This window comes from Castor canadensis, chromosome 2 (assembly GCF_047511655.1).
Source record: "Castor canadensis chromosome 2, mCasCan1.hap1v2, whole genome shotgun sequence".
Lineage (NCBI taxonomy): Eukaryota > Metazoa > Chordata > Mammalia > Rodentia > Castoridae > Castor > Castor canadensis.
Genome location: NC_133387.1, coordinates 70,994,414 through 71,066,502, shown reverse-complemented (window position 1 = coordinate 71,066,502; position 72,089 = coordinate 70,994,414).

The window sequence follows — 72,089 nt, the reverse complement described above, 5'->3', positions numbered from 1 at the left end:
TCATGATCCACTCTGAGGGAAAAAGTAGCTGGATTTGCCCAGTGACCTGACCACAAAGGTAATTTTGAACCTTGAAAAGGTTCACTGAAATTGACACATGTAATTATGAGGAATTCCATATTGTGCCCATAAAATTAGAAATATGAGGGTTTTTTTTGTTATAGAAATCAGCCTACTTTATTATTTCATTGCTATTTTTTATTGTTGTGGTGGGTGGGAGTACATTGTCACATTTACAAAAGTTCTTACAATGTATCAAATATTTTATATTTGAATGTCCCCCTCCACCAATTCTCCTTCATTCTCCCTCCCCCTCATTCCTGGAATAGTTTCAACAGGTCTCATTTTTCCATTTACATACAAGTGCACACAGTATTTTCACCATATTCATCTTTTTTCAGAGCATAAGCTTATTAAAGGAAGTGAAACATGAGAATTTGTGCCTATTTCATGAAGTCAAAGATATTCGTATATGGATGTTAGAAGTGTTGATACAGACATTGGGTTGGGGAATAGATGAGGAGACAGATTTGGAAGGCCTTTTCTGTTTTATAGCCAGAACTGAAGAATTAAGTGGGACAGTTGAGCCTGTGACCAAGACTATGTAATGAGAAAGGGAAATGGGAAGCATTCATGATCACAGTGTTCTGGGAAGGTGATACGATTCAGGTACTGCTGAAGAGGGAAGATTTTGCCACTGTGATTAACAGTGAATAGCAGGTCAGGAGTTGAGGAAAGGGTGAGGAGTTAGTCTGTGTTATGTTGTGTGGTTCCTGGGTGGAGAGAAAATATGCTGCAATGTAGAAGATCAACTGGCAGGATGGTGTAGGGAAAGATGATCAAGTCATAATTCATTGCTTTTTATTTTTACTGAAGTGTTGGGGGTCAAACCCAGAGCTTTGAACATGCTAGGCAAATGCTTTACCACTAAGCTACATACCCAGCCCTTCAGTTTTTAAAATTATTATGAATTTTAGAGAAGTAGGCTTCATTATGACATTTTCATACTTGTATATTTTGTGTTAGTATGATAATCACTCCCATCCTCCCTTGTCCCCATTCCTTCTCCCATTGGTCCTCCCCTCCAATGATTCTTTTCTGCTTTCATTTCTTTTTATACTTTTAGATCGCACACGTAAGATAAAACATGATATTTGTCTTTCTAACTGGCTTATTTCACTTAAAATGATCTCTAGTCCATCTAATTTTTCTCCAAATGGCATTTCATTATTCTTTATGCTGAATAAAAAATACTCCATCCTGTATATATACCATATTTTATTTATCCATTCATTTGTCAATTGACATCTATACTGATTTCATAACTTGACCATATTGAATTGTGTCATAATAAACATGAATGCACAGGTATATCTACTGTATGCTGACTTTGATTCCTTTGGATATATATACCTAGGAATGGTATAACAGGATCATATTTTACTTCAATTTTTAATTTTTTGAGGAGCCTTCATACTGATTTCCACAGTTCCTGGACAAATTTACCTTCACACCAGTAGGGTGTAAGAGTTTCCTTTTTGTTTCATTTTTATTATTATTATTATTATTATTATAAACTTTTTATTAGGATATATTCATTATACAAGGGGGAATTCATAGTGATATTCTGATTAGACTTATATTGTACATTTACATTTTTCCCATTGTCGCTCCCCCTCTGCCCCCTCCCCACACCATTTAAAGCAGGAGATTTTTTAGTTCTGTTTCATATAGGTATATGAAGTACATCAACCATGTACCATCACCTTAAACTCTTTCCTTCACCTTCCTGTCCCACTAGCACCTCCCTCCCCACATGCACTGTGCCTATTTTGCAGTCCTGGTTTTCATTATAATATTTAAGTTGACATTCAAAGGGATGTCTTGATGTGTGCTTACTGTGGGTATTCTTTACTTTGGTCTGTTCAATCCCTTTGAATACTTGCCTTTACCCATTTACCTCCCACCCCTCTGTTTTTTAACAGCTTTCAACACACATCCTTATATCCTATACCTTCACACCTTTTGGTATGCAATATTACTGATGCTGTATCATTCTCTTTTCCTTTTTCTCTTTCCCTGAGTTCCATAGAGTAGTTCCATTGTTACAAACATATTCTACATCTGAGTTTGTATATGATCATGCTTGTTTCTGTGTACATGTTTATCTTTGGATATGTCTTCCACATATAAGAAAAAAATATGCATCTTTTGTGTTTCTGATCCTGGCTAACTTCACTTAACATGGTGTCCTCCAATTGCATCCATTTACCTTCAAACCCCATATCATTATTCCTTGTGGCTGAGTAATTCTCCATATAGAGATCACAATTTCATGATCCATTCATCAGTTGTAGGGCATCTGGGTTATTTCCATAATTTGGCTATTGTGAATAGTGCTGAGATGAGTATCAGTGTACAGGTGTCTCTTCTGTATGTATCCTGTCTTCTTTTTTTGGGGTTAATGCCCAGTGGTAACACTGGATCATATGGCAAAAGATTTTCTCCCATTCTGTGGGCTTTCGCTTGAGTGTGGTGACTGTTTCTTTTGCTGTGCAGAAGCTCTTTTGATGCAGTCCATTTGTTCATTCTTTCTTTTAGATGCTGAGCCTTTTGAGTTCTGTTTAGGAAGTCATTCCCTATATCTATCTGTGCCAGTGTATGTCCTACTGCTTCTTGGAGTTGTTTCCAAGTTTCAGGCCTTATATTAAAGTCTTTGGTCCACTTTGAGTTGATTTTGGTACAGGGTGAAAAACAGGGATATAGTTTCGGTCTTCTGCATGTGGATATCTAGTTTTCCCAGCAACATTTGTTGAAGAGATTGTAGTCTCCATCAAGTGTTTTGGGCTCCCTTGTTGTAGAGTGGTTGGCTATAAATGTGAGGATTTATGTCTGGATTCCCCTATTCTGAACCCTTGGTCTTCCTGTCTATTTTTTTCCAATACCATACTGTTTTTATTGTTATGGCTCTGTAGTATAGTTTGAGGTCATGTATTGTGATACCTCCAGCATTGGACTATTTGCTCAGAATTGCTTTGGCTATTTGAGGTCTTTTGTATTTCCATATGTATTTCACGATTGCCTTTTCTATTTCTGTGCAGAATGTCATTGGAATTTTGATAGGAATTGCATTGAACATGTAGATTGCTTCTGGTAGTATAGCATTTTTCATTCTACCAATCCATGAGCATGGAAGGTCTTTCCATTTTCTGGTGTCTTCCTCAACTTCTTTTCTCAGTGGTTTATAGTTTTCATTAAAAAGGACTTTGGTTTCTTTCAATAAATTTATTCCATGGTACTTTAATTTTTGGGGGGTTATTGTAAATGGAATTGTTTCCCTGATTTCTTTCTCAGACTGTGTGTTGTTGGTATATAGAAAAGCTACTGATTTTTGTATGTTAATTTTGTATTCTGCTGCTTTGCAGAAAGAGTTTATGATTTTTAGTAGTTTTTTTGGTAGAGTTTTTGGGGTCTTTTAGGTATAGGATCATTTCATCTGCAAATAGGAATAGTTTGATTTCTTCCTTCCCTATTTGAATCACTTTTATTTCTTGCTCTTGTCTAATTTCTCTGGCTACAAAATCCAAAACTATACTGAGTAGGAGTGAAGAAATTGGACAGCCCTGTTTTCTTCCTGACTTGAAGGGGAATGGTTTCAGTTGTTCTCCATTTAGAATGATGTTGGCTCTAGGTTTGCTGTATATAGCCTGTATTAAGTTGAGGAACATTGCTTCTATTCCTAGTTTCTTTAGAGCTTTTATCATAAAAGGGTGTTGGATTTTGTCAAAGGTTTTTCTGTGTCTTTTGAGAGGATCATATGGTTTTTGTTCTTGCTTCTGTTTATATGCTGTATTACATTTTATGGATTGACATATGTTGCACCATCCTTGCATCCCTGGAATGAAACCAACATGGTCATTGTGTATGATTTTTTTGATGTGTTGTTGAATTCTGTTTGCCAGTATTTTTTGAGAATCTTTTCATCTATATTCATTAAAGATATTGGTCTATAACTGTCTTTTCTGATTATGTCTTTATTGGGTTTCAGAATGAGTGTAATGCTGGCTTCATAGAATGAGTTTGGTAGTGTTCCTTCCCTTTCTATTTCCTGGAAAGTTTGAGGAGTATTGGTGTTAGTAGTTCTTCAAAAGTTTGTTAAAATTCAGCCGTGGGTCCATCAGATCCTGAACTCTTCTTTGTAGGGAAACTTTATTACTGCTTCAATTTCATTGCATGTAATAGGACTATTTAGGTGGTTAATATCTTCTTGGTTCAATTTGGTTGGTTATACACATCTAGGAATTTATCCATTTCATCTAGATTTTCTAGTTTACCAGAATATAAGTTTTCAAAGTACTCTGTAATAATTCTCTGGATTTTATTGGTATTTGTGGTTATGTCCCCCTTTTCATCTCTGATTTTATTATTTTGGGTCTTTTCCCTCCTCTGTTTTGTCATGTTGGGTAAGGGTTTGTCAGTCTTGCTAATCTTTTCAGAGAAACAAGTTTTTGTTTCATTGATTCTTTGCATAGTTTGTTTGGTTTTGATCTCATCCTTGATCTTTATTATTTCTCTCCACTGGCTGGTTTTGGGTTTGTTGCCTTTTTGTTTTTTCTAGGATCATAAGGTATATCATTGGATGTTTATTTGTGAGGTTTCTGTTTTTTTAAGGTAGGCACTTATAGCTATGAACTTTCCCCTTAGTATAGTCTTTCCTGTGCCCACAGATTCTGGAAGGTTATATTTTCATTTTCATTGGATTCTAGGATATTTTTTATTTCTTCCCTTATTATTTCGGTCACCCATTGGTTTTTCAGCAGTGTGTTGTTCAGTCTCCATATGTTTGAATATTTTCTGGGTTTTTGTTGTTGTTGTTGTTGTTGAGATCTAGTTTTATTCCATTGTGATATGATATGATGCAGGGGGTTATTTTGATTTTCTTGAATTTGTTGAGACTTGCTTTGTGTCCTAAAGTATGATCTATTTTGGAGAAAGTTCCATGAGCTGCCAAAAAGAATGTGTATTGCCTAGTTGTTGGGTAAAATACTCTGTAGATATCAACCATGACTATTTGGTCTAATGTGTGGAATATCTCTGACTTTCTTTGTTGATCTTTTGTCTGGATGACCTATCTATTGGTGACAGTGGGGTATTCTGCTGTCCCATTATCACTCTGTTAGTGTCTATTTGTGCTGTTTGGTCCATTAGAGTTTTTTTTTTCATGTAGATGAGTGCCCCATGTTTGGTACATATATGCTAAAGATTGATATTTCCCCTTCATTAATAGAAGTGACATTTATTGTCTCTTATGATTGATTTTAGTCTGAAGTCTACTTTGTCAGATACAAGTATAGCTACTCCTGCTTGTTTACAGGGTCCATTTGCCTTGAAAATTTTTCTACCCTTTGACTCAAGCCAGTTTTTGTTTTTTTCAGTGAGATGAGTCTCTTGTAAGCAACATATAGTTGGGTCTTGTTTTTTAACCCAATTTGTTATTCTATGTCTTTTGATTGGGTTATTGAGGCCATTTACCTTCAGTGTTAATATTGAAAGGTGCCTATTGTTTCCAGTTATTTTTGTTTCCCTTTTGTTCACTCGTCTGCTTGCTCAAAAGGGTTTATTCTTCCTGGAGTCTTCCTGTCTCACTCTAGTTTCTTCTTCTGTATGTAAAAGTCCTTTAAGTATCTTCTGTAGTGCTGGCTTGGTGGTGGCAAATTCCTTTAGTTTTTCCTTATTTTGGAAAGTTTTAATTTTTCCTTCAATTAGGAAGGATAGTTTTGCTGGGTAGACTAGTCTATGTTGACAGTTACTTTCTTTCAGGGTCTGAATTATGTCTTTCTATGACCTTCCTGCATTTAGAGTTTGAGTTGAGAAATCTGCTGTTATTCTAATGCCTTTGCATTGCAACTTCTCTTTTCTCCTTTTCAGCTTTAGAATTCTTTCTTTGTTTTGTGTGCTGAGTGTCTTGATTATGATGTGTCGGGGGAGTTTCTGTTTTGGTCCTGAGGGTTTGGTGTTCTTGAGCTTCCTGCAACTGGGTGACTCTCTTTCTCAAGGTTAAGGACATCTTCTGCTATTATTCCTTTGAATAAGTTGTCAGTTCCTTTAGTTTGTATCTCTTCTCCTTCCTCTATACTCATGATTCATAGGTTTGGCCTTTTCATGGTGTCCCAAATATCTTGCATGTTCCATTTGTATTTTCTTTGCATTCTTTCATGATCTTTTACTGTTTGGTCTAATTCTTCTACTTTGTCTTCTGTTCCTAGTGCTCTATTTTCAACTTATTACGCTCTGTTTACCAAGCTTTCAATTGTGATATTTATTTGTAATACTGAGTTGTTTATTTTGGATTGATTATTTTTCAGGGTTTTCATATCTTTATTGATTTCCTCTTTCATATCCTGGATAATCTTCTTAGTTTCATTCATCTGTTTTTTTTTTTTTGTATTCTCTTTGAGCTCATTTACTTGTTTATTCATGTCCTCTTTGAGGTCAAATACTAACTTTTGTGTTTCTTCTTTGAGTTCGTTAATCATTTTACTATTGTTTTTGGAATTCATTATTTGATAGCTCTTCCTCTACACAGATGTTTTGATCCTTAGTGGTAGAATTGGCTTTTGATGAAGAGCTGTTGTCTTGCTGATTCATTCTGCATTGATATTTACACATCTGTAGTTGTTTTTGGTTAAGGGTGCCACTGTAGTTGGTGTTTTGAGTTTTTTCTCCTGACTCTCTAGCAGCGTTCCTCAGAAAGGGGTGTGCTAGATATGTTACCACTTGCAGGGCTCTTGTTGTGGTGCTGATTACCTCTTTTCTCCCCTCAGTGAGGGTTCTGGAATTCCTGCTCTTTGATGGGGGCAGAGGGGCTCTCCTGCATTCATAGTGAGGAGTGCTGGGTCTCTGTGCACTGTGAGGGGCAGGTCTCTTAGCACCAGCAGAGTAGTAGATTGCCATTAGGGGGAGGAGCTGGGATTCCAGCTCTTAGACAAGAGAGCAGTGACTCTCCCGCAGGGAGGTGCAGTGTGAAGAGCTGGGCTTCTGTGAACCTTGTGGAGAATAGGGCTTCTGGTGCTGCCTGAAGAGCAGCAAGTTATAGCACAGCAGGTTATGTGCCAATCTTGCTCTTTGATGGGGGAGCAATGGCTCTCTTTCTGTCAGGAACAGTGGGGAGGCTGGGCCTCTGTGCTCTGTGGGAGGGGCTGGGCCTCTGTGCTCTGTGGGAGGGAAGCCTCCTGGCACCAGCAGAATAGCAAGGCCTGGATCTTGGGTTCCCTTAGGTGTGTGGTCACAGTTCATTGGTACATCTGCCAGCCTGGAAGAACAATGCCTATGGGCAATGGGAGTTCTGGGGCCTGATTTTCTGCATGGGCTTCAGGGAGTGCCATTCTGTGGCACTGCTATTGGGGAAACCAAGCCTACTGGCTTGCACCTTCTGTTGCCCATGGAGAAACAGGAGCTGTGGGATCTGCTTACTTAAGGGCACTATTTACCTGGTGTTTCAGGATGGAGTTAGCAGGTCATGTATTGGGGGGAGCATGAAGCTTCAAGTTCCTGTGTGTGCTGGGAAGCAGGACTTACTGCTGAGCTCCAATTAATGGAGCCTGGAGCCACACAGTGACTTCAAGGGTGGGGGATCATGGGTGTTGAGCTGTGAGTTGTTCTTCCCATTCTTCTTGTGGTTAGTTGTTTCTCTGTTTGTGGATTTGGAGAAGGCTTTGCTTCTTGCTGGTTATGGGACCCTGTAAGTACCTTTTGGGGTCCTCTGATCTTCTTTTTTCAAGGTAATTAGTTGCCACTGGGCTACACTGATGTCAGCAATCTGCTATCTTGCCCCCCTCCTTGTTTTCTTGATGGTAGCCTTTCTGACAAATGAAATCACTGTGTAGTGCTTATTTGCATTTCCTGTATGGCTAAGGATGTTAAACATTTCTTCATGTATTTATTGGCCATTTGTATATCTTCTTTCAAGAAATGTCTGTTCAGTTAATTTGCCCATTTACTGATAGGGTTATTTGTTCTTTTGATGTTTAAATTTTTTGAGTTCTTCATATATGGCCTGGCTATTAGTCTCTTGTCAGATGAATAGCTGGTAAAGATCTCCCATTCTGTGGGCTTGTTTCTTCAATCTGGTGATGATTTCCTTTGCTTTGGCTATTTGTGATTCCATACAGATTTTAAGATTGTTTATTGCGGCACTATTCACAATAGCCAAGTTATGGAAACAGCCAAGATGCCCCACCACTGACGAATGGATTAAGAAAATGTGGTATCTATACACAATGGAATTTTATGCAGCCATGAAGAAGAATGAAATGTTATCATTCACTGGTAAATGGATAGAATTGGAGAACATCATTCTGAGTGAGGTTAGCCTGGCCCAAAAGACCAAAAATCGTATGTTCTCCCTCATATGTGGACATTAGATCAAGGGCAAACACAACAAGGGGATTGGACTTTGAGCACAAGATAAAAGCAAGAGCACACAAGGGAGGGGTGAGGATAGGTAAGACACCTAAAAAATTGGCTAGCATTTGTTGCCCTTAACACAGAGAAACTAAAGCAGATACCTTAATAACAACTGAGGCCAATAGGAGAAGGGGACCAGGAACTAGAGAAAAGGTTAGTTCAAGAAGAATTAACCTAGAAGGTAACACCCATGCACAGGAAATCAATGTGAGTCAATGCCCTGTATAGCTATCCTTATCTCAACCAGCAAAAACCCTTGTTCCTTCCTATTATTGCTTATACTCTCTCTACAACAAAATTAGAAATAAGGGCAAAATAGTTTCTGCTGGGTATTGAGGGGGTGGGGGGGAGAGGGAGGGGGTAGAGTGGGTGGTAAGGGAGGGGGTGGGGGCAGGAGGGAGAAATGACCCAAGCCTTGTATGCACATATGAATAATAAAAGGAAAAAAAATTGTTTTTTCTATTTCTGTAAAGAATGGCATTGGAATTTATGAGTATTGCATTAAATGTGTAGATTGCTTTGAGTAATGGATCCATTTTTACAATACTAATTCTGCCATCCCATGAACATGGGAGACCTATCCACTTTTTATTGTTTTCTTCTTTTTTTTCATAGTTTTATAGTTTTCACTGTAGAGATACTTTTGTTTGGTTTAGTCCTAGGTATTTTTTTTGAAGCTCTTAGGAATGGAGTTGTTTCCTAATTTATTTCTCAGAATGTTCATAATTGATATGCAAAAATGTTACTGATTTTTGTGTGTTGATTGTTTTGTCCTATGTTGCTGAAAGTGTTTGTCAGGTCCAATAGTCTTCTATTGGGGTCCAAAGATCTTTTAAGTATAGGATCATATTGTCTACAAATAGAGATAATTTGACTTCTTCCTTTCCTATTTGTATGCCTCTAATGTTTTCTCTTGCCTTATTACTTTGGCTAAGAGTTCAAGCACTATATTGAATAAGAGTGAAAGAGTGGGTAACTTTGTCCTATTTCTGATTTTACAGGAAATGCCTCCAGTCTTATTCAATTTAGTAAGATATTCAGCCCTTTATTTTTGAGACAGTCTTGCTTTATAGTGCAAGCTGGCTTCAAATTCTCAGTTCTCCTGCCTTAGCCTCCCGAGTGCTGGGATTACAGCACCATGCTTGGTTCCAATTCATTGTTTTTGAATAAGAGCTAGACAATAAAATTTTGCTTAAAGAGTGTGAAAGAAGACTTGTAGCACAGAATATTGCTAAATGTTTACATGAATTCTTAGTGATCAAACAGATGGCATAGTGGTACATAATTTTAAGCCTTATGTTTTATTTTATTGATCATCAGTAAAAACAGCTATTGTGTTAACTTATGTCATATTTATTATTTCCAGTTTTATTCCAATTTTTTATGTGTGTGTATTTATAATCAATTTAGAAACTACACAATATAAAAGTCCTACCTTCACTTAAGCACACATTCTGGGCTTGATGAGACTAAGTGTGACTAGTAATGAACAAGTTTTAAAGGTTTCTCCGTTTCTACTCTGACAGATGTCTAAACAAGTAGGGTGTCTACATGCATGCAGAACTATAGAGAAGCACAATACTTCAGATCTCTGTTTTATATATAAACAAAGGAAAGCTATTCATGCTTGTGAATTAATTTTGGAAAATCAAGACTTTTATTGCACTTAGATGTTTTCAGCAAATGACAGGAAACTTCACATAGGAAAACATATTCATTATTTTGACCAGTTAGATCATTTTTTTTCTTTTTTTCTGTCATATTTAAGTTGTACTGGAAATAAAATGCAATTATATCAGGCAGACTTTAAATTCAAGATGATACCTGTCCTTCTAATTTGACAATAATACCCTAAAAATTGTGGGTCACAGGTTATAAGCATATAGGAGCCTAGTACTGATGCACAGATGTATCAGCAGAACTAATATATAATACATTAATATATATGCATATATTTATATATTTAATGCATGTACATATATATCCATAAAGGTTTTCATAACAGAATGAAAATATACATTTTTTTCTTATGTGACACTCCTTTAAATTCACAGTAAATAATAATCAACCAGTGACTTCATGGTCTGTGTGGCAGACCTGTTTTTTCAGGGAAGTGTGAGCCACTGCCCAAGTGTCTGAATGGAGCTATACAAATGCCCACTCTCAGTTGGGAGCCACTATTATCCAACTTAGCCTGGGGTGCATGTCTTTAATGGCGCAGGCTCCAGATATGAAAGATGGGCTGTGGAGAAGCAGAAACTCCACCTGACCTTGAGAGACCAAAATGGGCTGGCACACTAGAAAAGCTGGCAGAGGGCTCACTTAAAGCCAATGAAAAAACACCATACTAATCATAAGTGCTAAAATAAAAAGAATACCATCAATCTTTACTTTACTTTTAAGGGATTCTTCCATTACTCATTCATGTTTAAAGGTTTCATCTCAAATAAATGCTCATTTGCCCCATGTTCTATTTCTCCTGTCACATCATGGCATTCATTTTTTGAGTTACTCATTTTCTCTTTCCTTTTCTGTAACTAAACTCATTCAGTGGTAATATTTTCTGTACTTTTACAGAATTATTAAATAGAAATAAAATCTATGATGTAGTATGATATAACTATATATAGATATTCTCTTCAATTTTTTTTATGGCAAGAATAAGTATGTAGTGGATATAAATGACCTTCAGCATTTCTAAAGAATATTATAACAGAACACACTGCAGAACATTTCAGCAATAATAACTATGCTATATAATCTCTGTATTGCATTTATAGTCTGGTTTCTGTAGCAAAAATAAAAATCTTAGCTGAACTGTCCCTATAGAAGCAATCCATGTCTAAGTGATTCTGCAGCTGGCAGGAGTTAGGAAATGTTTCAGCTTTTCAGTTTATTGATAAGCACTTCATTTATTGTGGGAAACATGAACATGAAATTTCATGTTTGCTTCTATAAGAAGCTCATATTTTCATTTCAGGGATTTAAAAAATATAATCTCTTTCAAAATATAAATTCCACAATTTGTATAAAAGTGTGGTGAATTGGAAATCTCTGACACCATCTCCTATTTTAGCTCAAGTACTGCTGGGTTTTTTTTATTGTATGCATTCATTTTATTTTCATCATTAACTTTGATTTGCATTATTTTGGCTAAAGAAGCAACATCGTATTTGCCACACCAGGTATGTTCGATAAGATTCAAGTTAAAACTTTCTTGGCAACAGGTTGTGAAGCATTCTTTGGCTTAGCAGCTTGAAAGTCTGACAGTTAGAGAGAAAGAACTATCATTGCCCACTCTGGTTGAGCTCTTGGGCATCCCCCAAACACACAGCAAGAATAGCACACTGCCCCAGAAAGATGGCATGAGTGACAGTCGTCTGTGGTGGTATGCATCTGCATCCTGCTAAAGGCACCCAGGTCTGCCTTTCTGTTCACTTACTAGGTAGTGATCAAGTAGAGACAACTCTTTGTCCATTGTCCAGATCTCAATGTGTAATTCATGATCAATGCCAGTTCATGTCTTTTAGTGTTTTTCCCTATAATAACAATAATAATAAAAATAATTTCAATGTCAAGTGTAATATCAAGTTGCTTTCTTTTTAAATGTAGATTTTCTATGTTAAATGGTGGTCAAATATTTGACAAGTTCAGAATTTATACCTTAAATTCTGGATGTTCCAGGAAAGATCAAATAGAAAACCTTAAAAATTGGCAATGAAACTTGAAAAGAGGTTTAACCTACCCCTCTGCCTCTTCCCTTTTTTTGATCCTTATAATCATCGCAAAGTTTACCATGATTTTTAAAACTTTTCACAAATAGCACTTGAAAACATTCTTGCTATAAAAGAATAAAAGTTGTAGAGACATATCAAGTAAATTCTAAAACAGTTTTCTGTCTTCTCTCTGTAAAAGCTTACTTTCTTCCGCAGAGGAGGCAACTATTGTCAGTAATATATATTCAGTGCTGCAATGAAGGGCTTGAGACGATGGAATTATTCTACATCTGAATCATGCAGTATCTGAAACATAGTTTCAGATGTAATTAAGGAACTGAATTTTTAATTAATTCCAACTTACATTTATATAGTGTATGCTACTACCAGCTCCCATATTGGCCAGCACAGGTCTTTCATCCATCTCTTGCCATGAACTTCTCCTCTCCCTGTACCTAGGCCCATTTTCTTCTTCACCAACATGATTCTTTTACAAATCCAATCTTTTTCACAGTTATAAATCCTACAGTATGTTCCCATTTACCATTATGTCATTCTAAAGTTATCTGCATGATTTTCAAGGTTCATTATAATAAGGACCTTAAGTACTTTGTCTCCTACCAATTTTATCTGGAATGTGCCGTATTTTCTTATGCCCCAATGCCTTTTCAACTGTGGTTGCCTCCTTCTAGTTTTCTGTTTTCTTTTCTACTTGTCTAATAAATTTCATCAAGTCTCAAGTAACTCATTTTGAAATCCTCTTGTCCCTAAATAATTACCCAACTACTGTTGGGTACTGACTACTGTTTTAATGTCAGCATTCCTTAAGACTCAACACAGAATACCACTAGGTACTGCACAATTTCTGCTCCCCATTCTCCAATTTGCTAGAATGCTCTGCCTTGATGTAATACATTCTATAGTATCACTTGGTAGGGAAAAGAAATGCAAGGGGAAGTGAATTTGCTAGAATACAAATTTTATGGAGGACAAGGATTAGCCTGTTTTGTTCACAAGTATTCTATACTCAAAACAATGCTCAGCACAGATTAAGAGTACAATAAAAATACATAGAATAAAGCAATAAAATTATATTTTCATATCCAGTTTTACTATTTTTAAGTACCCAAGTTCTGTCAAGCAACTTCCAGGAATTCACAGAGTATACAATTGTAGACATCTAGGACTCTCCAAATCTGCCCACTCCTATTTAGTTACTACTTTCCTCAAGCAAGGAGAATGGTTGCTTTAGGACAAAACACATAAAAGAAACTTTCATATATCAACTTGCTGAATGGTTTCTAAGCAATGCTTGCCCAACACACCTATCTTCCCCACACTTCAAATTTTGGTCTTGCTAAAGCCAGAACAACATGTCATTTCATATTACTCCACTATTTTAATGTAATCAGCAAATGTTACTAAAGCTCATTTTTACACATTAATACGTACTCAACTAAATGCTTTGTTTACCATTAAACCCAATGTCTTCCATTGTAGTAGTTCACTGCTATGTGGGCTGATTAGAGCCTTATCCAATGAGCTTCATTAATATTAATTTGTGGTTAACTTCTGTTTAATCTAAAAATCAGTCTCCTATCTATAAGATTGTGTTCATATCCAAACCAATTTGTATTAATTTTGGAAGTCAAATATCAGGGGACATTATATCAAAACAATTAATGAAATGTTAATAGAAAACATCCATTGTATTCTGTTCATATTCACATCCTTCAATGGGGGTAATGCTACTAAGTAAAAGAAAATCTACTAAGTATAGTTAAACAGAAATAAGCTTGCAGGCTTATTGCTCTTGATTTTATTACCCATTCTACAGATTCTCAAATATATCATTTCAGAATTATTTATCCTATTTGATTGAATGACCATTTATATGAATAGGCATTTTATGTCTTAGAAGAAGGTATGGTTTTTGTAAATGACTTGGTATTTTTTAGGCAAGTTCTTTGTGATACAAATCAAGTAAGGTATGCTAATGTGGGTATTATTATTTCAGAATTTGATGTCAGTTTGGCAATAGGATCTAATTTTGTAATTTTGAAGTACTTTCCAGTTGTTTACTTGTATTTTTTCTCTCCTATTGGATATAGTTAAAAACATGAAACTGAGATAGTTAATGAAAGTAGTTGAAAGATTTTCATTTTTATATTTGTTTAGGACATTGTTTTTGTTGATACTGTTTATAACCTGACAGTAAATTTCAGTATTTGTTTTTGCCCCATGAATATTTCTCATTCTGACAGTATATGAAGAAAGCACGTTCTTTTTCATTGGTGTCTGTACCCCTACAGATTTTTCTTCAGTGTTGCTAAGGTTTGACTTTCATAAAAAGCTTTCTTACTTTGTGTATGCTTGTCATTTTACAAAGTAACTGCAGATACTTTAATTATAATATCATAGAGTTTATTCTGGATTAAAATTCTTTCTCAATACTCAATGTTCATTATTTTTAAATTATTTCAAATGTGTTTTATACCCTTAATTTCTTATTAGAACAAATTTATTTTTCTTATCATTGTTTTGCAGTTTATTCAGAGCCACTAGTGTTGAATATAGGACTACTTTTACATTCTAAGAGCTGTTTAAAAATTGAGGTTAGCTAAAAATTTAATTACTTTATAACCATATTATTTGTAGATTCAACAGTATGTCAGGGACAATTTAAATGTTGAGTGGGTCAGGTGACACATAGTCAGGGCTTCTCAATAGTGATGATGTAGACATTTTGGGCTAGATAATTATTGGGTAGAGGGCTGTCCTGTTCATTGAATGATGTTTTGATGTATCCCTGGCCTCTTGCTCACTATAGATGCCCATAGCTTTTTCTTCCCAGTTGTGATAATCCCAAATGTCTCTAGGGGGATAATAATCACTCTTGATGGAGAGTTACTGGGATCGGCAATGTAACACATTCTCAAATTTCAGTAGTTTTCATTATTTCTCCTCATGCAGAATGTTCTAAATGGTTCTAAAGAGTAGCTTTCTTCTTAGTTGTGAGATCCAAGTAGGAGTAAGTAGAAATACCATCTGGTATTCAGGTGACTGTGGCAGAAGAGAATACTAGCTTTTTCTTTTCTTTTCTTTTGTGGTTTTGGGGATTGAACCCAGCACCTTGAACTTGTTAAGCAAGTGCTCTACTGACCACATCTCCCTTCCTTCCTCCCTTTTAAAAAACTTCGTTTTTGAGCTCAGATCTTGTTAATTTTGCCAGACTGGGCTTGACTCTCATCTTCCAGTCTCTGCCTCTCATGTACCTAGGATTATAGGTGTGTGCCATCACTACTGACTGAGAATGCTAGCCTGTAATGCTTTTGCCCCAAAGTGACTCTTGTCATCTCTTCTCAATTTGTTAACTAAGGCTCATAGCACAGCTTGTTTTCACTGAAAAGGGGCTGTGAAAAGTAGGGAGGGAACAAGTGGATGTTTGGTGACTGCAAATATTTCAGCTTCTCTTGTAGGTACCGTGTATCACTGATCTAAAGCAATTCTGAAGTTCTGCTTGAGAGAAATCACTTACTGTAGGAGTCAGAGTCTTGTGATTAGGCCTGGAGAAGGCATAATGTCATTGCTTGAAGCTCCCAGACTCCACTCATCTTGAGGCTGTTTTCTTTCCGTCATTCTTGGAATACACTGGAAATGGAGTAGGGTTTTGCCACTTTTGGTGACCTCATAGATTTGTTGGTCTAGTTTCTGCCCCTGAATGATTGTGGAGCTGAGGGTCATTTTAAGTTCTGATAACTCACATTTTAAGGTAAAATGTTCTTTTCTTGACAGTGTAAATTTCTCATAATCTGAAAAGGCTTCTCATCTTTCAGCTTTCTCTTATTTCTACATGCCAGTAATTTCATCTATATCTCTTTTCTAAGCATGGTCCTTCTTACTCTTTTCTTTCTTTCTTTTTTTTTTTAATTAGGATATATTTGTTGTAGAGGGGAGGGGGATTTATTGTGACAATTCCAAATAGGCTTATATTGTACATTGGTTTTACTACAAAAACCATTATTCTCACCCCCTTACTTCCTTCCACTCCACTGAAAGCAATTGCATGATGTCTCATTGTTCTATTTCATGTAAGCATATGAAGTCCATCAACCATATTCCCTTACCTTAGTCTCCTTTTTTCACCCTCCCCCCGCAACAAGTAGACTCCTGCAAACTGTACCTATTTTACAGTCCTATCTTTCATTATTACTTTCTAAGTTGATGTTCAAAGGAGTTTCTCGATGTATCCCTGCTGTATTATTCTTTTATTTCTTTTCCTTCCTGCCTTCAAAGATCTTTCTCTTTCAATTTATGGTAGGTAGTTTGAGACTATCTGGCATAGGAAGTCTGAAGGCCATGGGTGATAAGTTTTTAGTGTCTGTATTTGCTCATATTATTCTGAAACTAGACAACGGGTATCTGGGACAGGGGCATATGATTATTTATAGAAGTAACCTCATTGATTCTTCAATTTCTGCCCTCTTGGGTGATGTGATTAAAACCAGGTAGATACCCCTTTACATGTACTCTGATCTGTACTCCAAGTCAGAAACCAAGAATCTGGTCTGGGACTTTATATAGAAGGTCCACAATTTGTCTTTCTCTCCCAAGAGAGGAAGCATTAGCAATATTTCCTTACGCCAACAAATTCTCCTTAGGAAAGGAAGTCAAATGTCTCTGTTTTTATCCTGTGGAATGTGGAGTGGTAGTGGGAAAAGCAGGTCATCTCTGGAATAGCTCCACGGCCTCAGGTCTTATTCTCTTGAAAGATACAACTTCTAGGGAGAGAAATCTCCAATCCAGCCATAAGATATATTATTCATTCAGTTTGCTTTTCATTTCCAAGTCTTGTCCTTAGCTCAGGTTTCAGTATCGTGTGTTTCAAAAAACACTTCTCCACAATACCCTTAATCTAATTTTAGTCCTGAAACTTTTCAATCTTTTATATGTTTTACTGAGTATTTTTCACTCAACCTCCTTCTTGCAACTTAACCAAAATAATAGCTTTTTATCTAAGGGACCATTCAGTTACAAATGTCAGAGCTATTTATATTTGCCAAAAAATAATAAAAATGACTTGTGGATGATACTTTAAATTCTAAAATGTTATTGTATTTCCATTGTATATTATGCCATACTGGCACTATTAATATTGAAAATCTCAATAAACATACTCTAGTTCTAATATTATTCACTACAATAACTTCATAGTCATTATTGGACTATCTATTTTCATTTATATAGGTTCTTTTTAACTATAAGAGATGTTTCTATATGCTTATTATATATTATCTGCTTTTTAAATCACTCAACCTCTTTTAAAATAGCATATTCCACAGTTACTAAACCTATTAACAAAAATCTATCATCTTTTCTATATCATCTCTGATATAGACTATCATATCATATCATCTATTTCATAGATGAAATAAATATGATTTATAAATAAACTTGTACATAGAAGCAAAGCTGTGTTTTCCCATAATATCATATTTGATAGCATTTCTCTCAAATATAAGTTTTTAATATATAATATGTTTTGATTTATGGTCAATCACATTTATACTTTCAAATGTCCATATTTCTTTTTCATTCATGAATGCTTGTGTTTTGGTTCTTGCATTCCTGGGCATTATCACTGGCAAGACTGAATTTGTTTAGACCTGCAGTCTGCTTGCCCCTCTCTTCCCACATTAGACACAATACTGATGTGTGAGAGAGCTTCTGGGAAGTTATGTGACACTTCTTTGTCTCTTTCCTATGGTCACTTCTTGTCCACCATGATAGCTTAAAAGAACTATACAATGTTAGGGGCTGTCTGGTACCTGGAGGAAAAATCTCACCAACAGACCGTAGAGTTAGCCCTGGGCTATTGAGAGAGGAAAGTGTGAGGTCTGGGACATAAGGAGCATACTTTATAAGAAACATCGTGGACTTTGTGTGGGTCCTTCTTTAGGTTATATGAACTTAGGATCCAGAGAGTGATATATGTGATTTGAAGAGGACTACAAGTGATCTTTCAAATTGTAACACCTGAGGAGAAAACACACCAGTTTCATAGTCTAAAGATGCTGTTGGTGCAAGTGTTTTGATAAAGGAGGACATGAAACTTTTTGATGAAGTCACATCCACATTTATTACTTTTATCACGTTTCTTCCTTGTGTATGTTCTGTTATGTAAGTGACATATGTGTTTGCATAAAAGACTTTATCACAAATATTACATGCATATAAGTTCCCTGTACATTTGCACTAAACATTAGGGATAATGTTTTGCAGATTTTTGCACATGTATTTGTAGGATTTCTCCCCAGAAGGCATTTGCTAATTTTTAGTAAAATGGGATTTGGAAAAGAAGATTTTTATCACCTTTTTTATGTTCTTGGGGCTCCTCCTCTCTGTATTTTTAAATTCTGTGATTATCAGTAAGGACTTATTTTTAGTTGATGATTTTCTCACATTCATTGTTATATAATGAGGTTTCTTCCTTATTTGAGTTCTCTTGTTTGAAATAAAAAATTTCATTATTTTCATGCTAATCATCAAGGTGAGACTTCAAGTCTTCAATCTTTTGGTAGTGAATAAGGTTGTAAGTATGGACCTTCTAAGTGTATTGTCAAAGTCAAGCCAGGAAAGTGGAGATCATATTAGGTGTTTTCACAGAAAGAATTTAAGATAGGGAATTGATTACAAAAGTATTGGGAACTATGAATCCAAAAAGGGGACATGGAAGTACCACAGAGATGATAACTGCAGGCAGAATGTCCACTTCTAGGGCTAGGGAACAATGGGAAGAGCCTGGGGGATATTTTGTGTTAGACATGTGAATGAAGAGCTTACAGAAGTGGAATTCAAAATTGAAAGGAGTAGTTGTAATCCTGGCTACTTCTGGGAACCCTGAAATGCTGGGACTCAGATCTCTGAGCATAAGATGTTTTGGTTGTGCCTGGGGCCTGTAATGGTCTATGGTCAGGCTGGTCCAGGAAATTATAAAAAAACTGTAGAGGCTGAGTGACAACTATTACTTCTGTGATAAAGGACCATAGCTGAAATGATGCTGAGAAGAATTGGAAACAAAAAAAAGAATACTAGGATGGAGTAAATCTCTTTTTTATCCTCTTGTCTTATAGACCCTATTTATGAGTTGCTTAGTTTCACAGTTGTATGGTATATCCATGTGCAAACAATTCATCAAAAGATATCTGGGGATGGGTAAGACACCTAAAAATTTAGATAGCATTTGTTGCCCTCAACACAGAGAAACTAAAGCAGATACCTTAAAAACAACTGAGGCCAATAGGAGAAGGGGACCAGGAACTAGATAAAAGGTTAGATCAAAAAGAATTAACCTAGAAGATAACACACATTCACAGGAAATTAATGTTAGTCAACTCCCTGTATAGCTATCCTTATCTCAACTAGCAAAAACCCTTGTTTCTTCCTATTATTGCTTATACTCTCTCTTCAACAAAATTAGAGATAAGGGCAAAATAGTTTCTGCTGGGTATCGAGGGGGTGGGGGAGAGAGGGAGAGGGCAGGGTGGGTGGTAAGGGAGGGGGTGGGAGGAGGGGGGAGAAATGACCCAAGCATTGTATGCACATATGAATAATAAAAAAAAATAAATTAAAAAAAAGATATCTGGGTAGTCTGAGGAATGATGATCAGTTTTGGTCTCTGATGCTGCAGACTAATAATAAAAAGACCAGAGTGATGAGGGGAAGTTTATTGCTCACCCACATAGAACAGTCACCATGAGCATTCCATGTATATAGATCCATTAAGTGAGTGCCATGTAACTGAAGAGAAATCTTCATGGACAACAACAGAATATCTTTTTCACCTGATTTGTGACAGACTTCTTCAGTGTATGTGCTTGATGAGAGTTAACATTGGATACAAAGATCTTCATACTGTGCCTATTATAAAGTTTCATCCATACAGTGCTAGATTTCTCACCAATTTTCCAAGTCACTGAAATTGTAATCAAGCTGTTTGTCACTGTGCATGCATCAGGATAGGTCCATACTCTTGCCATCTCTAAGTCCAGACAGATGAGAAAATTAAATGTATGGTTCAAATGTCTTCTCTTGGGAAAACCACTCCTCCACCTTTGCTTTTCAAGGAAATTTCTGAATGGAACTGTAGTGCTGCAAATTTCACTTTCTGTTGATTCAGAAATGTAGTGCAGAGCCTTCTATAGAACTCTGTGGTTTTTAAAAAATGTCCCTAATCAACTGATCATTGGAACTTTCCATGAGAACATAGATGTAGCATGAGAGAAAAGAGATGATGCAGAAGGATCAGGTGTTATATGAATCTCAGCCACCTCTCTTAATTTCTGCCTTCTGGACTGACTTGAGGTTAATCTCTTTTACAACATTTTTATTTGATGATAAATTCTGATTAGATATGTCTGTTCTTACAGTTCAGTATATCAGAGGATTCTCAGTTTATGTTCTGAGAGCATTGTCACTTGATGTTCATGGAGGGGAATTGAACTAGACCACCTATCAAGCACAAAGTTGTTTCATAAAAGAATAATTTTCTGTGTAAGAGAACAATAAGGTAGTGCTTTTGCTCCCACTCCTTATAGGTTTTCCCTGGATTTATACCATTAAGTACTGCCAGAACTGAATATAATACCCTTACTTTTCTTAGACACTGAAAGTGCCATTAACTCTGCAATGCCAATAGACTCAAGTGGCAGAATGGCTTGCATGAAAGTCTGGGTCAACTACATGTCCCTCTCTTGCTCTGGGTCCCTCTTGAAGCTGTCAATAGTTACTGGGACAATTGTTTAGAATAGCACACTCCAAAGTGGTATACATTGTTTTAATAATCAAAAGAGATCATCAAAAGCCCAGTGACATGTTTTTAATGGTAAAGAGAGAACATATAGCAATTTATGTTTTATTTTTAGGAAATGTCCCAGTAATCAGATTTCAAAAATATCACTGAAATGGTTTCTCTGAATTTTTGTAGGACTTGTCTCTCTCACTTTTTGGTTCACATATACCCTACTAAATCAACTAAGGTAATTCCTACCCATTCATGACATCATCAATGGAGTAAAAAATGTGCAATTCTTGATTTTGCTATGATACAAACTTAGGCAGATAACTGTTAGGTAGAGACAGCAATAAATTTGGCTTAAACCACTTTGACTCTGTGAGATAAAAGTAGATTTCTCTTTATGTTTCTTGAGAGTTGCTAAAACAGCAATTGCCAATGGTGGTCAGTTAGGTTCTAGGGTCCTTGGTAACTTGATTTAACAAAGATATTGCTTCTAAAACAGAAGCTGCAGTTTATGTAACCACCTCGTTAAGTTTATGACAGTCATTTGTTAAGATTCATCTACTTTTTTTCTGGTGACTATTCTCTGAAAATTCCCCAGGCTTATGATATAGCCAATTTTTGCTAGGGAGAGGAAGTTCTAGGTAATTCCACTTGGTCTTATCTTTTAAAATAGCCTTTATTCCAAGACATAGAGAGCTAATGCAAGATTCTGTCACTTGCTGTGTAGACATTTTAAAATTATGTAACCAGGGAATGGGACCATATCTCAGGAAGGGTCTTTAGGGAAAAGGCTCAGCAAGGTTGAGATTAAACACTTAGCAGAAGACACTTGGCTACTTTTAGTGACTCAGGAGCTTGGAGGAGATACTTGGGAAGCTCAAGTTTAGCCTCTGGGGACAGACATTGCATTACAGTTGGATCGTACTAGTAACCATTGTGAGGAGTAATGGAGCTGACTTTGGAAAAAATTAAAAGAAATTAGAGACTGGTGTCAATGGCTGAGGGAGGGAGATATTGCTGAAACATATGCTGCTATTAATAACAAGACATAGAAAGAAGCAAAATCCTTTTCACTTTTCTCTCCACTTGTTTAGTGTCCTATTTATCAGAATTTAGCAGAAGCCAGTTGACAAATAAATGCCAACTAGAAATGAAATTTGTAGAGACCAAACTTTAGAATGGCAAAGAACAGAGAAGGGTAGATTTGGGGTTCAGAGACAATAGATAAGCAACCAGTGTATCCACTTTGAGTATATTATAGGAATTTGCTCCAATGTGTATTTTCTCATTTTGGAAATACATTTTTGATTTCCTACATAAATTAATCTCATGGGAACTGTTTTGTTTTTTTCTTTTGGAAAGGCTTTTTTCAGCAAACACTAATTCTGAATTCTATTTTAGAGACCTCATATTCACAGTCTATTTTTTATTACAGATTTTTATTAGGATATATTCATTATATAGGGCAGGATTTATAGTGACAATTCTGATTGGGCTTGTATTATACATTGGTTAGATCACCCCATCTTCTGTCCTCCCAACCCCCTCCCTGCTCAACTTAAATTGCAAAAAGTTTCTTTGTCCTATTTCCTAAGTATATGAAATCCATCAACCATATACCCTCACCTCAATCTCCTTAATTTGCCCTCCTCCTCCTAGTAGTACCCTCTCAAACACACACAGTATCTATTTTACAGTGCTGTCTTTTATTATTAATATTTAAATCAATGTTCCAAGAGTTTCTCAATGTGTCCTGCTGTGAGTCTAATTTACTTTGGTGTTTTCAACCCCTTCTATTGTTCTCCCTTCCCTTTTACCTCCCACTCCCCATTTTTCAATAGCTTTCAATACATATCCTTATATCCTCTACCTTCACAGATGTTATGTTTTATATTACTGATACTTTATCATTCTCTTTTCCTTTCCTTCTTTCCCTGAGTACCATAGAATAGTTCCACTATTACAAACATGTTCTACATATGAATTTGTATGTGATCATGCTTGTTTTTGTGTATATGTTTATCTTTTGGATCGATCTTCCATGCAAGAGAAAACATGTGGTCTTTTTCTTTCTGAGTCTGGCTTACTTCACTTAACATGATGTCCTTAAATTGCATCCATTAACCTTCAAACCACATGTCATTCATTATTCCTTATGGCTGGGTAAACTCCACTGTGTTTATATACCACATTTTGTTGATCCATTCATAAGTTGTAGGGCATCTGGGTAGTTTCCATAACATGGCTATTATGAATAGTTCTGCAATGCATATTAGTGTACAGGTGTCTCTATTTTATCCTGACTTATGTTTCTTTGGGCATATGCCAAATGGTAGTATCACTGGTTCAGAGGGCAGATCTATCTTTAGTTTTTTGAGGAATTTCCATACTGTTTTCTATAGTGGTTGTATTGATTTGCTTTCCCACCAACATTGTATAAGGGTTCCTGCTTTGTTACATCCTCACCATCATTTGTTGTTGTTATTGCCCTTGAATATGGCCATTGCATCTGGGGCGAGATGAAATCTAAGTGTTGTTTTGATTTGCATCTCTTTTATAACCAGGGAACTTGAACACTACTTCACGTATTTAATGGCCATTTGTGCCTCTTCCTTTGAGAATTTCCTATTTAATTCTTGTGTCAATTTCTTCACTGGGTTGTCGATTCTTTGGGGGATGAGTTTTTTGAGTTCCCTGTAGATTTTGGATATTAATTCCTTATCAGATGAATAGCTGGCCAAGATTTTCTCCTACTCTGTGGACTGGCTCTTTTTATTTGTTGTTGTTTTGTTTTGTTTTTTCAGTATTGGGGCTTGAACTCAGGGCCTTCACCATGAGCCACTCCACCAGCCTTATTTTTATGAAGGGTTTTCGAGATAGGGTCTTGTAAACTATTTGCCTGGGCTGGCTTCAAACCTTGATCCTCCTGATCTCTGCCTCCTGAGTAGCTGGGATTACAGGCACGATCCACTGGTACCCAGATTGGCTCTTGAGTCTAGTGACTGTTTCTTTTGCTGTACAAAAACTCTTTTGTTTGATGCAGTCCCATTTGCTCATTCTTTCCCTTAGATGCTGAGCCTTTTGAGTGCTACTTAAGAAGTTGTTCCCTTAACCTATGTATTCCAGTGTATTTCCTACTGCTTCTTGTAGTTGTTTCAAATTTGAAGCCTTATATTAGGTCTTTACTCCACTTTCAGTTGATTTTGGTACAGGGTGAAAGACAGGGATCTAGTTTCAGTCTTCTATGTGTGGGTATCCAGTTTTCCCAATAACATTTGTTGAAAGGGTTATCTTTACTCCATTGTGTGTTTTGAGCTCCTTTGTTGAAGTTCAGTTGGCTATAGATGGGTGGGTTTATGTCTTGGTCTTCTATTTTAATCCATTGGTCTTCCTGTCTGTTTTTGTGCCAATACTGTGCTGTTTTTGTTATGACTCTGTAGTATAGTTTGAAGTCAGGTATTGTGATACCTTCAGTATTTGACATTTTGCTCATAATTGATTTGGCTATTTGAGGTCTTTTGTGTTTCCATATGTATTTCAGGATTGATTTTGCTATTTCTGTGAAGAATGTCATTAGAATTTTGATAGTGATTGCATTGAACATGTAGATTGCTTTTGGTTGTATGGCCATTTTCACAAGGTTGATTCTACTTAACCACGAGCATGGAAAGACTTTCCATTTTCTGATGTTTTCTTTGATTTCTCTCTTCAGTGGTTTACAGTTTTCATTGAAAAGGACTTTGGTTTCCTTTGTTAAATTTATTCCAAGGTACTTTATTGTTTTTGAAGCTATTGTAAATGGGATTGTTTCCCTGACTTGTTTCTCAGTCTATTCATTGCTGGTGTATAGGAAGGCTACTGATTTCTGTATGTTAATTTTGTATCCTGCTACTTTACTGAAAGCATTTATGATTTTGGATAGTTTCTTTATAGAGTTTTTAGGGTCTTTTAGTTATAGGATCATGTCATCTGCAAATAGGGTTAGTTTGACTTCTTCCTTCCCTATTTGAATCCCTTTTGTTTCTTGCTCTTGTCTTATTGCTCTGGCTAGGAATTCCAAAACTATATTGAATAGGAGTTGGGAAAGTAGACACCCCTGTCTCATTCTTGACTTTATTGGAAATAACTTCAGTTGTTCTCCATTTAGCATAGTGTTGGCTACAGGTTTGTCATATGTAGCCTTCATTATATTGAGGAACATTTCTTCTTTCCCTAGTTTCTTCAGAGCTTTTTGCTATGAAAGGGTGTTGAATTCTACCAAAGTTTTTTTCTGAATCTATTGAGAGGATCATGTGGTTTTTGTCCTTTATTCTGTTCATGTGCTGTATTACATTTATAGATTCATGTATGTTGAACCTTCCTTTTATCCCTGGAATGAAACCGACTTGGTCATGTGTATGATCTTTTTGATGTGTTATTGGAAATCTGTTTGCCAGCATTTTGTTGAGAAACTTTGTGTCTATACTCATTAAAGACATTGGTCTATAATTCTCTTTTTTTTGTTGCATCTTTGTTGGGTTTTGGAATGAGTATAATGCTGGCTTCATAGAATGAGCTTGGTAGTGTTCCTTTCTTTTCTATTTCCTGGAAAAGTTGAGGAGTATTGGTATTAGTCCTTACAAAGGTTTGGTAAAATTTGACCACAAATACATCAGGTCCTGGGCTCTTCTTTGTAGGGAGACTGTTTATTACTGCTTCAATTTCATTACTTGTCATAGGTCTATTTTGATGGTTAGTATCTTCTTGGTTCAATCTTGGTTGGTTATATGTACATAGAAACTTATAGGTTTTCCAGTTTATTTGAACATAAATTTTTGAAGTACTCTAATAATCTTCTGGGTTTCGTTAGTGTTTGTGGTTATGTCCCCTTTTTCATCACTGATTTTATTATTTTGTGTCTTTTACTTCCTTTATTTTGTCATGTTGGTCAAGGGTTTGTCAATCTTGTTAATCTTTTCAAAGACCCAACTTTTTGTTTAATTGACTTTTTGTATAGTTTTTTTGGTTTTGATCTTATTGATCTCAGACCTAATCTTTATTATTTCTCTCTGTCTGCTGGTTTGGGGTTAGGTTTGTTATTTTTCTTCCAGAAGCTTAAGGTGCATGATTAGGTTGTTAATTTGAAAAGTTTTTTTTTTTTTAATGTAGGCACTTATAGCTATAAACTTTCTCCTTAGTATAGCCTTTGCTGTGTCACACAGATTCTTCTGGTTGTATTTTCATTTTCATTAGATTCTAGGAACTTTTTGATTTCTTCCCTTACTTCTTGGGTCACCCACTGGTCATTCAGGTGTGCATTGTTCAGTCTCTATGTGTTTGAATATTTTCTGAGGTTTCTTTTGTTGTAGATGTCTAGTTTTATTCAGTTGTGATCTGACATACAGGGGGTTATTTCAATTTTCTTGAATTTGTTGAGACTTGTTTTGTGTCCTAAAATATGATCTATTTTGGAGGAGGTTCCATGAGCTGCATAAAAGAATGTGTATACCCTGGCTGTTGGGTGAAATACTCTGTAGATGTCTATTATGGCCAATTGGTCTAATATGTGCAATAGCTCTGAAATTTCTCTGTTGATCTTTTGCCTCGACAACCTATCTATTTTGATGAATTGTTCCTTTAATTAATATGAAGTGACTTTCTTTGTCCCTTCTTACTGGTTTTAGTCTGAAGTCTACTTTGTCAGATATCAGAATAGTACTCCTGCCTGTTTATGGGGTCTGTTTATTTTTGTCACTGGGATGAGTCTCTTATATGCAAAGTATGTTTCAGTCTTTTTTTTTTAACACAACTTGCTATTCTATGTCTTTTGATCGGGGCATTGAGGCCATTTGCATTCAGTGCTAATATTGAGAGGTGCATGGTGTTTCTAGTCATTTTTATTACCGTGTTGTTTGCTTTTTACCTATTCCTTGTTTGCTCGTCTGCTTGGCCAAAAAGATTTATTATTTCTTGCAACTTCCTGTCTCACTCTAGTTTCTTCTTCTATGTGTAAGTGTCCTTTAAGTATTTTCCACAGTGCTGGCCCAGTAGTCATGAATTCCGTTAGTTTTTCCTTATCGTGGAAGGTTTTAACTTCTTCTTCAATCAGGAAAGATAGTATTGATGAATAAACTACTCTAGGTTGACAGTTGTCTCATTTAGGGCCTGAAATGTGTCTTTCTATGACCTTCTTGTGTTTAGAGTTTGTGTTGAGAAATCTGTTGTTATTCTAACTGGCTTGCCATAATGTGTGACTTGATTATAATATGTGTGTGGGGGGGTTTCTTTTTTGATTCTGACAGTTTAGCATTCACTTCCTGTACCTGTGTGACTCTCTCTTGAGGTTAGGGAAGTTTTCAGTGATTATTCTTTTGAACAGGTTGGCTATACCTTTAGTTTGTATCTCTTCATGTTCTTCTAGACCCATGATTTATAGGTTTGGTCTTTTCATGGTGTCCCAGATGTCTTGCATGCTCTATTCATATTTTCTTAGCATTTTTTTCATGATCTTTTACTGTTTGATGTAATTCTTCCACTTTGTGTACTATTCCTAACACTGTATTTTCAACTTACTCCATTCTGTTCAACAACCTTTTGATTGAGATTTTTATTTGGGATATTGAGCTGTTTATTTCAGATTATTATTTTTCAGGATTTCTGTATTTTTATTGATTTTTTTCTTTCATATCCTGCACAGTCTTCTTGATTTCATTCATCTATTTGTATCCTCATTGAGCTCATTTAGTTGTTTATTCACATTGTCTTTGAAATCAGACACTAGTTTTTGTGTCTTCTCTGAGCTCATAAATAATTATTACTATTAGTTTTGGGAATTCAGTATATGATATTTCTTCCTCTTTGCAGTTGTTTAAATCCTAGTAGTGGAACTGGATTTTGAGGGAGAGCTGTTGTCTTGCTGTATCATGTTTCTGCATTGAGATGCACAAATCTAGAGTTCCTTTTGATTCAGAGTTCCAATCACTTGTGCCCCTGTGGTTAGGGTTTTATGAAGGATTGTTCAGGACTGGACTGTGGTTGAGCTCTGATGTGTTTTCTTGTCACTAGTTGGTAGGGTAGAGGCTTGATAGTATTCTCTTCTAGTTCTTAGTCTCGGGGTGCTAGATTCTACTCTCTGTTCCACTTAGTGTAGGGAGGGTTAGATATTAAAGCTGCTACAGTTGTTAAGTTGCAGCCTTGAGTTACATTAAACCCTTGTGAAAATCAGTGATTGCAACTGTTACAGTGTCTTGGTTGCCTATTAGAGAAAGGATGTATCTTTGTGGCCCTGCAAGGAGTCTATAGCTGTGGTCAGAAGCAGGTTTTTGCTAGGTTTTCTCACTGACAGAGACTCCAATGTCAGCAGTCCCTTGGAGGGTTTCACTGTAAAGGGTCCTGTGTTTGCCCAGCCCAGGGAAGGTCCTTGTTCACAGGCAGCTATATGGAACACATCAGTTTTTTTTTTCCTGGGGTTCCAGCTGCTTTCATGACAGAGAGGCATACTGGAAACCTCACACCATGCCACACAAGGTTCTTGTTGTGGTGCAGTTGAGGATCTAGGGTTCCTGCTATTTGATGGGAAAGTGGGGACTCTCCCACAGGGACATAGCTGCAGAGTAGCAGTTTACTGCTTTCTTCCCCTCAGTGGGAGAGCTGGCATTGCTGTACTTTGACTAGGGAATGGGACTTTCTGGAAGGCACAGTGGGGAGTGATGGGCCTCTAAGCACCATGGGGAGGCAGGCCTCCTGGCACCCACAAAGTAGCAAAGCATGGAAAGTGGAGTCTGTTTGCATGTGGCAGTGGATTCCTGGAGTAGCAAGTTGCTGGGAAGCCATGGGGCAACAAAACCAGTGGGCTTGTGCCTTCTCATGCCCACAGGGCAGCAGGGCCCAGTACCTGCTTGTGCAAAAGCATGGGCTTCCTGGTACTGAGCAGGGAAAACTGCAGTGGGATATGGGAGAACAAAACCAGTGGGCTTGCCTTCTGGTACCCCAGAGGCAGCAGGGTCCAGTGCCTGCTTGTGCAGGGGCCTGGGCTTCCATATGCCAAGCAAAGCACCTGCTGGAGGTATGGGAGAACAAGGCCAGTGAGTATGTGCCTTCTTGCCCCCATGGAGCAGCAGGGTGCTATGATCTTCTTGTGCCAGGGTGTGGATTTCGCCTGCATTTCAGGGCATGGGGTAGCATGTGGCAGAGAAGGGGCGAGTGTGGACCTCAGTTTCTCTGTGGGCTGGGAAGCAGGAACTTACTGGGGAGCATGGAGGAGTCTTCAGGAACAAGGGATTGGGAGTCTGACATGCTAGCTGTTTTTCATGTAGTCAGTTGCTTCTTTCTTTGTGATTCAAAGAGAGCTTTGCTTCTTGTGGGTTATGGGACCTAGTGGGTGTCCTTTTGTGTCCTTGGTGTCTTCCATCTTTGGGAATTAGGGTTTTAGGGATGTCAACAGTCTGCCATCTTATCCCATTCCTCATAGTCTATTTTTAAAAGAAGAGATTTTATACTTAGAGTAAATGTATTTGTTTATACTTTTCAAAACCACTATCTCTATCAGCATTTTGCTGCTGCTGTTCTTGTGAAAAATTTGCTCTCAAATATCAAATGTCACTTTGTCCCTTCTTGCATCTCTCCATCATCACATCATTAACTCTCCAGACTTCTGGATGGGTCTGACTTGGAAATATTCCCCCTATTGCCTTGAGCTTTTTCCATGTGGCCACAGTATTATCCATTTAGTCCTATGAGCTTTCTCTAAATTTCCAAAATCATTGTTTTGACCAGGTCTTTTCTATAGGGCCTAAGAATTAATATTAGTTCCTGACAGTTACAGTCACATTCTTGAGTGCCATTGATGGTTATAATTTGTTAATTCATTGCTGTTCTTGAGAAATGGAATGCCTTTGAAGGCAGAGCTGCACTGGCAAAGCCTTGCTTTCCAGCTTCATGTAGCTTCCAACACATTGTGTCACTGAAAATCACCTATAATTTCATATTCAACTACTTGGGATCTAGCAGATATATCTTTTGGAAGTCTTCAGGGCCCAAATTATCTTTTATTTTTTGTAGATTTATTAATTCTATCCTGAGATTATGACTTTTTTGTGTTATCTTGCCATACATGGTCAATTCACAATAGTCAGATATTATTAAGTTAATTTAATCACCATAACCATTAACTCAGAGATACAAGTTTATTAGATATATATTCCCTTTTAAGTTACAAAGTCATAAGTTTTATCAAATGTTCTATTACTATCTGAACTGAATCTATATCTCAGTGCTCTCTGGAAGTTGTTTTTGTACTACCTGATGACTAAGCTGATGCCTTTTGCTTAATTTTTTCCTATAGTAGTATACCACATTAGCTATGCATATTTTTGTTAGGCAAATCTAGTTTCTGTTATAGTAATGAATAAGTCTCTAAGTTTTATTGACAGCACAATTTTTTTTGTTGTTTCTTGATCTTTTTTTTTGTTTGTTTGTTTCTTGATCTCTTAAAGTCTGTTGTGGGTCCAGTGGCTATCTTCCAAGGAGTGACCCAGTGATTTAGTCATGTGTCTTGCAGACATCCTATTTGGAACATGTGGTTACTAGATGAGGGGTAGAGGGAGATGGAGGTTCACATACCAAATCTTAAATGCTTCAACATGGAAAAGCCACCCATCACTTATGCTCACTATTCATTATCTATGAGTATGATCTGGCTTAACTTAAAAAAGTGCTGAAAAATACAGGGAGGATATGGAGAAATGTATAAGGGCTCAAATGAAAATTCATATTCATGATCATTTCTAAATGGAGTTTAGATGCTCCAGTATAGTTGGATAAGATTTAGTTTGTTTCCAAACTTTTACTATACAAATTGGTATTTTAGCATTTTTTTGCTTCAAAATCTTTGTACCTTTATTGATGCATCTCCTTAAGATATGTTCTTAGTGATGGAATTTCAGGATAAAATGCATCTTTCATCATGTCGTCTGTAGAGTTGGGTATTTTCAATCTGCTTATGTTTGATAATATGAAAGATAAACAAATATTTTCTGTGTTAGATTTGTATTTCTTTAAGTACAAATAAATTTAATTATGCTTAATAATGCTGATTTACCTTTTGGATTTATTTATTGTTAGATTTCTGTTCACATTCTTTGCTCAAGTTTTTGTCTCTAAGTTAGAAGTCGGATTTTGCTATTGTCTCATTTGGTGACCCCCTGATGCAACAATCATAATCTTTTGTTCTTTATGTCCCTTCTTTATGGTTAATTGGAGACTCACATTCTGAAACTGGTTATTGTGATTCTGTTTTAGCTTCTGTCCTTGGCCTTCTTTTCCCAGATGGGTGAGAAAAAAATTTACCTATCTTACAGGTTGTTCACAGTCCTAAAGGCTGCTACAGTTGTTGTGAATTATTAGATAAAATAACTATGCTCCATAGGTATGTAGGAATGGCATGTATGTTTTTGTTGGGTTGTTTTTAATATTTTCCCAGCTAAATTTCAAGTATTTTTAGAATATTCCATCTGTCTTTAATACCAGAACAAAACCTGATTATGTCAGTCATTGATCTGTATCTTTTGATGACTAATATTAAATACTAAAGATCTTTAGATATCTAAAAATGTATTAAAATGATTTTAAAAAGTATTATTTTAGTAAAGTAGTATCAGTATTTAACTTCTCATATGAAACATAAATAAGAACACCTGTGTTACATTTCTTACTTTAAAATACCGGTATATGACTTGCTGTAGATATTTTTATAGTTCCAAGAGAAAACTTCATATTTATCAGATCAGTTGGTTGAAAGTACTCAGAAGGTATACCACATTGAGCTATAAAAAAGGCATTAAAGAGGTGACTTGTAATTTAGTAAGAACATGGTATCAAAGTCTTGATAGGGAACCCTGGGAATGACTCTTGTCAATTTCATTTAAAATTATGAGACTTCTTGCTCACTGATGAGATAGATATGACAGAATAATGGCTGGTGTTATGTGCCAATCACATACACACAGATTTTGATAACCATCATTCTGTTATCAAAAGAACTGCTGTGTCTTCCTAACTCAGAGGATACTTCAGTCTCTATAGCATCCCAGCTCACTTTAATAGATGTTATCTCTCTGAGGAGAAAAGTTTTCTCTTAAAGATTTTATTGTAGTCTCACAAATAGTTACTTCTATTATTTAATAACAATATGGACTTAATTTCTTTGGCAAAGCCAAACAAGTTGAATGTAGCTTCCCCATAGGTATCACAGTGTGATTAGTATAAAGGTCAATTTAATTCTAATATAAATCCCTTGAGATATTGTACTTTAGAAATTCACATGAGTAGATATGGATTTTCTACAGTTCATTTAGATACCTCAGTTTCAAATATTAGCAAGTAGATAGTGTCATCCATCTAATTTCCCCTACACTTCCATGAAATGATTTTTCTTATAACACAGATTTGTCTCCCTTATGTATCTTATTTTTGTGAGACCTAATTTTGATAGATTTCTTTATGTGTCTGAACATGTGTGGTGCTATTTTACCACATATTTAATTAAATATAACAAAAAACAAATTGTACTTTGTTTAAGAGAAATGACATTTTCATGTTATCTGTTATAAACAAATAGTGATGATCATTGAAAACTCTGGATCAGTTTCCTTGAGAAAAATTATGATTTCTTTAATCTATAGTCTAAAGTTATGTGTGTGAGGTTAGATAATCTTTGAAGATCCTTTTAGGTACCAAGTTTGTAAGCGTTCATGATACCATTGTTTCCAAGTTTCCCTAAGTCATGTTCCTTTGGGGCCCAAATGTGAGTAATTAGTCATGGAAATACCACCTTTAGACTTCATAGCTTTCTTAGAATCAGAGGCCAGCACCTTCTTGTCAGAGGTCCTATCTTCTTAGGAAAAAAGATGCAAAAGGTGAAGCCCTGATAATTAGGTACATTAAGATGAGCCAAAGAGAGACATGTTTGCTTAAATGCATATTCCTAGACAGAAGACATTTAATATATTTTAAACTCCTCAGGGATTATATGCAATTCAGAGAAGAGAATTATAAATGAAGGGACATGAATAAGGGTTCTGAAGAGATGTGGGTGATCTGCACATCCTCATCTCATTCCAATGTGAATTACACTCCATCCACTAGGGCAGTTCCCAGGACCAGCAGCAGCAGGCATGTGGAGTCTGGCAGGTGGAAACACTGGCCTTTTTTTTTTTTTTAAGCTTTCAGTAGGGAGTGGGAATAGGGCTCAGGACAGTTTTCTTATGGACCTATCTAAACTCTGAGACTAGCAGAGTCGGGCTCTGAGTAAGGGTTAGAACTCTAATTCTTGGGAGGGAAATTGGCTTAGATTAACTCAACCCTGAGAGGAAGGGCAGCACTGTCTTGCAGGAGTGGTCATGAGAGGAGAATCTACTAGTTTTTTGGGACCTTAAGAATTAACATGCTAGAGACACTGATGTCTTTAACCCATCTGTGTGAAATCCCACACAGACCACAGATATGCAGTTGAAAGGAGAGAAGAAAAGAGCTTCCTCCTGGTTTCATTATAAAGCAGTGATAATTTACCAACTGTCAGATTGCCAAATTCAGAGGTAGAGACTGAAAGGTCAAATGAGGGAAAAATCAAAAAAAAAAAAAAAAAAAAACAAACAGATAATGAAGTTTTGTTATTTTTTTCTCTTTAGCCTGTAGAGAAGAGGAATGCTTAAAATGTAAAGCATTGCAGCCGCTTGACCTCAAGGTGACTAGAACCATGTTTATACAAAAGAAAACAGAGCATCCAGAAAAGCTAACTCCAATTGAAATAGCAATCATAGAAGAGGCAACAATAACTTTAGCATAAAATATTTAGACATAAAAAGGTATAAAATGATATTAAAGAATTAATCCTGATATTTAGGTACAAAAGGTAAGGTTTCTGAATTTATTGGTAAAATTATCTAGTTGAGTTAAGAGGTAATGAATGGAAAAATAAGCTAAACTGTAGCCGTTTGGTACAGCTGCTGATGCTAGGTAATGGTACATTGTGAAGTGTGTATGTGGTAGGATATGGTTCTTTCAACTTATTTATAAATTTGAGTATTTCCATAATACTATCTTTATTTTTTTAATGAGAAAAACATGGCATTTTTGCTAGTTTGAGATAGAGAGCTATATAAGATTTCTTGTGTTGTTTCCTTGCATATATGTATTACAACCTAAATTGGTTAATCTCTATCAGACCTCTTCCCTACCCCCTAGGCCCCTTCCTGTAGTGGCCTTGGTCAGTTTAAGATTACTCTATTTGTTCCTATACAGTGAGCACATCAACTACATTCAAGTTTTTGGCTTCCTTAAAGAGTATATTGGAGGATAGAATACTTACTACTGAGTAATCAGTTGAATGGCCTAAAAGATCAATTAGAAGAAATAGCTAATATGTCAGGGCAAAAAAATATAAAGACCTAAAATCATAAAGAAAAAAGATTAGAGACTTCTAAAATTTAGAAGAAAAATGAATATGTAGGGCTACAATAGAATAAACTACAAAGGAACATTTTCCTGGTTTAATGGATGATTTTGGTTTGTAATTGAAAGGACTTAGTGGGTTCCAGAAAGGATTGATGGCCATATCATGGTGAAGTTTCTGAAATGCAAAGAAACATCTTACAAGTTTCCAAAAAGAAAAAAATGTTACATAAATCAATGATCCAATGAAGAGATGGGCAAATGAACTGAACAGAGAAAGAAGCCCAAATAGCTAAAAAACAAATGAGAAAATGCTCACCATCCCCAGCCATAAAAGAAATGCAAATCAAAAACATATTAAGATTCTACCTTACTCCTGTTAGAAAAGCTACCATCAAGAACAACAACAAATGCTGGCAAGGATGTGGGGAGAAAAGAACCCTCATACACTGCTGGTGGGAATGTAAATTAGTACAACCACTATGGAAAACAATATGGAATCTCCTTAAAAAACTGAAAATAGACCTGCCATACGATCCAGCAATACCACTCCTAGGGATAGATGTAGGAGTATATGCATATATAGACATAAAAAGGTAAAAATTATATTAAAGGATTAATCCTGATATTTAGGTACAAAACGTAAGGTTTCTGAATTTATTGGTAAAATTATCTAGTTGAGTTAAGAGGTAATGAATGGAAAAATAAACCAAACTGTAGCCATTTGGTACAGTTTACAACAAAAGCACCTGCACACCCATGTTTATTGCAACACTACTCACAATAGCTAAGCTATGGAAACACTGCAGATGCTCCTCTACTGATGAGTGGATTTAGAAAATGTGGCATTTTTATACATTGAAATTTTACTCAGCCACAAAGAAGAATGAAATTTTGTCATTCACAGGTAAATGGATGGAACTGGAGAACATTATCTTAAGTGAAGTTAGTCAGGCCCAGAACACCAAAATCCACATATTCTCTCTCATATGTGGACTATAGACTTAATGCAAATGCAGCAATATTATGAAACACTGGTCACACTAAGGGGAGGTCAAGCACAAGAAGGGGAGGGAAACTAAAAACTTGAATAGGATTGATATACCCACAACACCAGAATGAATATAGAAATCTTAAACTAAATTAAACCACCATAAGAAAAGGACTATGGCAGAATGAAGAAAATTAGAGGAGCTAAACCAATTGGTGTTATAATACATACATACATGGAATGATCACAAGGAAATTTCCTGTGCAACTTACCTTTATCTCAAGCTAAAATGTCTTGTTTTTCATTTATCTTTTTTTCTTCTACAGAAGCAGAGAACAGGAGGGGGGAACAAGCCCTGCCCAGAGGGAGGTCTGGCACCAGTGGGTAGGGGAAAGTGTTGGGGAAAGGGGTTGGTGGGTGAATACAGCACTAGCACTATAAAATGTGTACTCATGTATGTAAATGCAAAAATGATACCTGTTGAAACTACCCCAGGAATTGGGGGAGGGGGAAAGAAGGAGAATGAATGATTAAGGAGGTAAATTTATGTATGATATATTTGATACATTGTAAGAACTTGTACAAATCCCACAATGTACCCATACCCATCACAACAATAAAGGAAAAAAGTCTGATTTGATTTCTGTACTCCATAGCACCCAATATCATATAGTGCCTAGAAAAAATGCTTTAAAATTGTTCAATGAATAAATTTAAGATAAACAAGTTTTTTTAAAAAGGAAACAATCAACCTTTCATTGGACTTCTTATCTTTACTATTAGAAAGTGGAAGAATAGTGGGAACTCCTGACTACTGAAAGAAAAAGGCTGCAACTTGAGAATCCACCACATAGATGAGATATAATTTGCCTCTCAGGATGAAAGAAAGGTAATAGTCAACCAGTTGGCAGTTGGAGAAAATCTTTGAGCAAGGATTCTAAGCACATGATTAATGAATCATAATAGAAGCCATAGGAGAATGGAAGACAGAGAGGAGGAATCATTAATTGGCTAAATGAAGATTCTAAAGAAACATAGGCATGAAGGGAAAAAAACCTAGTAACATTTTGCAATGAGAAAGCCAAACTCTTTCACCAAATCCAAAAATCCATGGAGTTACAGTAAGGAAGATGGCAGGAGTGAAAGCCTGGAAAGTTCTCTTCTGACATTGTGTAATGGGGATGGTGGGAAAATATTAATACCCCTGATCTCATCATATTGGATGAGAAAAGCAAGTTGGAATGATAGCAGCCCTGACATGGGAGAAAAGAGTTGGGATCTTATGTAAAAATAGAGAAACTTGCATTTCATAATATCTTCCTAATGAGAAAGTAGAGTATAATAAATTTCCATATTTAAAGAAGAGGACTTTATAATAATTATCAAACTGTGTGATAATTCTATACAAAAAAGGAAGAGAAAACACACAAAAAAATTGATGATAAACATAAAGATAAAAAATAAACTTACATATTGTTTTTAAACAAGATATGAATAATCTAACTTTCTCTATTAAACATAGATTCTGTGTGAATGGCTAGAAAGTGAACCTATTTAGAAAAAAGTATGAAAATAAAAGAATGAGAAATACTGGGAAAGTGCAAACATTTTTTATAAGGAAGTCAAAAGTGACATTATGTACAAGGTCAAGTGTAAGGGCTGAAGTGTTCAGCAAATGAATGGTATTCATCAAAAGGGACATTATAAAGAATATGCAATTTGATGTTATATATAAAATAAACACATTATAGATAATGTATGTATGATATATAAGGGGAAGAGAGGATGAATAGAGATTTGAATCCTGTAGGAAGAATACAAACCTTTTTCATATACTCATGACAAATTTTCAAAAGATACATGTGAGCAGTTACAAAACAAATCATAAATTTTAAAAAGTGGAAATCTCATGATTTCATAATTATTAAAAGAGGTAAAATATTTCAATATTTAAGAATTAAGAATTAATAGTTCTATCTAATAGTCTCATTGTAGGCACATAAGAAAACATGGTAATGAAACATATTAAAATTACAAAAATAAGGGAGTGGTAAGAAATAGTAATGTACGGTGAGCATGATCAGAGTACATTGTATTCATGTGTGGCAATATCACAACAAAACCTTTGTATAATTAATAAATAGAAAGAAAAATAAATAGGATAAGTGATAAAAAAATCAATAGTTTCATTTAAAGCTTGTAATAAAATTTGGGAACAAAAACCAAGTATAAACCAATTGGAGAAAAAAATGCATCTTTCTCATGCTCAAACCTTTGGCATGGCTATATAGCTATAATTTAATTTCACTCTAAGATGAAATTTACAATTATAAATTCACTTATTTATTTGCCCAACAAATATTCATTGAATACCTTGAGTATGCTAGGCACCTGTCTCAGTATTGGGGATGAAGCAGTAAATATGATCTCTTGATTCCTTGTGCTTTCACTTTGGTGAGGAATAAACATAAAAATTAAGAAAAATATTCAAATATATAAAACAAAAATGAGATCAGGAATGTCTTGCTAGAGAGGTCTCAATAAAGAGATGCATTTTAATGGGCATTATTAAGAATATTATTACTAAAAAAGGATCATGGAATACACTGAGGAACTCACTAGAGGAATAACAAATAAGCAAGCGGAAAAAGAAAGAAAGCAAAAAGCAAATGAGAAAATAAATAAAGCTGAAATTAATTTAAAGGATAAAAATGCAACCAGAAAAATTTAACCATATCAGGGTGGAAAAAAATATTAAGTGATATGAGTTAATTTTGACTTTTGGAACCAGATGGCAGGTAGTGATGATAAGGTGTGAAAAAATACGTAGTATTAAATGTGTTTTCAGTAAAGAGCTCCTGAATGTGTATGAATGTCTATGTGTGGGTGTGCCTATGTGTAATATGTACATTAATTTCTGCAAGAAGTTGGTTTTATGTTCACTGAGTAGGCTAAAGCAAGTCTCTTCTTTCTTTTCAAGAAAAAAAAATGATTTCTTAGAAGATGATGATAATGATGACAGTAACAACAGCAATGTGAAAGAGCTGGCTATGTGGATTCAGTGTTTGTAGTTAATTACATCTAGTATTTCTTCTCAGTACTATTGCATAGCTTCTGTGTTATAAATGAGAAAACTGAGGTTCAAAATTAACTTTGTAGCCTTGGATTCATCTAGTAACTGGTTTTAAGAATAATACTTAGCATCATTAGGGTGTTATATCAGAATATACTAGGTTAGACGACATTAAAATTAACTTCTAAATCCCAGTGACATAACATAACTAGGATGTACTTTTTGCACACAGTACATGAGCACTATGTGTTGGTCGAAAGAAATCACAAAGCAACCTAGGATAACAGTGGCTCCAGCACTTTGGCTTCCTCACTGAAGCATAAGTGAGTACAGAGACTTAGCCTCTTGGCTGCCAATGGTCACCAAGCCTTATTTAAGTGCAAGGGGGCTATTAGGAAGGCAGAATACCATATTATTACTCACCAGTGATAATACATGTTATGGCACTTAACATGAGGTTGTTCATAAAACACTTTACCCAGTGACTATGGCATGGAAAATTATTCAACAAAAAGTAGGATACTATCATGACTATAAATAGTACCTACTTAGAATCACAATTACTTAATTCAATCAAACTAAAAAACATATATTTGACTATATGGTGGAATCATTTGGGACATAGATCCATAATAACTGTGTGCTTATATTTATGTCTACATCAATATCTATATTATCTATAGCTATATATTTATTTTAAAATGGAAATTGTGAAGGAGAAAGATAACACAATTTTTACTTAATGATATTATTTAAAATGAATTCCTTAGAAGTGTATACATTTTACATGAGGAACATATAGGATAAAAATTTCTGGTACAGTAGTCACAAATACATGTTTCTCTTTGCTTGCTTTTCAAGAAGAATGGGAAAAATTTAAACTTGAAGAATAATCTGAAGGGAAGAAATAGAAAAAAGTTTTTTAGATCATAAAATAGATATTTTATGATTTAGTAGAAGCAATTAATGAAAAGCATATGTTGTAAAAAGTTAAAGTAAAACAAATGAACTACTCTTGAACTCTTTCCGTACATATAGGATAAAGCAATTAGAAATGCACAAGGAAGTAAGGACAAATAAATGTAATGGAGTCATATCTGAGTTTGTTTTACTAAAACAGGATGGTGGGAAACTTGAAAGATAAACAGCTAGACTAGGATGGCAACGAAAAAGGAAGTTTGGGTTTACTTTCTTAATGAAACAGTTTTTCTTTTTACCAGATAGGGATTTAATTAGAGAGCTGATTATTAATCAAAGAATTAAAAGACACCCTAACAGAAAATATTGCAGGTTGGGCATTGAGCATGGAATAGAGCTGTGAAGAGGGGCCACATTCAGACCTGTGTGCCTCTGGACTTACCACAGTGTTCTGCATAAATCCTGAGTGTCAAGAGAACCAACCTTTGCCTGGCATCTTCAGCAGCACAGGGGAGAGAGGTGAAACATCCAGCACAATAAAGCAAGACCTGGTAGACAAGGCATTCCACTGATGCTCAGTAATAGTGATAGGAAAGGATATTAGAAAATTCCATCTGCACTCAGTGATAAAATTTTTGTTCAAAGCTTTCCTTTCTAATCTAGAGAAAAGATGAGGGACTGACACAGAAGACAAGTGCTTTTGTGAACTAAGAGGAATCAAAAAGCGCCAGGCAAGGAGGAAGGTGGCATATTAGAAACACCCAGCACTTCTCTGCATCTCTATGAATCTGAAACAAAACACTAGGCAGTGGTTCCAGGGAGAGGTGGGGTGGCATGGAAAGGCATGGGAGTGCCACTATAAACATTAAATAGTTACAGACCAGGTGAAATCCAGAAATATTGCTCTTTAGGTCTATAAAATAATCAATGGGCCCTAATAGGACAATAAGCAAAATTGTAGGGAACTGGGAGAATTCCTCTTAGCAGGGATTTAAGTAAAAGAAGAAATGGGGCTTTTCCAAGATGGTTACTAGAGGGAGGAAGCAGATAGCGTGTGTTCTTTAAAGTAAAAATTTTCCTGAGACACTGGAGACACACAAGACAGAAAAAACCACGGAGAAGAGGTAATACTTCGACACCTCTGCACCCACAGCCCGCACATAGCTTCCCCATGCCATGGTATACGGAGAAACCAGGTGGGATCCTGCGTCGCCAGGCACCAGTTCCTAACCTGCTTGGCAGACCAAAGTTGAGCAAATAAGCAGCACGTGGTATCCCCACTGCCACCCCTGGCAAAAATCAGCATAGTCCCCTGGACAGACTGACCCCCTGTCCTGCAAAAACAAACAAACAAACAGAAAAACTGAATAATAAACAAAAAACTGAAAAAAAGAACATGTAGCAAAGAGGGTGGGGTGCCCTGAGCTCCAGAGAAAGGGGAAGGGGCTCTTCCCCATGTGGCATGCTCTGCAGGAGAGTAAGGAAGGGGCACTTCCCCATGCAAACTGTAAATAAACAAGTCAGCCAGAGAAAGCAGGTGTGGCACAACCCCCCCCCCTCCCCCAGTGTGCTTGGAGAAGGGAGGGTTTCCAACAGTGACTGACATGAGGCATGCCCTTCTGGACAGTAGGGAAAGGGCACTTCCCCACGTGAACTGCAAATAAACAAGGACTGCAATTGCAACAGGCTGGTAGGGCCCTACACTGGAGAAAAGAAAAGGGGCAGGCATCCAGGAGAACCTTAAATAAACAAAGTCAGCTGGACTAGGTGAGTGTGGTGGCTCATCCCTAAGAACTGTAATAAAGAAAGCCCGCAGGAGCAGCCGCTGACAGTAGGTGGCAGGTGAGCCACACCCTCAAGCAGAGGAGATAAAGGTTCACTAAGCTGTCTCCAGATCCAATCACCTGGAGAGATAACCACAGGGCTAATGATTAAATACTAACACCAAGACTGGATGCTGAAGGAACAACACCACAACTACTAAGATGGAAACGGCGTGGTTTCTGGACCTGAAACTTTTATTCTTTTATAGTTTCAGATACCTTTTCTATTTTTTTTCCTTTGATGTGACACTGACAGAACTACTACTCAAACACCAACACCAGGACTGGATGCTGAAGAAGTAACACTAGAAACAGAACTACTAAAGCTGAAACTTACTGCATTTGAACCCAGGTTTTTTTTTTTATCTTTTACTTTTTTTCTTCTTTCTCTGTCTCTCTAATGCCTGCTTAGCTCACTGCTGATTAGTACACTATCTCTCCCTATTTATTTCTTTGGCTCTGTATCTTTTTTCCTTCTCCTTTTGTTTTTCTTTACCTTCTTTGCTTTCTTTCCCCTCTTATCCTTCCACTCTAGATACCATCATTTTTACTATTATTAGTTAGACAATACTAAATTGCACACAGTACAAGGATAGTAACAGCAGCAAGTGGAATGATGGGAAGACAGAAAAAAGATGGAAACTATTTCCCCCCCAATAATAAATTAGTACAGGAACCAGAGGGAAATGAAGAAAACAGAAGCTGAGATCCAGACTTCAACAAAACAAAGATAAACTATGACAAAGAACCTAACAAAGCCCAAAAGAACAATCTGAAAGAAGAAATCCTGCAAGTAATCAATGAGAACTTTATAGAGATGATACTGAATATGGTCAACCAAAATGTACAGGAGACAGTCAAGAAATACCGAGACAACAAAATAGAGAATTTGAGAAAGCACAAGAACAAATAAAAGAAACTATAGAAGGACTGTATAAACACCAAAGTGAAACAAAGAACACGGTAAATAGAGAGATAAATGAACTCCAGACGAAAATAGAGAATAGTAAAGAGGAAGTGACCCAGGATATGGAAAACCTCAGAAAAAAGAATGAAACAGAAATTCAAAACAAAATGGAAGGCCACTCCAGCAGCCTAGAATAAGCAGAAGACAGATCTCAGAACTTGAAGATGAAATGGTAATTAAAGGAAAAACTGAAGAACTACAAGTTAGACAACTCAAGACCTGTGAAAGGAACATGCAAGAATTCAACAATTCCATCAAAAGACCAAACCTGAGAATCATGGGCATTGAAGAAAGAGAAGAGGTGTAAATAAAAGAGTTCATAATATATTTAACAAAATAATAACATAAAATTCCCCAAATCTAGAGAAAACTATGGCCATTCAGAATAGAGGACCATGATATGAATTCACACAACTATACCCAACTTATTTTTGACAAAGGCACTAAAAATATACGATGGAGAAAAGACAGCTTCTTCAACAAAAACTGCTGGGAAAACTGGTTAGCAGTCTGCAAAAAAACTGAAAATAGATCTATGTTTATCACCCTGTACTAGTATTAACTCAAAATGGGTCAAGGACCTAAATATCAGACCTGAAACTCTGAAGTTACTACAGGAAGGAGCAGGAAACACTCTGGAGCTAATAGGTATAGGCAAGGACTTCCTTAGTGGAACCACAACAGTTCAACAACTAAGAGAAAGCATAGACAAATTGGACCTTATAAAACTAAAAAGCTTCTGCTCAACAAAAGAAATGGTCTCTAAACTGAAGAGACAACTCACTTAGTGGGAGAAAATATTTTCCAGCTACACATCAAACAAAGGACTGATAACCAGAATATATAGGGAACTCAAAAAAACCAAACTGTTCCAAAATTAATGAACCAATAAAGAAATGGACAAGTGAACTAAACAGAACTTTCTCAAAAGAAGAAAGTCAGATGGCCAAAAAACACATGAAAAATTGCTCACCATCTCTAGCTAAAAAGGAAATACAAATTAAAATCACACTAAGATTCCACCTCACCCCTATTAAACTAGCCATCATTAGAAACACCAACACCAACAGGTGTTGGTGAGGATTTGGAAAAAAAGGAACCCTTATACACTGTTGGTGGGAATGAAAACTAGTACAGCCACTCTGGAAAAATATTTGGAGGCTTCTTAAAAATCTAAACATAGATAGACCTGCCATTTGATCCAGCAAAACTACTCTTGGGGATATACCCAAAGGAATGTGACACAGGTTACTCCAGAGGTACGTGTACACCCATGTTTATTGCAGCACTATTCACAATAGCCAAGTTATGGAAACAGCCAAGATGCCCCACTATTGATGAATGGATTAAGAAAATGTGGTATTTATACACAATGGAATTTTATGCAGCCATGAAGAAGAATGAAATCTTATCATTCGCAAGTAAATGGATGGAACTGGAGAATATCATCCTGAGCGAGGTTAGCCAGGCCCAGAAGACCAAAAATCATATGTTCTCCCTCATATGTGGACTTTAGATGAAGGGCAAACACAACAAGGGGATTCGACTTTGATCACATGATAAAGTGAGTGCACACAAGGGAGATAGGATAGGTAGGTAATCCCCAATGCTTTGTACTCAATGCAAAGGAACTAATGCAGACACTTTAAAGCAACTGAGGCCAATAGGAGAAGGGGACTAGGAACTAGAGGAAAGGTTAGTTCGAGAAGAATCATTTAGAAAGTAACACATATGCACGTGGAAGAAATACTAGGAATCTTCCTTCATAGCTGTCCTTACCTCAACTAGCAAAAACTCCTGGTCCTCCTTATTAATGTTTATGCTCTCTCTTCAACAAAATTAGAGATAAGGGCAAAACAGTTTCTGCCTGGAAATGAGGGGGTGGGGGGAAGGGAAGTTGTGGGGGGAAAGGGGGAGTAATGACCAATGATTGTATGCACATATGAATAAAGGAAATAAATTTAAAAAAGAAGAAGAAGAAATGGAAGCCTCAACTAGCTCCACAGGTGCATATTCCAACTTACTGCAAAAATATAGTTCAAGATGGAGTACTGTAAAGCAAGCAAACAGTGGAGCAAGGATCCCCTGTACTTCCTAGTTTACTCACTGATGCCATGGTGAGGAACCATCTTAAGACAGGTGTTATCATCAAACCTTTTGGCTGGAGGAGCAGAAGTCCCTGCATTTTAAAATATCTAAGCCCCAAATGCCTCCCCTTTCCACTGGCAAAGTGAGGAACCAACTGAAGGTCAATGCGGACCAAGGAAAATGGTTGACTTGGTCACAGATTAAGAGGACATAAGTAACATTTATGTGATGGGATGTGGAGGAAAGTGGAGGGTGCATCCATTTGACAACTGTGCCAACACTGCCCACACTGGCAAAGCACCTCTGCTGCATAGGTCATTCAACTGGACAGTCTATGGGCTTCAGCTAGTGGCAGTAATTTGAAGCTAACTCCTTCACTCATATTACTGGGCATGCATAACACTGGTAAGAATTCAACCAAACAGCAGTCATAGTACCTACCTTTCATGTCCAAAGGGGAAAGGCAGGACTGGGCCCAACCTGAAAACAGTCCTTTATTTGGACATCAGAGAAATGACTTACAGCCCCTTGGCCCCACACCAAATAAACTGTAACACAAGAAGCTTGAAAAAAGTGATGTCTACATTATCCATCTTCTCAGTGAGGTGGAAACATTAACTTAAATTATTATTATTGTTTTTTCTTGCTCTGTATCTGTTTTATTTTGTTTTTCCTATTATTTCTCATAACTTTCATCCCATATACTTTTCCATCTTTTTTTACTTCTTCCCTTTCCACACATCCCCTTTTGTATTACTTGTTAATACTTTATTTTACCTTTACTAACTTTTAAATTTCTAGTCTATCTGCTATGGCTAACCTTAATTATTAACTTGATTGGATTGAGAAGTACCTAGGAGAGTAAAGTGCACCTCTGTTGTGTCTGTGAGGGCATTTCCAGAGAGGATTAGGTCAAAGGGCTCTGATCTAATGACAGCATAACATTCAGGCTATTGCATGGATATTGCTAGTTCCTTTTAGCCAAGTTTACAGTAAGAATCAAGAACAAAATGCTGATCAGAAGGATTAAAAAAATATACAATATGGCCAGAAAATGAATGAGTTGAAAGTTGTGGGCAAGGACACATCGCATCTTTAGAAAGAAGCCAAGCACTTTACATTGGGACATTAGGAAAGGTGCTTAGGGGTTAGTTCAGGAATTGGCCATTCCTGCTCATCATAGACTCCAGCATGTAAAGGTTTTAACTCATTTGAATGACTTCCTTTTGAGAGCTCCAGGGTACTTACACAAAAGGCTATCTGGGGAAGTATTTCCAGGGTTCAGCCACACAAGGCACTTAGAGGCTATTATATCCAGGATCTAGTTACTGCTTAAATTGATGAGAGACCTTGACATTGTCCATGTGATGCTGATTTTGGAGGTATGCAGAATACATGGGGTCGTGAAAGCTTTCACCCAGATTTCAAAGGAAGGCATGGGAGGCCAGGTAATATATGACAGGGTCAGTATTCCCATAGCAACCCCTCAGTGGTAATGCATGAAGTGTTGAGAGTGGAGCCTAAGCAATAGTGGAGATCCCAGGGTGTTGGAGATACCAGGATTGTGGAATGTCTTTTGAGGAAATCTGCCAATGACAAGTGGAGCCAGGCCAAGAGAGAGGCCATGTGGGCTACAAATAGCAAGGTCATAAGGCAGTACTACTCAAGCTTTCTGCATTTTACATTATAACACTACATGTCCAGATGCTAGAAATGGAGTTACAGGATTTAATGTTTGCCCTGATAGTATTCAGTCTTGCTTTGGTCCCATCCTTTTTTTTTCATGTCCCCATGGATAGTTTTAGAATGTATATTGACTGTATGCCATTGCATGTTGGAAGTATGTCACTTGATTTAGGTTTTTGCAGAGGCTCATCGCTAGCGGTTTACCTTGAATCACAGAGGAGAGTTTGAGCTTAGACTTTTGAACAATGTTGGAACTATGAAGACTGTGGGGATGCTAAGAAATGGACGGAATGAATTTTGCATTATGAAATGGATACAAACCTTTTTGGGAACAGAGATGGATTAAGTAGGTGTGTCTTGGTGTCAAGTTGACAAGAGGTGAACTTGTAATGGTTGATTTCGATAAGTAGCTTGGTTAGATTAAGAAGCACTTAGAAAAGAAAAGCACACCTCCAGCTGTGTCTGTAAGGATATTTCCAGAGACGATTAGATCATGAGGACTGTGAGCTGATGAATGCATTAATCTGACTTATTTGTAATATTCATATTATTGGGAAGTGGTAAAAAGAAGGAGGCGAGTGTTGGTTCCAGGGAGTAGGTCATAGGGGGTGTGACTTTGAGGATTGTATCTTGTCCTGTTGTTTCCTGTATTCCCTCTCTCTATTCCTTCCTGCCATGAAGTGATAGCTTTCTCCACATGCACCCACCACCAAAGTGTTCTGCCTCACAATGCCCAGAAATGTCAAGTTATCATGACATCAACTTCTGAAATGTGAACTAAAATTGTAATTTCCTTAAATTGTTTCTGTCTGGTTTTTGATTACAGCAATGCAAAAATGACATATCACCCTGTAACTTTATTTATTTGCAGGGGAGGCTGTACTGGGGTCTGACCTCAGAGCCTTATGCTTGCTAGCCAGAAACTATACCACTTGATTCACTCCATCAGCCCTTTTTGGGTTGGATATTTTCAAGATAGGGTCTTGTGAACTATTTGCCTGGGCTGGCCTCAAATTGCAATCCTCCTGACCTCTGCCTCCTGAATAGCTAGGATTATAGATATAAGCTCTTGGCACCCAGCTACCCTTTATTAACTTTATTATGGAACTTTATTAACAACTTTTTCTTATACTTTTCCAGAGGTATATTTATTGTTTCTAATTTTTAAATTCATATATCTGATTTAGGTTAAGTTGTTGATACTATGGTCTGCTTTCTCTCCTGAGCAGCAGTGGGGATTGAAAAGGCTGCTCAGTAAGAAGGACCCCATATAAATCTGTAACATAGGTCCATCACAACAAATGCACATATTGTAACATAAACATAAGAATTTTGAAAAATCAAGGCAATATAACTCCTCTAAAACTTCATAATTCTTCAATAATCTAATCTAAAAATCTTTAACTGGTTGGAATGCCAGACAAAGAATTAGAAACTAATTTTTAAAAAGTGATTAATGACTTTAACTAGGTGACAACTAAATAGATAAAGAAGTCAGTTTAAGACATGGACAACTGGGATGAAATCTTCAGCAAAAAGATAAAGATTCTGAAAATGAATGTAAATCTTCGAAATGAAAAGCTCAATAAATCAAATTAAAAACTCAGTGAAAGCCAAAAAATTACATGTTAGATCAAGAAGAATAAGAATTATTAGGATTAAAGACAAGGTTAAAGAATTATAACAGTCAGAAAACATAAAAAAGTCAGCAATCATGGCTATAACCTTCAAGAACTCTGAGATATGACCAAGAGACCAAGCCTTCCAATTTTTGATATAGAGAAGGAATTGAGATTAAAAATCTAAAGGAATAGAAGAACTATTCAGAAAATTTCTCTAATCTATGGAAACATGGACATCTAAGTATGGGACATATTTAAAATCCCAAGCAAACATCACCAGAAGAGAACCCTTCCGCATCACATTATAATTAAAATGTCAAGAATGCAGATCAAAGAATATTGAAAACTGCAAGAAAGAAGCACCAACCAGCTTACAAAGGCAAAGTTACAAAGGCAATGTCAGACCTCTGGCAGAAGCCATAAAGGCCAGAAAAGTATGAGATGGTACATTTCATGCCCTGAACATTGATGTGTCCTCAAGGTTACTATACCAGCAAAGTAATCACTTAAAGATTATTATCTTATTATTGTTGTACTGGGGATACACTGTGACATTTACAAAAGTGATTACCATATAGCTTAGTTAAATTCATTCCCTCTGTCATTTTCTTTTATCCTCCCACTTCCATTCTTATAATACTTTTAATAGGTTTCATTTTTAAAATTTTCATACATGAGTACATAATGTCTGCACCATATTCACCCTCCTGTACCCTTTCTTTATATTCTCCCCCCTCTCACTGGTACCATCCCCCAATGGGACCTGTTTTGTCTTCCTTTCAAAGAGATGGATAGATGAAGATCTTCCAAGTAAACAAAAACAAAAGCAATTCATAATCCCCGAGCCAGCATTGTGGAGAACATTTGCAGGGACTCTACAGAGAGATGATAAAGAGGGACAGGAAAAACCATAAGGACAATAAATTTCATGAGAGAAATAAAAGACCAAATGAGAGTAGGGAAAAAATGAAACATGTTCAGCTCAGTAAACTATCAAACCTCTAAGAATAGTAAGGAAGAAAGAAAAGAAGAAATAGTATTTGAATCAACCAAGAAAAAACTATCAAAATTACAGGATTCAGCATATACTTCTCAATAATAGTGCTAAATGTAAATGGTTTAAACTCTTCAATTAAAAGATGAAGATTGCCTGATTCAGTTAAAAAATAAGATTCACCTATTCGCTGTATGCAAGTAACAAACCTCACTGGCAAAGACACACACAGAATGAAAGGATATTCCAAGTCAATGGAATCCAAAAGCAAACAGTGATTGCTGTACTCAGACAAAGCAGAATTCAAACCATTGCTAATCAGAGGAGATAAGGAAGATCATTATGTTAATAAAGGGAATAATCTATCAAGAAGATATAACAAGCTAGGATGTGGTGCAAGTGGTAGAGCACCTACCTAGCAAGCCTGAGGCCCTGAGTTCAAACTTTGGTCCCATCACCACCAAAAAGAAAAAGAAGCTATAAGAACATAACAATTGTAAAGATGTATGCACTGAATATTTGCATACCCAATTTCATTAAAAAAAACCCTCCTGGCCATAAAGAGTTTGACAGGTCCATATACAATAATAGTGGATAACTTTAATACTCTGCTCATTGATAGAGTATTCAGACAAAAAAACTGAACAAAGAAATTTCAGAATTAAATTACACCGCACACTAAATGGATTTAATAGATACCTACTGAATATTCTACCAGATAGCTGTGAAATACACATTCTTCTTGCAGCCCATGGAATTTTCTTCCTTCCTTTTTTTGGGAAGATTAGCATTAACTTTATTTTTATGGGTAATTCTCTTTTTATTTATTTATTTACTTACTTTTTCTATTGTTGTACTGGGGGTACATTACGGCATTTACAAATATTCTTACAATACATCAACTATATCATACTTGAATTTACCCCTCCTGTGGAACTTTCATGAAAAAGACCATATTTTGCACCATAAAACAAATGCAATTTGATATAATTTAATGTACCTTTTCAGATTAGAATAGAACAAAATGAGAAATCAACAGCAAGAGAACCACAGAAAATATACAAACACGTGGAGATTGAACAGGACTTTAAATGATCTATTGTCATTGAAAATATTGGGGGGAAATTAATTCCTGGAATCAATTCAAATTAAAAACACCACTACTTACTAGAATCTGTGGGATACAGGAAAGGCAGTTCTAGAGGGAGCTTTACAGGTATGAGGGCCAACATTGAAAAACTCAAATTTCAAATGAAAATGTAATGATGCACTTCATGGTGTTTGAAAAACAAGAATAAACCAAACCCTGAATTAATAGAAGGCAAGAAGTAATAAATATCAAGCTAAAATTAATGAAATGAAAACAAAAAGAATAATGTGAAGGATCAATGAAACAAAGAACTGGTTTTTTAAAAAGATAAGCAACACTGACAAATTCTTAGCAAAGTAATCAAAGGAAAGAGCTAGAAGATACAAAGTAAGAGAATTAGAGATTAAAAAAGGAGATATTAAAACTGATACCACAGAAAATCTGAGTATCATTAGGGAATATTTTGAAAACTATACTCTAATAAATTAGAAAATCTAAAGGAAATGCATCATTTCTAGGCACATATGAGTTATGAAATAAACCAAGAGAATATAAAAAAAACTAAAGATATCCCATAATGAGCAATGAGATTGAAGCATTAATAGTTATTCAACAAACAAAAGCCCAGAACCAGACAAATTCACTGCTGAAATCTGCCAGATCTTCAGAGAAGAATTAACACCAATGAGCCTCAAACTATTTCATAAAATAGAAGGGGGGAATATTTCTGAACCCATTCTATGAAGACTGCTATTCTGATACCAAAACTGGAGAAGGGTACTACAAAAAAGAAAACTATAGACCATAATCCTTCTACCTTCACTTTCTGAGTAGTTGAATTCTAGGCATGCACCACCATTCTTGGCTTGCTTTTCAGACAGGTCTCACTGATTTTTCTCCCCTGGATTAGCCTCAAACTGTGATCCTCCTATCTCCATCTACTGGTATTTGGGATTACAGGCACAAACCACCACTCCCATTCTACCTGAATACTTTTCAAGTGAATTGTGCTAATGGCTAATTGTTACATGAAAAAATGTTGAATATCTTTAGTAATCAGGGAAAGGAAAATCAAAACTATATTGAGTTTCTGTCTCACCACAGTCAGAATGGCTCTTAAAGAACAGAAACAACAACAAATGTTGATGAGGATGCAGGGGAAATGGACCCCATATGCACTTATTGTTAATGTAAATTAGTAAATAAGAATCAATATGGAGGTTCTTCAAAAAGTTAAAAATAGAACTATCATGTGATCCACTTCTGGGAATGTACCCAAAGGAATCAAAATCAACTTACTATAGAAATACTTGCTCACATGTTTATTGTAACCCTATTCAAAAAGGACAAGTTGTGAACAACAGTCAAGTTATGGAACCAGCATAGGTTCCCGTCAATGGTGAAGGGATAAGGAAAATGTGGTATATGTATATACACAATGAAGTTTTATTCAGCCACAAAGTAGAACAAAATCATGCAATTTTCAGGAAAATAGATGCACCTGGAGAACATTTTGTTAAGTAAATAAGCTAGTTTCACAAAGACAAGTACTGCATATTTTATCTCATGTGTGGACTTCAGAGGGAAAAAGGGATGTGAAATTAAAGGAGGCCTTCTTTGAGGTATGTGAGGGGCTGGAAGAATAATGATGTTAATAGAAGGAGTAATATGGTCAAAGTAAATTAAATGCATGAAAATGTCACAATGAAAACCCATTGCTTTGGACAGTTAATACAGACTATGTAAAAAGTAATGTAGAAAGAGAGAACTGAGAATAATGCTCACTGTGCTGTATATATATATATATATATATATATATATATATATATATATATATATATATATATAAAAGACTTGAGACTAAGAAAAAATTGCTAGCTGCAGATTGAATGTCCCTAATCTGAAAATGCAAAATACCATAAGCCTAAAACTTTTTGAGTGCTAACACAATGCCATAGATAGAAAATTTCACACCATGAAACTTTGTTTCATGTGCAGTATTATTTACAATATATTGTAATACCTGAAGGTATACAATTACCTTCAGGCTACTTTTAGCAAGGATCTATAAAATACAATTAAATTTTAATGTTTGGATTTGCATCCCATTCCCAAGGTATTTCAGTATGCGTATACAAATATTCCAAAATCTGAAAAGGTCCAAAATCAAAACACTTCTTGTTCTAATCTTTTGGAATAAGAGATACTTCACATGTGCTAGTACTTTTTTTTCTGGCAGAGCCCCTGCCCACCCTGTAGGTGATCCAGTTATTTTCCAACAAGGCCAAGTATCTCCAAGACCATTCTGGGAATCTGCAGCTAGTTTTTGTGTTCATTCTTTGGTCATTTTCCTCTCTTATAGTGTCAGTAAATGTGGAAATAACTGCTTACTTTTGAAGTTCACAGGTAAAGCTGTCCTATGGGTTTCTTCCCAAATACTAAGCCATAATAGGCATTAAGGTCTGCTGCCATGATGTTGGTGAGATGCAGTGAAAGTCCAACAAGGGCCTGACTTTTAGTGAGTAGTTACCATGTTACAGACATGATCCTAAGCATTTCCCATGCATTATTCTCACATTATAGACATCTTATATATACTATGGAATATAATTAGAAATCAGAAGATAACATGTCTTGTAAGAAGAAAGAAAGCTTGGCCTAACCAATATAAAATAGTTTTTATGGTGTGGTGCTTTGTTTTTCAAGAGTAAATCAGAAAATAAGATAGTGACTGATCAAATTCAAATTCTATCTGCTGATATTGAAATATGAGAAGAAAGTGCTCTGCTAAATGGAACATTTTAAAACAAAAAGCTAAGCTATGAAAAGAACATTATAAGGATTGTTAATTCTGAAGGTCTGGAAACTGTGGAAAGGCAGAACACTTGCTGCCTAGAAAAATATACAACATACCTATACTCATAAATGAGAAAATGCCAGATTTAAGTTATCAAGATGTATTTACAGGGCAGAAATAATAATAAAATAGTAGCTACTGTTACTGAGTAAATATTGTGTGCCTGTCATTACACTAATATTTTGATATGGGCTATTTTATATAACCTGCACAATATCTCTGCTAAGCAGATGCTTTTCACAGGATTCAACTAAAGCAAATGTTTTGCTTGTGCTGCCTTTCTCTCTGAGCTGTGTGTTAGGGTAACAGAAGTTTGAGGTCTAGAGGAGCAGCCTCAGCCTAAATGATAAATATGGAATGAGATGATGCTGTGTTGCTTCTCAAGGCTTTAAACCACCCATCAAAGATCATGGAGAAAATGTGTAAATAACAGTTATGGAAAAATTCTTTAAAAAACAACAGGAGAAGAATGAAGAATTACTACTTTCATGATGTAGATCTTTCCTGTAGCAAAATCATGTAAACCTATAGATATGTAATTACCTCTACCAAAAAGTCACAAAAACTAAAACACATTATATAATGAAGTGGAATGAAATAGACTATGACAAAGCAATAAAAACAGTTCTGTGTTGAGTTATTTAAGAATTACTGAGCAATGTTTGAAGGAATTGTATTGATCTTTGTTGTCAAATCATTAATATGTATTACATAAATAAATTTAATATTAACTTATGAGGATCAAACGACTACTAGGTAGGCACTCTACCACTGAGCCTCACCTCTAGCCCTCAAATGACTACTGTAAATGGGAGAAATGAGAAAGGACATTAAGGCACTAAACAAAGTAATTTTAGTCCCTCTCTAGTGAAATCTATCATTGGTTAGACATTGCAACAGTATTTTTTTAATCAACTGTGATCTACCTTGAAAGGGATCAGCAGTGTGTGTGGTGTGGATGAAACTGAAGATGAGGGCTCTGGATTCAAACTCCACAAAGCAGTTGTGGAAACTTGGTTATTACTTACCTTTTGTGAGGCTCATTTTGTCTTGAATATAAAGTGGAAATAAGAGCAGAATATATGGATAGCAGCTGTTTGGAAAATTAAATGAGATCTTCTCTGTAAAACATTAATCACAGTGCCCAGCTATATCTTAAATTTGTTCACATATTAGATACATTCTTATATATTGGTTGAATATCCACTACGTAAAATGCTTGGGACCAGAAGTATTTCAATTTTTTGGAATATTTACATATATAATGAGATGTCTTGATGATGAGATCCAAGTCTAAGATTTTATTTATGCTTTTTATATTCCCTTTAAACATAGCCTGAAGGTAATTTTACATAATATTTTAGTGCATGTTTTAACTGTGATCTATGGTATGTAGTCACAAATGAAATTTTCACTTTTAGCATTATGCCAGCATGCAAAAGTTTCAGAATTTCAGATTTCAGATTTTCAGATTAATCCATGTTCAACATGGATTGCATTATCATATTGTGTTTTTTTAAATTTATATTCAGACATTTAAAAAAACACAAGACTGGCCCTAAGACAAACTTCAATACTGATGTAAAATGTGCTTGAATACAGCAAAAGTTTCAGTTAAAATAAATCACTGGGTGCTTTCTCCTTGTAGACTCTTAGCATGTCTAGCATTCTGTCTGGGATAAGAATTCATAATGCTCTAATAAATAAAAGTAATATTTGAGAAGTGGATTTAAGTCTGAGAGAGATGAAGTGATTAGTGTGTTGACTGGAGAAAATGAATTTTTTAATAAATTAAGGGAAGGTTAGATACAAAAATGGCTGTTTCCGTTGGCTTTGGAGAAATGTAGAAATTTTTGGAAGTGTATATGTGTGCGTGTGTGTATGTGTATTTTGTGTATGATGCAATAAAAAAGATTATACTTAGAAGAGATTTAGAAAGTGCTGAACATTTTCAGAGCGTGGCATTAATGCAGCAAAAAAACGAGTACATTGCTAACCTGAGAATTTACCTCATTTCCTCATTTCCTTGGTCCTCTTACTCAAATTTATTTACTTTTTAACTTATTCTTCAAAAAATGTAAATATACAGTAATTCAGAAAGCTATGCTATCTACCAATAGATAATTGTTAACATATTTGCATGAGATTTTTCTTTAATATAAACTACTTGAAAGAATTCCCTTCCTTTATCATATCCTCTCTAGACGTAACTAATATTATAAGGTAGGGGGTGAGTTCTTCCTGTTCCTGTTTTTAAACATTTATTGTGCACATTCATAAATATTATATAGTGTCATCTTGTCTTTTTAAAACTGGTATTAATTAAGTTTGGTGTACCATTTTTTTCACTCTACATTAGGTTTTGAGTTCTATCTAGGTTAACACAAATAGATACAGTTCTGAACATTGAGGTTTCTCTAGACTTGCTCTCAGCTTCTTTCTTTTTTTTTATTAAAACTTAAAGAATATAAATAGTTCCAGTTCCTATGGAAATTAGTATGGAGGTTTCTCAAAAGTTAAAAATAGAACTCCCATATGATCCATCTATACCACTTCTGGGTATATATCCAAAGGAATCAAAGCGTACTACAAAAAATGTTCATAGCTATGTCTATTGTGTCACTGCTCACAATATACAAATTATAGAACAGCTTAGGTGTCCATCAGTGTATGAATGAACAAAGAAAATGTGATACAGAAACACACACATACAATGGAGTTTTATTCAGATACAAACAAATACAAAATTACCTTACCTACAGGAAATTATTGCTGAATGAAATAAGGCAGATTCAGAAAGACATATCACATTTTTTCTCTCATGTTTGGAATTTAGACAAAAAAGGACAAGGAAGTAAAAGGGAAACTATTAGGGTTATGTAAAAGAGTAAGAGGGAGATGGGAGTGGGGTATGAGAGGGTAACGGAGGTGAATATTGTCAGAGTACATTATATGCATGTATGAAATGTCACAGTGACACCCATTACTTTGTACAAGTAGTACATGCTAATAAAGATGGTAAATCCATTATTTTTATAGTGTCTCCTGGAATGATTCATCCATTTCCATAGTTTTAATAGTATATCTATGTTTATGACTCTCAACAATGTCTCTGCTATGGAATATTTCTAGGGCTCAAATATTTTCTACATTTTGTTTTCTTCTCTGGGATATCTCTAAACTGATTTTTTTCTCTTTCCTTCATAATCTTCTCTTCCCTTACCCTATCATCTAATCCACTGATCTATGTAAGTTGGAAATATCTCAAGATACATTGAAAATCTTTCCTTTTGCTTTGGTCTCCATCACTGTCATATTAGTCTAATTGTCACTACCTCTCAATCTTTGGAATTACCTTTCGTCTCTACTTGATTTGTTTCTTCTCTAATCCATTTCCCACATAAAAGAAATTGTCCTTTGTAAAATGTAAATTTTATTATGTTAGTTCCATGATGAAATCCTTTTAAAAGCTTATTATTCTCAGAATATTCTTAGGTCCTACAAAATATATGAATGGTCTGTCTTACCCTTAGGTCTGTAATTTCAGTGAGACTCTCACATTGTTGTTAGTCATTACTTTCTCATTGTACTATCAGCCTTAGAAATTTCCTTTATCATAATCTATGTTTTCTTATCTCAGATACTCAGCATATAATTCATCCTGCAGGCAACCTTTCTCTTCACAAGAGAAAGTGTCATCTCAGATATGTCTTCCCTCTTCAGTAGTCTATGCTAATCCCCCTTTATTACTCTCTTATTACAGAATTCTGTTTAATATAATATATAATTTATATATTTTTACATCAGTTTGTAATAAGAAACTGATTTTGGCCAATGTAAGATAATGAATGTTTGGGATAGTTTGCAAAATTGATACAAAAACTGTAGAATCAGGCTCAGTAAGTATGGAGGAAACTTTACCAAGTAAAAGGCCTCAGTCCTGATCACATTGCTGGAGCAGCGAGCAGCAAATGCAGTGTGCTTTTGAGTATCCATGTCACTCTTGCTGGCTCTGGAGGCTGTTGTAGACAACATATCTTCTGCTCTTGGATGAACTTGTGTTGCTGGATCAAGTTCTGGCTGCTTCCATGTGATTAGGGAAGTTACTTGTTAATAAGATGCATTCTATAGCACATTTTTTAATTCAGGTGCCTGCTACACACAGAAACTGATTTGTGATTCCACATTTATTAATGTATGTGCCTTTCAGTCTTCCCATATCATGGGCTGATGTATTAGGTTCATAGAGGCATAACAGTGTTTGGCTCATGTCTATATGCTTCATTCATGAATGTCTGGATACTAGTAAGAACATAAAAAATATTTCCTCCCTGTCACTCAATAAAAAGTGATCTTGGGAATTTAAAATAAACAACATATAACTATTAGAGTCTACATGTCATTAAAAGATTTCCTCTGTTTTCAATTTCAGTTTTACCTTTAGGAAACATCTGGTTACATAACTGATGCTTCAACTCCACGATGTTACCTTTGTGATTGGTGAGAGCAGGAGGTTGCAGAGCTAAACATCCTGACCCCAGTAGCAGTAATCTGTAAGAATAAACTGAAGTAGCCTACAAGAACACAGAAGACAAGTTTTGGTTAACATATGTCCTCAGTGATCTTCAGGTTTTGCTGACCTCCTTTAAAGTTCTTGAGACATACTTTTTTCAAATTGCAGTGTTCAAGTACCCTTAGAACTATCTTTGACCTTGACTTGGTGGTATTGAGTTTTCTTGAAAGGATTTATCTGTAGGCTTTATTTCACAGCCATTTTCATTAGAACATGTCTACAGAGGGCTTTCAAACAGAAGAGAGAAAGCTACTTTCTGTTTCACCACTTCTCTCACCATACTGATGAGAAATGATGGCAAAAATAATGTGGTATAAGTAACATTTTAAGTTTTACAAATAATTACTCTCTTTTACTGACTACCTTAATTATGATGTGGCATAAAAAGCTTTTGAAGTCACTATACTAGCTCAGGGGAAAATGCACACAAATATGAATGTTAGTTTTGGAAAAAAAATGTTGGGTTTTAATTTGTAGTATAGTGAGAACCAAGTTACTTGTAAAATGTAGAAGTTTAAAATATATACTTTTAAATTAACTGGAACCATACTTAGCAGTAGAATGACTGAAACACCTGTTAGATAAAATTTTAATTTCTTGAGAAATTGTCAAACTACTTTTCAAAGTAGTGATACTATTATGTATTGCCACTGGCAAACATGAAGATTCTAATTCTTCCAGATGTTGCTACACAGGCTTTTAAAATTTAGCCAGTGAGGTAGGTGTATAAAGATGTTTCACTATGGTAATTTCATGTATTTATTTTTGCTTTTAATTTTTGTATTTTAAGTAGCCAATATACAAAAGTTGTGAATATTAAAGGTATACATTTTGATGAATTTAGACATATGAATGCATCCTTGATAGTATCAACACAATTAAGGTAGCAAACATAGCTTTTAAAAACTTTTTCAAGTTTTAAAAACTTTCCTGTATTCTTTTGTAGGGGTTTTGGTAATGTTTAATGGTAAGAACATTTAACATTTAACATTGACATATTTTAAGGTACATAATACTGTATTTTCAAATGTAGGTACTATTTTGTATAGCAGAGCATACTCATCTTTTGTAATGGAAACTTTCTACCCACTGAGAAAAAGTTTTCCAGTTCTTCCTCCCCACCTGCGTGTCAAACATCATTTTATGTTCTGTTTTAAGTGTTTGACTTTTTAAAAATAAATCATGTAAGTGAATCACTTGTCCTCCTGGGTCTAGCTTATTTCATTTAGTATAATGTTCTCTAGTTTCATCTATACTGTCACTAATGGTAGGATTTCCTTCCTTTATAAGGCTGAATAGTATTTCATTGTCCATACTTATGTATCACATTATCTACTGAACTGTCAAGGGACATTTCGGAATTAGTGTACATTTGACAATTCAGAATAATACTTGAATACACATAAGGTTGCAGATAACTCTGAGATTCTGACTTCAATTCTTTCAGAATGCATCTAAAATTAGGATTCCTGGATTACATGGTAGTTGTATTGTTAAAAATTTAAGGAAACCTCGTACTATTTTCCATAGTGGATGCATCAACAATATATAAGGGTTCACAGCTGGACACAGTGGTAGTCATAGCTATGAGAGATTAGGAAGATCATGGCTCCAGACCAGCCTAGGCAAAACTGTTCATGAGACCCCCATTTCAACCAATGACTGCTCATGGTGGTACATGCCTGTCATTCCCAGTGACAGTGCGTGTTCAAGGATCATGTCCAGGCTAGCTCAGGTATAAAGCAAAACTCCATCTCAAAAATCACAAACACAGAAAGGTTGATGGAGTACCTTAAGTGGTAATGTGGCTGCCTAGCAAGTGCAAGTGCCTTCCTAGAAGTGCAAGGTATTCCTTTTTAAAGCTGAGTAGTATTTCATTGCGCATATTTAAACACATTATTCATTTGTCAATGGACAGTGAGGTTGCTACTGTCTTTTTAACTACTGTGGTAGAGCTACAGTGAACACACAGCAAATGTTTCCCCCAAGTCTTTTAGAACTGAAAATTAATTCAGTAAAGGGGTAAAGATTGGGATATGTTAGAAAGAGCCTGAGTAGTCTGGGCTGTATGGATATATTCAATATCTTGATTGTAGTTATCTTGACACACACACACACATATACACACACACACACACGCACACACACACACATATATATGAGCATTTATCAAATGGTATCTTTAATGTGTGCAGTTTATTTTATGTAAATTATACTTCTAAGAAACTGTTTAAAATGTGCTAGGGGAACTTTAAAAAAAAAAGTGTCATGGGCCAGGTGTGGTGGCTCATGCTTGTAGTACCAGGTACTTGGGAGGCAGAAATAGGAGGATCAAGGTTCAAGAGCAGCCTGGGAAAAAGTTAGTGAGAACCTATCTCAGATAACAAGCCAAGTATGGTGGTGCATGCCTGTTATCCCAGCTATCCAGAAGCTTTAGGTAGGAGGATCACTATCCAAGGTCAGTCCTGAACAAAAATTTGAGACCCTACCTGAAAAATAACTAAAGCAAAAAGAACTGTGGGCATGGCTCCAGTGGTAGCATGTTTGCCTAGCAAGCATGAGGCCCTGAGTTCAAACCCTAATGTTCCCTCCCCACAACCAGAAAAATAAACCTAAAGTACAAATTACTCCTCCACTGTAAGCCTGCTAATGTAGCATCTAAAATTTGGATTGTCAGTGGGGATGTTTGCTTAGCACCTGTGTGCTAGTTGCCCCTTTGGTTCTTTTAAAGAGTATCTAGTACTATGTTTGTTTTACCTGTGGTGCTACATCATGACATTTTATCAATACCTTACCAAGGCCTTGTCAACCTGGATGCATCCCTTGATTATACAGCTGTCTTTGTAAACATACCACATCTGTCTTTCATTCCTTTGGGAAGTTCCACCTGGCCAACTGACAGCGCCAGCCTTATTAATTCTGTGAGAACTTCTTTAGAGACTTTGTTTCCCTAACTGCTCACCATAGCTCAAATCTGTATTACAAGTGGATTTCCTACTTAATGTTTCTGTGTTTTCCTATGAAATTACATAGCAGAATCAGGGCTTTTGCTTTTTGTTTTTAATTCAATCAGATGTTTGTTTAAATTATCCTACCAAGTATTTAATTAATGATTTAGTGTAGATTCCAACCTATTTTTGCTAAATACCAGACCAAACTTTATATTTGTGCTAACTAGTCCCACATTTCATGCAGTCTTTCCTGCTAATTACTTGCAATTAAATATTCACAGCCCAAAGCAATCTATCATAGTAGCATAAGATTCCTTCTAAGGATTATATCCAGAATACCCTAGGGGAAAGCAGACTAGGAAACTCTTCACTTAGGTATGATTGAGTATTGCTAAAAGGCCCTATGTAAATATATCAGAAATAGTTCCCTTGGCTGGTACTATAACAAGAGTTGACTTTTTGTGACTGCCATCTTATCTTACAAATCTTACCATTAAACTATGTATATTTTTATCTGGTAGAAACATGACACTTTCTGGAAAACAAAGTATACCAGGAATCACATTAGTTCTAGGCCTTTTAGAAAACTGAATAAATTTTGGGTAGGCTTTATATTGAAAATAGTAATCCTCTGATTTTTAAAATTTTACCAAATAGAATACATATTAAATAAGCTTGATACCCAATAAGTATTTTCACTAAATGAAACTTAATTTTAATATTTTATCATTGTTTTAGAAAAATTTTAAAATCAATTAATGATCTTAACGAAAGGATTTATACATATTATGTGATCAAGTATGCTAATTTAAATATTCTATCAAAATGGAAAAACCCTCAATCATAAAAGAATGACCTCTGTAGCTTAGAATACTTATACTATATGTACATTTGCAGGTGTATCACACATACCACACATTGTTTTCAGTGTCCTGGGATTGCATCCTGGTCCTTCACATGTTAGTAAGTGCTCTAACACTGAGCTACAGCCTCAGATCCACACACGTGATTGAAAAGCAAATAAACATATATTTTATATTTGTAGACTTAAATATGTAGTTTGAAGTCAATAATGTCAGGAATGTTTTGTGTCAAAAAAGAATTTCATATTAAGTTATAGAATATACTTTTATTTATTTCAAGGGAAGTTCTGCTCTGGTCACTATGCTATTAAGGAATTTTTGTTTCTCCATTGTGGGAAGAAAATGACTCCAAAGGGCAAGTAAAATCAGTACTGAAAGAAGGAAGCATTCCATCTATTGTTAGTGTTCACTTTCAGAGATCTATTGGCTAATGAGAGAAGAAAGGTCAAACTTGAACACAGTCGCTATCCTGGGATCCAGGCATTCATTAGCATTCTCCAGCTTTAGGGGTGATATGAAGACACTTCTTAGGATAAGGCAGAAAGTTGGTTGGCCTTTGCAATCAACTATTATTTCACATATTGATTGCTAATACAATGCTTTTTGGCATCTCCTAACAACAGAGCATCTGACTTTCTCCTTGATTTATCTCTACTTCTTATTTGCTATTTAGAAAGTACCAAGATTCTATATCATTTTTTACTATAACATATGTACCTTATTTTTTCTGGATTTATTGAGGTAAAATTGACAAATAAAATTTTATGCATTCAAGGTGTATAATGTGACTATCTGCCTATCATCTATATCTAATCAATATAATCTATATATACTTTCTATTCCACTATCTGTACCTTTTTTATTTTTTTTGCAGTTTGAGAATTTGAACTCAGGGCTTCATACTTACTAGGAAGGTATTCTGCTGCTTGAACCACATCTTCAGCCCTTTTTTTGCTTTGGTCATTTTGGAGATAGGGAGGGTTTCACTTTTTGCCCAGGCCATCTTGGACCACAATACTTCTATTTTATGTTCTAAGCTGTTGCTGGGATGACAGGTGTGGAGCACTACACCCAGCTTTTTTCTGTTGAGATTGGGGTTACAGTCTTTTTTGCCCTGGCTGGTCTGAAATTTTGATCCTCCAGAGTCAGCCTCTGGAGCAGCCAGGGTTACAGGTGTGAACCACCAGCACTCAGCTTCTATATAATTTCTAATTAGCCATAATGACTGCTCTCACTTTCTATAAATACCACTCTTATGCCCAAAATAGGAAGAAAGATAAAAGGCTATTTGCATTTAGATCTATAAGCTTTTTCATTGAAATTAGGGAGGAAAGATAAGTTTTAGTGTTCATAAATACAAATACTCAATACATTTAAAACTATGGTTGATCAGTAAATTATTGTGATAATAGTATTTACATGAGAATTATGAGTTTGCAGAGCGAGCATTTTTAATATTTCTTAATGTTTAGAAATATTTTCATTATTTCTATAGTTTAACAGATATTTATTATATTGAAAGAAAAGTAAAAGCACCAACTGTGTAGCAAATACAACACAATAATAAATGTGTTATATGCTCCCCTTAAAAGCAGCATCAACTTTAGCTATATGTCAAAACATAACTAAAAGAAAATGGCTGTGATATTTTATTATTTGTGATTTGTGCTCTGGGTACATTGAAGAGGGCCAGTACTTGCTAACTAGCGGCTATATATTGCTCAAGTTATAACTACTTACTAATGAAGCAAAGTTATTTGGCTGCAACTGACTTTTATTGAAGAAAATCTGAGGGGTCATATCTGCTGTGGGTTAAAACTGACAGAGATTAATTTGAATTCATCGAGCAGTTCAGTGGAGATGACTGTGGAGAGTCAGGTGGTAGTCAGAATTTATCTGTGCTCTGAAAATGTTCTGACCTTATTTGCTTTCCAAGCTATGAATGGATGATTTCTAAATGGCTCAACATTCAGGATGTGTGCTGGAAAATAAAATTCTGTAACACAGGAGGAATAATGTGACAGCAGAAGTTTAAAGCCAAAGTCTACACAGTGGCTCTCAATAAGAAATGGTGTATTTCATAGATTCCTATTCGAATGCTTCTTTCCTCTCTTCCTTTCTCCTTCCCTTCTTTTTTGCTTTCCTCCATTCTTAGTCTTTACCTAAGAGTTGATTTATATTTGTAATCAGCATGCAAGAATGTTTTCCATTTTAAAGAAACCCACATTTTCAAAGTACAGAAAACAAGAGAATGAGCTCCAGACAGCCCATGAAAACAAATTACTTTTTTTTTTCCATTCACTTACTCAGCTTGACTCCTATTTCCTTGTACATTAAATGTCATGGCCACCTCGAAACAAATTGTAAAATGAAGTTTGCCTTGCTTTAGCATACATTTTAGTACCACTCACAATTTCTACACTTCCCATCTTGACACCAAGTACCCAAAGACTTCTTTCATCTTCTTATTCCAACATTTTTAAAAGACTTTTATGTAATATGAATCTAAACCACTTCCACACAAGGAAATTGAGCGATTACATGTTGAACAGGCATATACTTTCAAGAATATTGTCACTTGCATTGTCACATAGAATGTTTGCTAACAACAAAGAAATGTAGTCCAGCATTATTTCCTCTATAATATGAAGAAACTTGGTTTAAAAAGATTAAGAGACATAACCAATGGCAACCAGTTAGTAAGTGACCAAGGTAGAACCAAACCTTAGGTTTTCTGACTCATTATTTTAGCATTCTTTTCATGGCCCTTCTTTGGTTATTTAATTCATATGAAGTATTTGTGGATGATAAAAGCTTCCTTTAGTATTAAACCCAGAATGCACTGCATCTTGAGGATAATTTGCAAACCAGATCAAGCTTGTCTATAGGAAAACATTGAAATGTCAATTTTATACATGCTGTGGTAAACATGGGTTTCTGTATTTGGTGTCTTCAGTCATATTTCATCAATGAAGATGAATGCACTTGATTTTTGAACTGGATGTTCATTGGATTGCATGAACTCTAAAGTAAGTATCAAAACAATGCATAATTAAAATCAGAAATATTTTCCATTGATTTTTTTAAAAAGAATTAGATATTAGCACAGAATAATCCTCTATGTGTAAATACATATGTAATTAAACATTTAACTTTAAAATCAATGTAATATTACAATTCTATTGGTAACATTTTCATGAAATTGGTATATGATTCATATTTTTTGTGCCAACAAATTCTTACAAAGCATACAAATATTGCCCTCTCTTGTTCTCTAAGATGTCCTTAACAATGTTCACCATTGGAAATCCTGAACCATGATGAGGAAAGATAAACCAGCCAGACATGCCTCTACTGGTTCCCTACATTCTGAACATTAATCACTTATTGAATCAACTTATTTGGTGTTTGAACAAATAGTGCATGTCAGCCTCTGTAGACTACATGAGAGACCTGGCATGTTTCTGAGCATCTCATGTTTATAGTCTCTGAATGTAAGATGCCTGGATTTGGGATGACCTTGGGCTGATTGCCTTAGTTAGGTGACCCTGAAAATGCTGCTGAGGCTCTCTGGTTTTAATTTCCTCATTTGGGAAAAAGGAAGAAAAATTTAAACATATATAGCATACCATTAAAGTGAGTAATTTACTCAGTTAAAACATCTTAAACTTTTATAATAGTGGTTGGCAAAGCATGTTCTATTAAAATCACAGGAAGTAAGAATGAGTAAGGAATTCATAAAAAATAGAGCAAGGAAAAGGACAAAGAAGAAAAGGATGGATACGAAATGGCAGAAGCTACAGAAACAGGAGGCATCATAGCACAGTCATTAGTAAAGCATGGAATGAGTACAGGGTAAATGAGCATTTTCAGAAAGAAATAGTACTCAAAGCAAGGAAGACAGAATTGGGAAATGTAAAGAAGCGCAAGGTACTCATGCAATGCTTTATTGAAGCCAGCTGTTAAATACCAGTTTTTACCAAAAGCTGAGATGCCCTCAACATTTTCATAAACTCATTATTTCCTCATTAAAAATGACATGTATTAGCACTGTCCAGTAATCTTCTCGTTTGAAAGACCTTGTTTCTAGGTTAACCTATTGTTTATTTGTTCAAATGCTGTACTAATAAGAAAGCAATTATTCCATTATTCTAAACAAATATGTTAATCGTTTTCCTAAGGTCACCTTTTCAGTATTGCTAAGAGTGATTACAAAATGAAAAAATGAAACCAAGAATATGCAAATGAAATTTACATTAATTACCTGGCAATGACAAGGATGAATGGTCTTATTTTAAAATCAGAAATCATTCCTAAACTAACAATCCACCATTGACACCACCATCATACTCCTAAATTGGCATTTAAAAAGACCACTTCTCTGCTGTTGTGTCTGCACATACTTTAAGTACTAGACATGTTATTAACTCAATCTTTCAAAATACACTTATATCAAGTGATATGCTAATAGCATATTTATTGAATTCTTTTTGTTGTCCAGTTAACAGATGAGACTTTTAAGATTACAAAGAATACGACTAGCCACTCATTCCAATAAGCTTCTAGTTTAATGAGAGAAACATCTAAAGAAACTCTTATGAAATGTGTGTTACCACAGGTTGTTAAAGGTGAGAGAAGGAAAGAAGATAAGGAATCAGGAAAGGTTTTCTGGAGTTAGGTTGTTTCAATGGGGTCTTAAGGTACAGATGTGGGATGGCTACGTTGGTCCTCACAAAAGGGCAGGGTGTGACTCAAGCATTAGAGCACCTGCCTAGCCAGTGTGAGACTGTGGGTTCAAACCCAAACTGTCAAAATGAAAACAAAAAACAAAACAAAACAAAAATTAGTCTTCATAAGAGATAGGACAGGCAGAGGTCATTAAAGGCATCAAAGCAGGGTTTTACTCACTGCACAAGTGAGTCAGCCAAACAGAAGGGAATTTTTATTTCTTAGGGTGAATATTCAGAATTTTAAGGTACTATTTGGCATGTATTAAGGCTTATATCATGATCCAACTAAGAACATGAAGTCACCAGTATCAACTTAATATAATGTAATTAAAAATGTAATTAATCCTATATCATGATCCAACCAAGAACATGAAGTCACCAGTATAAATACAATATAATTAATCCAAAAGCATGAAACACTTTTTCTATCTCAAATATTCACTGGTATCTTTACATAATTAATAATGTTACATCTAACCAAGACTCATGTGCACTAAATTTAGGGAAAACAATAGATTATTTTAGAGGGAAAATTAAAAACTTTAAGAAAATGTATGCTCATTTATTTCTACCCAGTGGTTGATTGATAACATATACACAAACCACTGTGTGTTAGCTGAAGGTAAACTTCTCCTGAAACAGGTTTGTTCAACATATATTGAATTTGTTCAGCAATATACTACTCTCAAGTATTTGTCATAGGTGCTTGGCACTGGTAAGTATAAAAAACAGACATCATCTCAGAGGAAAGTTTGTTTTTTAAATATACTACAAAGAAAAAGTGCATAGAATACTATATGAGAAGAGTAACTAGAAATATGAGAGGAACAGTGTTAATCTACTTGGGAAGAAGGCAAGATATTTTTTAGAAACTGTGTTTATGTTGAACTTACACTTCCATCAATACTTATATTGCATGCTCATTTTGGAAGAATGATCTTTCAAGAGGCCAATGACAATTTATTTATGGGGTAGTCATTCTTCTGAGTCATAACTGATTATAACCAAAATATTTACCTAGGAAAAAAAATCAAATAGAATATTGCACCCAAAAAGCCTCAAACAAATCCAATTAAAAGTATCTTGTGATGAAATGTTGGCCAGGTGAAACACAAGCACCTAGTAGAATTCTATTGAAGAAGACTCTGGTCTAGATAGGAAAACACAAATGTAAGCAAAATTATTGCAAGAAGAGACAATAATAATTTATTCAGAATCTCTCAGGGCAGAAAGTCTACTAGAAATATAACAAAACTCTGAAAGACTACTTATGTTTGTGTTACCTTCCTATTACTATAACAAAATACCTGAGATAACCTAAAAAGAGAAAAGATCCATTTTTGCTCCTGATTTCAGAGATTTAATTCACAGTCACTTGGCCTATTTCTTTAGGCCCTGTAGTGAAGCAATATACCATGGTGGGAGCATGTAGCAGAAGAAGCTGCTCAAATCATAGTGTCTGGGAAGTAAAGAAAGAAGAAAGCCCAGTGCCCAATAATCCTCTTCAATATTCTAATATCCAATATTTATTAGAAAACTTCCAATTAAGCCTGACTTCTTAAAGGTTCCACTACCTCTCAATTGCACCAGAAAATGGGGAACAAGCCTTATATATATATATATATATATATATATATATATATATGGGCTTAGGCCATAGCACCAATAAACATACAGATGCCTCACAGTTAAGGTCCCCAAGGACAGAGACCACAATACAATTGACTAGATAAATACTTCACCAAACCCTAGCATTCTTGTCAACTTTGCACTATGGAGGAATTGCGTCATTGTTTGGAAGTACATACCACAAGTTTTCTGTCCCCTTTCTAAAATGAAATAATAGCTATCATGTTAATATTTTAATGAGTCTTAACTTTTTGCTACAGAGATACATCAGTATCTCCAGGGCCCCTGCTTAATTATACATTGAACTCCTTTTTTAGCACAGAAACTCTTCCCTTGGAAAATCTGAATAGTAAGTGCATATAATTTGCAACTTAAGCAATCAGCAGAAGCCCAGAAATGACAACATATATCTCATGGCTTACACTTTATATTGTCCCTGTCTATAAAAGGCACTATACCTATTAGCAATCCAACAGATTTCAACACTGTCCTCTTTAGGTTGGGGTAATGCAATGGTCAAACAATGACAGTCTTACTGCTATGACAAAATGTTATTACTACAAATAAGGAATTAACATAGGAATATAGTGCACTAAGTCTACAGTGAATACTTATGGGATTATTGAGTAGCTGTTTGTTTGTTGTTTTTATTTCTTAAAAGTAAATCTTGGGTCTCCCATGGAAGGCATTAACTGAGACTGAGTTGGTTTTTGACATGTCTTAATGGCCATTATTTGTCCTCTCTGAAAGGATATTGTAACAATACATGACATACTTTCTGGGAAAAACAAAACCACCAGCAACCAATTCAGTTTAAGGTTAAAAAATATTTCCTGCCTTTAATTATCCTTTAGAACACTACTTTGTCATCCAGCAAACATTTATCAAGCAGTTACTGTGTTCTATGTATTGACCTAAGCACTGAGTGGTATACTACACTTCCTGCTTTTAGCTGAATTTGGGAGATAAGACTTGCCACAGTAGAGATTTAGAGGAAGAGCTGTAGCAGTTGACAGGTGAGAGAGATTACTTTCAATTGCAGAATCAGGAAAAACTTCAAGGTAGATATAGCATTTGTGCAAGTCTTTAAGGATGAGTTGTTAGAGATATTTGGAAAGATGGGTGAAGGATAAGAACATACAATTATAGGTAGAAGCAGAAAATACGGTGTGTTTTCTCAAATTAACACATTTTGATTGACCAGTTTAGGACTTCTGTTTTGGACAGAGTCTACATAAAGTTATCTATTTGTTGGCCAGCTACCATAGACTGTCTTTCAAAACTTAGATCCAAAATATAAATAAATAAATGAAAGTAAAACTTAGAACTAAGAAATAAAAACACTGAGGTAGGATGGTAGATATGAGCTCATAGAGAATGTCACATGGAATCAGGACAGTAGTGTGTTTGCTGCTAAAAAGCAAAGAAAGCTCTAAGAGTGTTCTTCAATCTTTGAGAGTTTCCCAAGTCTCACCTCCAGGTTTAATAGAATGTAACTGTGTTTTAGCCCAACATCCTCTGCCCTTTCAATAGACTCTCATTTCTTTGAACTAGCTTGAGTGGATTTCTATTCCTTGAAGTCATATTCTTGACTAAGACATTATAATCAAATGGTGAGTCTAACCTGATGAGCACCCAGAGCATGTAAAGTGAATCAGTGGAAGTGTTTGTGAGGGTAAATGGCGCTTAGATTATTGAATTCTATGTTTCTAGTAAGTTTTCTTACTATATGAAAAATAAAAGTCTCTGAGGAAGGTAGCAGTGATATTGGCAAAGCTATAGTCTTTAAAAATTAACTCAGCTTCAACTTCCAGAATTGGCTAAGGGAAGAGAGTCAAATAGACAAATTAACAGACTGGATAGTGATACTGAAATAAAGTGATGACAATAGGAATATATTTGGAAAGTAGAATTATCTTGGTGGGGGGGGAACTAAATGGATGACAAAATTAAAAGAGGGAAAAGTAAAGAATGCCTTGGGCAATTAGTGCTTAAATGCTAGAAAATGAGGAAGTTTGGCCTATAAATTTAGGCATTAATTTCATGGAGGTAATATTTTCAATCACAGGATGAGATCAGTAAGTGATGTAATATAGAGAGTTATGTGGATAGGGACTTGAAAACAAAACCTGAAACCTCAAACAATGCCTATATTTTAAAGAAAGACAAGAAAGAAAAACCAAAATAGTAAGAAAGGAATTACCAAAGATAGAGAAATTAATAACATAAGATTTGTATGCGTCCAGTATTTTTATATAGCAAGGTTAAGGAGATGAGAAAAAAGGCCAAAGACTATGAAGGAGTGAGTTATTTTTGAAGTTGGTTCAATACAATTCCAAATGAAGTGGATGGTGATGGAGGATCTGGTATTAGAGAAGGGGAATGTACTTGACTGGAGAGGTAGTACATGAAGTAGAGGTACGAGGAGTAAAATTGAACTGTACACTGAGATGGCACAGAAAAGTTGACTATTCATGGAGAAAATACCTTTTAAAGAATAATGGTTATGAAGATAAGATAAAAGTAGACTTGAGATGAAGAAATGAGAATGTGGAAATATAGATATTTGAAGCAGGAAAGTTTAAAAATAGTGGATAAGATTATCTACTGAAAGGAAATGAAATGCAAGGAAAGTAGAAAACACAAACCATTGGATATAAATAAATTATTCATGAGTTGGAAAAATTGTGTAGTAAGATCAACTTGTCTAGGTTCATATCATTTTATGTGAACAGAAGATAAGGAAATATGAAAGTGTTATATTAGACAGATAATTATGGGTTCTTTCAGTAAGGTATTGCTGTTTCTACCAATATAGTGGACTAGATATTCTAAAAGACATTGCCATTATAAAACACCTAAGTTCAGAAAAAATAAAGCAACCAGGCTTTAAAATAAAAAAAATTGATTTAACACTGAGACCTTCACATGCAATAAAATCCCTCAAAATGCTACAATATTAAGACAGGCATGACAGAAAAATCTAACCTGCCAGTCAGTGAAGATAACAATGTAACATATGCTTATTTTAGGCAGACTTGGAACAGAAAAACAAAAGTACTGAGAATTTGTGGTTATAGGCTTTCTTCACATTAAGTGTAATTTAAATTTACTCTAACATGAAGGTCCAGAAAATTTGAAATAGAAAAATTAGAGACCTTTGGTTGATAGAGCTAGAAGATGTATGATAGAAATATATCTCCCCTCAAAAAGGTAATATAAACACAAAATTTATCAAACATACAAGGAAGTAGCCAAGTTGAGTAAGGGTAAACAAGCAGCATTTTTATGTTCCCAGGAACTGTAAATACTGAAAATTTTCATACAGAATATAAAGCAATCTTTTGTTTTCTTGCTGGAGGCAATAAGGTATGGATTTAAAAGCCGTAATTAAGGAATAAGAAAGTGTCAAAATGTACCAGAATAAAGAAAAAAAGATTTAGAAATGAATGAGATTATCATCAAATTTTAGAATGCAACTGATGAGTTAAACAAATTACATTTTAAAAAGATTAATGGGGTTCTTCTATCATTTTGTTAAAATAAACCTGTAATGTACATATCATGCAAAATATAATTTAAAATGCCTCTGGCATTTTAAAATATAAAAACCAAGTACCTTAGGACTCCAGAGAGTGAGCAGACATTGGCAGATTATGGAGGGAAGTTGAAACTTGAATAAGTCCCATTTTATGGATTTGTCTGTGTTCATAGCACAGGGGGAGATAACCTAAAACCTAATGAGAAAACTCATCACTTGTACTGGGGAGTGAGAAGAGATTCCTGGGAAGGATAGAATATAGAAGAAAAATCCTGTACCTGTGTATGATCATTGCAAAAGACTGTATCTTGTGTATAAACCTCATATGTAGGCATCTTTGCTAAAAGGCAAACAAAATCCCCCACATAAATATGCAAACAAACACAAAATCTTTTCATTCTGAGAATGGTTCCCATTTCAAGTAAGATAAAGATTTTTAATTTGAGTCTAACTAAATCAGTTCCTTACCAAAAACTACATGAGCACTTTTCAGAGAAATTTAACAAAATCAAGACGCTCCATTACCCAGCTCATCAGTATTGTAAGGTACAATCCAAAATTACTCAATATAAGAAGAACAAGAAAAATATGGCACTTCTTAGAGGAGAAGAAAGTCAACTGAGACCAACTTCAAGATGTCCCATGGTAGAATATCAGAAAAGAACACACGTTCCTCTATAAAAAATGATAAAGGAAAATATGCTTGCAATGAGTGAAAGAACAGAAAATAGCTGAAAATATAAATAAAAAACAACAGAAATCTTACAATTGAAATATATTTTAAAAAAAAGAAATATATTTGAAAGTAAAAACAAACTCAACTGATGGATTTAGTGAAAGAATGAAGATGACAAAGGAAAGGGTAGGTGAATATAATTATAGATGAATAGAAATTATTAAATCTTAAAGAGAGATAATAATGCTTTGAATGTTCCAATACTGCCAATAACCCAAAGGCTCATCAACACTGTATTGAATAAGTTTGTGATATAGTCATACAACTGAACGTTGTATGGAAATGGAAAGCAATGACCTAGAGTTACATAAAACATAACAGATGGGTTTTTCAAACATATTATTAAGCTAAATAAATAAGATATAAAATAATACATAGCTTTCTATTTATATAGAGTTCAAGAATAGGTAAAATATTTAGTTAATATCCCTAAAAGCAATTTTTTTCTTTAATACTGGCTGGAATATGAATGGTTTTGTCAAGCTATCTTAAATCATGGGGAAAAAAATGTCTTTATTCTGGAAATGAATGTAACTGTGATTGGTAC